Here is a 60,948-nt window from a genome sequence, read left to right on the forward strand (position 1 = left end):
AGGGACAGGCTGCCTTGGTTTAGCAGGCGGCTTGGTGGGAGCTTCAGGCGGGATTGGTGCGTCAGTTTCTTTTTTGGCAGGGGGGGCAACTGAGGCTGCTGGGAAAGTAAATATAAGGGTTACTATCATGATTAAATGTTAAATTTCAGTTTATCAATTCTTTGAAGCCAGAGCAAATTGCATATTGGCTTGATTTCTTACAAAAACATAGGAAGAAGGTGATGAGCCATGGCTGAAGAGATGACCCAAAATTTTGCAAGAAATTAATAAGTAAAATACAATTACCTGAAAATTAAAATTATACAAAATAAAATAAATTAAAATAAAAGAAAGGAAAACCTGGAAAAAATCCTTAAAAAAAGATAATCATAATTTTGTAACGTAATTTTCAACTTTTTTCTTCTTTCTTTGCCCCCAAGAAATGTCTCCTTTGCTTTCTGAGAATTATTTTCTAGATCTACTAATTTCTTGCAATTTATGAACCATTTCTTACCAAGTTGCTCATTGCCTTTTTTCCCATGTTTTTGATAGGAAACACACCAATTTGCTTAAAGTCAAAAGGGTTACATAGTTATGAAAGGCATCTGAGAGCAGCATATAAAAAAAGTGATGTCGCTCCAGGTTTCAAAGGGTATAAGTGCCATATGAAGGTGACACCTACCTGCCACACATTTCCTCATGTCAGGTCCCATGGCCATGTGGTCAGGACAGGCACAGGTGTATTTAGGAGAGCGCTCGTTAATGTGAGGGGCGGGGAGGCACAGATACTCACATCCTCCATTTATATTGTTGCTCTCTCTGCACCAGTTTGTACCTATAAGGGAGAAGGGTGGGTACAAGATGCATTAGAAACCCTTAAATGACCCTTAAAAGTTTGATACAACAGTTCTCAGATGGAGTGAGATTTCTGTACCGTTTGGCTGCTTGAGGTTGTGGTACAGTATGATGTCCTCTGGCTGGACCAGGTTCATTGCCAGCTGAGTGATGTCATTCCCTGTCAAGCGATTAGCACTGAAAACAGCACTGTTGGTCATGTCTGTCCAGAACACTTTGTCCTGTAAAAACAGAGGTCAATTCATAATTTGCTCAAGTTTCCTCAAACACTAATGGATTACCGATAAAGACTGATAAAGAATTAGCACCACTGATCCCAATCTTTAGGGAATAAGGTGCCCAATCACGTCTGGCTTTATACTTTATACTTAAACTATTTCCGCAAGACAACGCTCATCATGCATGAATTGGAAACACTAACTAGCTGGTTTGAAATACAGTAGTTAAATACATTTGTGTGTTAAGATTTGTGGGGATACATTTCTTCATAAATTGAGGATTAGATTTATATCTATGACAGACCTCACTTCGCTATGAATTATTTTGTCATGTTTTTGACCACAATTTGTCCGTCTGAGCAGCAATTTTACCAAACAGCATAAAAGACCCGTTAGATTACCCAAACACATTTTAATTTCCACCTGGGAATACAGTGACTTCATCACTAACCTCAAAAACAGTCAGAGCAAGGGGGTGAGCGAGCTTTTGCTCATTGAATATGAGACTGTGTCGTGTCCCTCCATTCACATCAATGCTGAACAGAGTATGCATCTTGGAGTCCACCCAGTACAGACGCTGGTTGACCATGTCTGTCAAGTGAGAGCAGGAAACACACCAAGACGTATTAAAGATAGCACTTTGTGCTTATCATAGGCTACAGTTCGAATGGGAGCTGTTGGTTTTCAGTAAGTACACCAATGACGTTCTGCTTACCCAGGGTGATACCGTTGGGCCACATGATGTGATCTGTTACCAAAGCAACACGATCGGCTCCATTCAACCCACTCTTCTCTATTTTGGCCTCTTCACCCCAGTCTGTCCAGTACATAAAGCTAAAGAGGACAAAGAAAAGCTAAAGCTCCTGTTGATCCCAAATTTTGAAAAATGCATTTCAGAAAAGTCTGAAGCTTCCACTTACTTATTCACAGGGTCGATTGTGATGGCTCTTGGCTTCTGCAGGTTCTCTGAGATAAGGGTCTTCCTCTTGCTGCCGTCAGTCGTTGCCACAGAGATTGTCTTCAAAATGCTGTCAGTCCAGTAGATGTTGCCATGGATCCAATCCACCGCAATGCCCTCTGGGGTTTCGATGTCACTGCCAATTATTTCAGTGTGGTAAGAGGAGTTACCCGCCATGTCTATCTTGGAGCTGTTAGGAGGCAGGCAAGAGAGGAGAGATTCACTTTAGAAACGGATATCGTTTTCAAATCAAATGTAATAAAGAGTTATAGATACAGACTTTATTGGTGCAGCACAAGAAACAGATCCATCAAAGAATGGATTGCGGCAGCTGGTAGCATTGAGACCTGTGCATCACTTGCAATCACTATCTGCAGCATCTCAAGGTCCAACTGACAAAAGATTTTGAGCTAATGATATTGCAGAGCTAACGGACACATGAAGTTTTGCAGCTGAGTACAGTTTGCGCTATTTTTGCATCTCACTGCATTATACATGTGTCAAAGTATAAATGCTGTCTTTGCGCCAAGAACACAGCAGCTAGAACAATGGCGGTAAGAAAAAGAAATGCAAAATTTTCAGGTGGGGAGCGACAGGTTCTGAGAGATGAGGTGCAGAGGCATTCCTCAAAACTTTGGGCAAGGAATTTAACCATGACCAAGAAAAAACATATTTAATATCTTAGTGTGTCAGTGTGTTTCAGTTACAACCAATTCTCTGAAGGCGCTACTGATTTCATTTAAACTGCACTGGCTTTTAGTTTAGTAAATTTGGCTGTTTTTGCAATGAGGCTGATTTGGACAGAAATTGGCCCATTTTGCACCAATTGTTTATATATATTTCCTTAATTAAATATGTACAAATAGCACAGGAGCACCTGGACACAATTTACTTGGCACTGCAGTTAGGGATGCATTTCACCCTTTGCAGGTGGTTTAGGAAATATGGTTTTATTTGTTTAACTTGTGCAGATTGAGTGGCTACAAAAGCCATACAATCCTTTTGTCTTCCTAACCTGTAGATTTTCTTCAGAGACAGGTCGGACCAGAAGAGTATCTTGTTTGGCATGTCCATGTCCAGAGCCACCGCATTCTTCAGCGCAGTTATCAGACTGACGTACTCACTGCGGCCCACCGTCATCTTCCTCACCTCATGTTTGTTGGTGAAGAGGAGGGTGGGTACGGTGCCTAGAGGAAATAGAAGAGACATGGAGGAAACTTTTTTTCAGATAGCGAAACAAATCTTTTGGTCATGCAAATCTGTCAACTGTCAATTGAGACATCTGCTTGATGGGAAGTACCGTCTAACTTTTAAAACATTACCTGACTCAGCCCTGCATGTCTTCGTCACAGGGTCGATCTGGTAGCCCTCCATGCAATCACACTTGTAGCTGCCGGGCAGGTTGATGCAGATCTGACCGCAAGTGTCCGCCTCAGCACATTCATTAATATCTGCAGACGGAGGAACAGACGGTCAAGGAGCAAATTGAGAGACAGCAGATGGCAAATAGTTTCTAACAGTATATATATATATGTAATATACTATATGTCCATGATCAAAAGCTAAAAGCTTGAATTGTCAAACTTTGTTCTCTCACCTTCACAGGTCTTCTGGTCCATCTTCAGGCTGTATCCAGCACGGCAGGAGCAGTTGTAGCCAATTTTCAGGTCGTTGCAGAAATGGGAGCATCCACCATTACTGGTCAAACACTCATTCTTGTCTGTGGAGACACACATACACAGAGCTTTCAAACAGGATTCATGACCACCATTTTCCTAATGGCAGCTCGATTCGATGGTAAACTCACTCATTCAAACCACAAACTATCTAGGCCACTCGGCTGCTTGGCCAGCTTGGTCCTATCATTTTTTCCAGGCTGTGATGTGGTTTCACATTTTATTTTTCTATTAGCAGCAATGAAGTCTGAGCATATATACCTCCAAGTGAGAAGATTTTTGTCTTTTGGATGGATGGTAAAATCAGCCCTCACTTACCACACTCTTCAGGTTCATCAGACTGGTCCCTGCAGTCTGCCTGTTTGTTGCATACTTTCTGCATGCTGACACACTCCCCGCTACTGCACTTGAACATGGTGGGGCCTTCACATACATTTTCTGTAGAGGAGAACAGTATGAATGTGACTGTGACACAATGGTATGAGAATGCTTTGTCGATATTACAACTTTTCCATGGGTTTTAAGAAAGAAAATATTAACATTTGTAAACAGCAGATATCAAACCAAGTCAGTTTGACTTGAGTCACAACTATGTCTCAAGTCTTTGCACTCAAGTCCCAAGTCAAGATGGGCAAGTCCGAAGACCTAAACCTTCCCACCTTGTCATCACATGTTAATATTTGGTTGAATTTAGGTTGTGACATCACGTGACCAAAATTCAATTTCAGGATGACATCTAATGCCAACATGAATTTAAGGTAGAATACTGGCAACAGATGATGTTGCTATGTTGCAGGTTGAAAGGTGTTTTTAAGCATTCAAAATCAAATGTCCTCCAAACGTCTCATGCCAATGTCATGTTGACGTAGAGTGACATTATTTAGTCGCATGATACGGAGGAGCAAAACCCAACGACTTCAAAATGTCATAATGTTAACATCTACACATCTAAATTTCTAAAGTCATTAGACATATAAAATATTGTCAACCCGATTTTCATTCCAACCAAAATTTGACATCTATTCTACATAAAGTCCAATGTCATTCTGACATCATGTTGACCTCTGGTGCCAGCTAGGTTGAGTTTATAGCCTCAAACATGCCATAATTATTTTTTTCATGAAATGCAATGCCATTTTAACAATAGAGTAATAAGGGCGTCTAAGCTAAGCATTAGCTCGCTCTGTTAATATTAGCTGCAACTTACTGCTTTTGTGCAAATTCAAATGTCGAATAAAGTTGGAAGTTGTTGCATCTTTTTGAGTTTTGCATACTGCTATTTGCTCTTTGTTAATCACCACATTTTTTGTGTGCAGATGGAATTATCTTAGGTGTAATTTTTTTGATTTTGTCTTTTGATTTTGTCATTTCAAGTCCAAAGTCATTAAGTTTGTGAGTCTCACTGGAGTCCAGGTCATGTGACTAGAGTCCACATCTCTGGCATACAGTTGAGTGCATGGATGAAATAGTCACCCTTGTGGCAGTCAGCCTCATCACTCCCATCCCTGCAGTCGGGCTTTTTGTCACATTGGCGGCTGCCATGGATACAGGCACCATCATCACACTGAAACTCGTCTGGGCGACAAGTAGGACGACCTAGAAAAAGACAAATGGATGACAACAGAAAAAACGATGAAATGAGACAAAAGGGAGCGAGAATTGAGAAAATTCTTTTTGACATGATTTGTTGTGGATCTTGTGTCAATATTGATGACATTGAGCAAGCTTCTAACAGGATATTGTATGCTCATGCATGAATAAGTTACATCTGTCAGGCTGTAACACTAAATATGAGTCAAAGAAGATTTATCGGAGGAAGATTTGCAGAAGAGAAGATGGATGGAACAATAAAAAAGCTTCAGAATAAATAACACTCCAAGAGAGCCAACTCACTGCAGTTGAACTCGTCCGATCCATCCCGACAGTCATTGCTTCCATCACACTTCCAGTAGCTGTGGATACACTGTCTGTCTGCACACTGGAATTCATGGGTTTTGCAGCTCACCGCTGGCTTCTTTGGCTCCCTTCCTACACAGGTCTGCGGCCACTCGTCGGACCCATCGGCACAGTCCTCATCTCCATCGCAGCGCCACTGGGCTAGCACGCACACTGAGTTGTTACACTGAAAGGAACCAGAGCTGCAGCTGGGCTTTGGGCAGGAAGCCTCATCTGAACCATCTGTACAGTCGTTGTCCGTGTCGCAAACGAAGGAGCTGGATATGCACTGGCCGTTGGCACACTGAAACTCACCAGGGCTGCATTGTTTGGCCGCTGTGGTGAAACAGGAGAGAGAAGAGTGTTGATGCATCAAATGTGAAATTCACATAAAAAACCCATTACAACAGTGGTGTGGTTTAGTGTTATAATAACCTCAGATTCATTTCTAAATACCAAATATCATCTGCACGCCAGATTATTTTGTTGTTTGTTTGTATGTTTCTTTGGCTGCAGTAAGTGAGATCATGTGAATTCTGTTGACACTCCTATCTGCAGACTCATTTTGTCCACAACCTGAGTGCAATTTCTTACTTAAATAATTATTTTAATTTCCTTGTTGCCTATCTGTATCTATAATCATTTTTCTAAATACACCTTTTAGTATTTCTATAAGGTGTATCAATGTCAATGTGCTATAGTATATGCTCATAGTCTATATAGTATTTTTTTAAGGTTAGATTTCTCCTCTATGCCTCTGTTATTGTACTTTATCCTGCGGACACTCATGTTTTCCTTTGTGGGATCAATAAAGTGTATCTTAGACAAAATGAATTCTAGTAGGTCAGCATACTCCTGTAGGTAAAATCAGGTCACCTCTTTTTCAAAATCCTGATTGGTTTTTTTTTTTTAGTTTTCACTGTTTGTGTTGTTTTTGTAAGCTGTGAAAAGTGAAAAATAACTATATATAAAACTTACTGCAGTTGCTCTCGTCAGCTCCGTTGTCACATTCAGCTCTGCCGTCACAGTGCCAGGCTCCTGGTATACACTTGTTCATGGGAGGACCGCAGTTGAATTCTGACGGCAGACACGTTTTGGATGCTAAGGACAGAAACATAAAGTTTAACTGAAATGATCTCATGCGTTAACACAAACTTGCATTAATATGACTGTAGTTCATAATTATGTTCAGCTAACTGTTACAGCTCTGTAACAGTTAGCTGATTAAATAAGTATATTGAGGACTTGGCATCGAAGCTGTGTTGAGAAATATTCCCAATTAGTTAAAGCTTCTGGGGGTGACAGGACTTTTTTCGAAAACATCTGTTTTCGGTCATTAACATGACAATTGGCCACTTGTACATTAACCATATAAGCTTGAAAAACGAATTCTTTGCAAGAGCGGTCAAACTGTCGGAGTCACATAACTAGGCCCATCACTAAGCTTATTGGTCTTTGTGTGAGAAAAATTAATAGTTAATGTTGAAGCATAACGATTTTTTGGTGTTGGTGGGTTATTTGGGATATTTGTGGTAATGGTATAGAAAAATTAAACATCTGACTATTGATGTGGACATTGATCATTATGGCAATGATCAAGCTTCAAAGTTTCGAAGCACTCAAGTCAGCCATAAATTGATAGGAAAAAAAAATCCCTGTGTGCAGGATACATCCTCTGGAAATCACTTATCAATTTCGATAATTGATTAACTGCTTTCTTTATTTTTTAGGCAAAAAATCCCAACATTTGCTGGTTAAGGCAGCTCAAATGTGGCGATTTGACGCATTTTTTTTTCTTTTAGATGATAGCAAATCAAACATGTTTGGATTTTGAATAGTTGGTCAGAAAAATCAAGCAATTTTATCACATCACTTTGGGCTTTGGAAAATTGTAAATGTTATTTTGCGAATTAAAAGAAAATACTTTCATCACTTTAATCACTTTTATAGACAAAATAACTAAGAATAAGATAATCAATGGCAGATCAGCCGGCTTTGAAAATAATCCATTTGTTGTAGTCTTATTCACGTGCATATAATTGTCTATAATTTGAAGGTTAATCAAAGTCACACATCTTCAGTGATGAAATTAACTTACCGCAGGTTTCCTCCAGTTCATCAGTTCCATCCCCACAGTCGTCACTGCTATCGCACACCCATTTACGGGTGATACACCGCCCATTCCCACACTTGAACTGAGTGGAGCTGCATGCAAGGGCTGCATCTGTGAATGATACAACACTCGTGAGCGCTTTGTAGTAACGTGAGCTTGGGTAAACTAGTGTCATTATAAGGTAAATGTTTAACTGAAAATTACACACCAGACAAAGAAAGACTACTGAAGGCCACACTGATGTTCAGATAATTGTGTGTGAAAACCACACCCTCTATTTTTTTCAGAGGAGATTGCCAAATTAAGATTACAACACTACGTGGTTCCCTGGCTTGTGTTAGACAAGATATGATGTAATAAGATTTGAATGTGAAGTATTTGGACAGAGGAGGCACTTTCTCTGAAGGAACACAAAATTAATGGTCCTATCTTTTCTCATTCTCCTATAACACATATGTAGTCATACCCGCAAATCAATTAAACCTCTCATTTCACTTTACTTTGGACATTTAAACCTGTAATTTACAAGACAAAGATAAAATAATAAATGCAAAGAAGAGGACACAGAAACCGTAAGTAAAGATCATAAATAAGAGGAAGAATCAGACAAAAAAAGGTTATTAGATTTACAAAAATATCTGGTGTTGAGTTTCATTTGATATTGCAGCTTTAGTAGGAATCTCCACCCATCACTCATCTGCATCTTAGTTTCTTCTTCAGGTGTACCCGCAGGTGTAGCAAACACTAAGTAACGAAAAGCAAGTTTAACCCAACCACACACTTGTTTGTCACTTTATTGACACATTTCAGGCATGGAAAGGGACTCACGCTTCTTTTTGTCACGTACGTGGCGAGAGCTTCACTTCTCAGCTAAAGCTTTGAAAGTCTGAACCGGTGCGACCTTAGACTGACCCCAGTTTATCTTGGGCTCAGAGATCTTGCCCTGGGGTGATCACACCTCAACAAACACACCAGTGAAAGCAAAGAAGGCCTCAACATCAAGGCATGTGTGAAACCACCAACAACCTTTCACACTCAAGTAAGGGTTTTTCCTCCATCACTTCTGCACTGCCGCTCCCTCCTGGGACCTGGAGGCTGAGGACACGGCAGACTATCCCTTTAAGACAATAGCATGGGAGGAGTTGAACAATCACACCACCACCAGCTGATTGGTCCCAGAGTGACATTCCTCATAACAGCATCCCCAGGGTGTCCACCAGACCGAGACGAGGACTCTAAACACAACAAAGTGTGTCAACTTGGGTGTCTTAATGGGTGATGACAGTTACAGAAGGGACAGTACGGGTCTGATGGATTGCGACAGAGAGGTAATTCAGGAAACTGTAAAATGTAGAGAGGATGCTTTCTCAATTCTTGGCTTGCCAACAAGAGTCACCTCCCTTCTGCATTGAAAATGTAAAAACCACAAGTGAAAACTCGATTCTCATTTTTTGTTCTTCTTGGAAACTTTAAAGGGGACCTATTTTAATTTTCCTCATTTTATGTTATGTGTCAATGTTGGATGTTATGAAACGTGGCCAAAGTTTCAAATAATGAAGTATGTAAAGTAATCCCTGTGAAAATAAAAACTAAGGCTTCAGATTGTTCTGAATAATCTGTTTCCAACATTTTTTTTTCTATTTCTAAGACAAGATAATGTCAGAGGGTGACAGGTTCCTTTATAAGGTCATCTGCTCCATGAACGCTAATTCAACAGTGAAAGTGAAAAGAATTTGGCACAGCGGCCAAACTAAGTCACTACAATCTCCAGGTCCATCACATGATGCCATTGAGAACAAAAATACGGTCTTCCATAGACTTACATTGACAAAGGAGACAACTGTAAGTACATGGATACATTTTTTGAGCATCACAACCCACATGAAAGGACATCACTATCAGGGCTTGATCCATTTAATGTGATACCATCCTGAAAGTCTAAAAGAGCCACACGATTAAATAATTTGATCCCCATTCAAGTTGGCAGAGGGCTAAAATGGGGCTAGAGCTAGTGAGTTTGCTCTATGGGACCAATGATGTGGAAGATCAGGGCAATTTTAAAGCAGGGAAGTCAAACATTTCTTCACCTCTTTGTATGGGGGGCACATTCAATTTCAAAGTGTTTTGCATCATTTTGCTCCATCTTTCTGATTGAACAGCATGTTTCTTTACCACGGTGTGCAACAGGCTTTGAGGCATGTTTTCTCCCATTTGGTGGGTGTGTCAGAGGTGTACCCAGCTGGCAGCGACATTCAACCAAATTCTGGTGAACGTTTACTTATTGTGCATAGATTTGACGTTTTTACTCCTCACTTTCCTCTGGCAATGTAGATATAAATTTTCCCATGCCAATAAAGCCCTGTTGAATTGAGTTGAATAAACCCTGCAGTATTTAAAGACAGTGCACCTGCATAACACAACATGGTGTTCAACACACCATGTTTCTGTTTAAATAAGTCATTTGTTACATTTTTCGCAGCCCAGTTCTCTTGATAAAAGAGCAAAGCGCAGATGCGTAAGAAATGCTGACATTGATTAAAGCATGTAAACATGTTCCAGTAGAAACCTAATATACAAGTTTGTACCTGAAAATGAGTATCATAGGTCCTCTTTAAGTCGATTCAGGGTTTCCGAGATTGAAGGAAAAACTTCGGCTGCTCCTGACGGGCACTTCCTGCGGACCCCATACGCTAACACTTTTCAGGGAAACCACGAAAACGCACATGGCAGGGATTCCAGGCATGAAGCCAGTATGAAATCCAGGAACAGAGTTTCCAAAGCACACTTCAGCTGTTCCTGAGAATATGCAGTGGCATGCAAGACGTATAACGGAGAAGAAAATAGTTTCTTAGGAACTCTTGCTCACTTTTCCTTTTTCAGAATGGTTTATTCATTCCAGTTACAGAAGAAAATGGAAAAGTGGGTCAAAGGCTGGCACCTCCTGACCTCCAAACTCCTGGCCTCCTCTCGGAGGGTGGAGGCTATTAACTGTACAGACCCTCTTTTTCCATTTTCCACTGGTCTGACTCTGTCACTTCCACATATGGGTCACAAACCTCCTGAGGATACTGTTCAGCAACAAGGAGCTTTCCTTTCATTCTTTACGGGAGGTCTTTCCTGTGGTGAAAACCTCGGTTTGATTTATGAGGAAGATACCTGTTATTTCCTGTTTTGTTATATGGATCTTTTGACAGAAATATTTTTAAATCACTGTTTTATTTATGATCTGCTTCAAATGTGACTTAAATATAATGTTGAGCATATTCTTGGTCCTGAAAGCCACTCTGAAAATCAAATTGGGTCACCTATGCCACAACTGTATTTCCTCTCACACCTGCAAAGAGTTCAAAACCAACTGCTAAGCTACTGCTTACATTAACACCTGCAGACAGAGAGCTCAACACAGCACCAGAAACGTCAAGCAAACAGACCTGTTTGAACAGTATCGGAAGCACAGAGTGTATCGATTGCTTTTGCAGAAACACCGCATCATCCATATGCTATTTATACCCACAGTGAGAACATGACAACCAGCAGAGCGCCCAGTCAGAGCACCACCATGTAAGGCCATTCAAGTACCACCTCAAACACACACCACACTGCTGCAACTCACTCCGAAATGCATAAAACTTGTGATTGACAGCAGAAACTGGCCAAATGAATGGCAAATACAAGTGGTTAGACAAGTCGTCATCACAATGCTGCTTGCAACAATCACCCCTTTGTGATCGCATGTGACTTTGTGCACAAACAACGCACTCCTGTCTTTTTATGGCACATGCATGCAGAGCACACACACCAAAAGCTTTCATAAAGAGGTGTGTTTATAGACTCAAACATAAAGCAAGCAGTTAATTAATAACCAGGATGCATGTGCATTATGAGGACAGATGGCAGGAACTTCTGCTTTGGATCTGTGCTGGTACAATAATTTACTGCAGCTATACTTCAGTGAAACAAGTTCACTGAGGTCCCTGTAAATGAATGCAGCTCAACAGGATGTGGCCAAGTTTGATTCCCGCAGAACATGATCATCTTAGACTTTGGGCGGAGACAGTAAATGCAAGACTTCAAATTTAAGACTTGATAATGAGGTTGCTATTTGCAGTCGTATCAAACCCCTGCACATTTCCTCTGCAGCTTTCAGAGCTTTGATGTCTGTATCTCACCTCTGCAGACTTCAGTGAATGGGCAACGCCGCCCGCCTAATTGTACAGTGTGCTACAAAAGGTATTTCTAAATAATTGATACATGAAAGTCTTTGTGAGTCATCGCAGTCTAAAAGTTTAGTCTGCCGTGAGGGGAAAAAAAACTGTGGCTTTTAAAAAGAGTCTCTTCTTTACTTAGCTACAGAGCATGGCCTCATTTCGGAGTACACTAAACACAAAGTGAATACATTAAACAAACCTGAGCCCAACCTTTAAACAAAGGGAAGGAGAATGAACGTGGATATTTCCCTCCAACACACACGCCGCTAGATCAAATGACTGCAAGTGAGCGCCATGAACTGGAAAAAAACTTTAGGTTTAATCTGAAAAGCTCTTGGAGTTGAGTTGGGATTATCAGGGGATTACTTGCTGGCAGAATAGGGCTGAAGCCAGGTCCATTCTCAGCACATTTTTTGGTCTTAAAGGGCATTAAGTTCACTCCTTCACCAATTTGGTTATTTGCATGAAAGTAAATGGGACATTGTAATATTCTATGTGTGGCCAAACTGCATGGTGATGATGTGGGACTAAAAATGCACAAGATTTGAGTATTTTATTATTTATTTCAGTGCCAGTCAATGAAGCGATATGTATAACTCACCACTTCTTAAAGGGGAGTTACATTTTTAAATTCATACATGTTCCCATGGTCTGAGACAGAACAAAAGTAGTGGTAAACATTAACAACTCTCTCCCAAATCCAAAAACTAGAGTGCTAAAACTTAAATTTATGATGTCATTGGGTATTGAGTCTGGAGCTGCACTACAGAGAATAAATGGTGAAAGATGTTGTAGGTAAGTGGTTCCCAATAAGTGGGTCGCAGTCCAAAAGTGGGTTGCAGGTCCATTCTGAATGGACTGCATGTGACTCATGAACTAGTCAAATTTGTAAATAACACATCTTATTTTGACTTACAGTGAATTTCTCGGAACAGAGCTTTTATTTTAAAGTGCACTTGCAATGACTTTGACTTGACCATTTGGGAACCAAAATTGTGGATGACACTGAGCACCCCGGGGAGTGTTCTAAGTATATGGGTACATTTTCCATTTCATAGATGACAACATTACAACAGAATAAAGATAATTTGGGTATAAATAAGAAAAACAAGCATTCTGTGGATCCACAAAAAACAGTCCTCCATTCACTGTCAATGGAGCAGCTCCAGACTTTATACTTTGTGACATTACAAGTTTGAGACTGATCCCTGGTTTCTGGTTTTGAGAGAGAGAGAGAGTAGCTCAAGTTCACAAATACTGACTGAACTTTACAAGGCCAGAGAGAGGATATATCGGAATTCTTAATTTGGGTGGTGTTTCCTTTTAATGTTGGTCATATGTTACAGCCATTATTGTAGGCCTGATATATTTATCTTACAAAAGACAAAACAGTGTACATCTCTAAAAAGCATTGTTTTATCTCAGCTTTACACTTTGTATTTTCTCTCTTCAACAGTATTGTACTTTTAACTCTGCATTTTTCCCTCTGTGTGGCATTGATCTCGCTCTATACCTTTGACTTCTCTCAGTAAATCACCTCCTAATTTCTGTTTCCAAATGCACAATAAAAATAGAATTTGCTAATAAATCTACTATTCCATTAGTTTCTGTTTCTTCAGAGTGGAATGCTTATAAAGTGTCAGTCCTGTATGAGACGCTTTAAATGAAATAAATAATTTACTACATATAAATAAAAACCACAAGCTATTTTCTGTAGTTGTAATAAAGTATGTGTGGTATTACTGCCCAGGGGATAAGCTTATGAGGGGAAACACAAACACACATATACATACATACACACACACCCACGCCTATTATTTATGGATAAGCTTGTACAGCTACACCAAGAAAGAATGCAGTTTTTTCAGCATCTTTTTTCCTCCACCGCGTGCAGCAGAGAGAGATGCATTAACCCTGCTGTTGCCACACCCTTTCTCGTTGACAACCGCCTGTTTCTGCAATTGCTCCGCCCACTTGAAACTTGACACGAGCCGGCTTCAGGACAACCATGATTGGCTGCTCGTTTGCATTATAGACAGGAATGACCCAATCAGATCGCCGTGCGTAAAATTCCATTCATTTATGCCCAATTTATAAACCGCAGTGAATCGTTATCATGGATATTATATTATTCATGTCCTTATTCTAGCTGTCACAATGACTGAATTCAAAGGAGAATTTTAAATAATTTGTGAGAGTTAAGCAAACGTTTCTCATCCCAAAGTAATCCCTCTCATTCACTGGAGCTCAACATTTACATTTAACTTTTCTTATATATAAATCACCCAAATTATGCCAAAATAGCATAAATATTCATTGGTGCTTAATATTTACATGTGCAGCCACAATAAATCAGCCTCACCAACTTTAAAACACCGCTTTATCCCTCTGTGTGGGTAAGAAAGGTACTTCCCAGGAAATCATTTCTTACCTGCTGGAGGCGCAAAATGAATCAGCATCAACAGACAGCAACACGCGGACAACCCGGCGAGTCTTCTCATCCCAAACATGTCCTGTCCTCCTTATTTGACAGCTAAAGGAGAGTCAGTCAGCTGTATGAGCGCAGGTTTGGAGAAGTAGTGGGTGAGATCACAGCGACAGCCCTGCGTAAAAAGGCTCAGACTGAGAGAGGGCAGCCAGCTGAGTCACGCCGCGGATGTGCGTAAAAGGCGAGTGCCAGACACATATTAAGAGGTCCGAGCCACATCTGACGAATTTCTATGAGGGTGACGGGAGGGCGGGGCTACAGCAGTGGTGTGATGTTTAAAAGTAGACGTGAGCATCGCCGGGGGAGGAGCCACAGTGTTGCTGTATCACTGTGTGTGTGCACGCGCGCGTGTCTGGCCCATCCACCGCCGGCGTGTTTTCCTGTGTGTGTGTGTGTGTGTGTGTGTGTTAGAAGAGAATGGTTGAAAGGAAAATGAAAATTAACAAAATTTGTTCACATCTCACCAGACACAGTGATGATGTGACAATATTAAAAAAAAAAAAAGTCTTTCCGGCAGCTTTTATGTTGATAACACAGCAGCAACACCACAGTCACACCATGAAGTCAGGATCACCAATGATTTAACATTAAAAAAGGGACAAGACAGAAACCATGTGTTTAGATGCAACCAACCTCATGTGATCATGTGCTCACCCACAGGGAGCCTCATGTAGCAGCATGGGTTTGCAGCTTCACTCAAGGGTGATACATATCCTGAAGCTTTGTGTCCCACAGCCAAGAGATGGAGAAAAAACTTTCCCAAAAGCTTCCAGACTCACTCACACACACACACACACACACACACACACACACACACACAGAAAATCTCCCCACATCACTTCAACGAAGTTTAGTTTCCCAATGTGCTAAAATTATCTTTGGAAATTCTGTGTGCAGGGTATAAATTCAATCGCTCTAACCACACATGCACCAGCAGCCCCCTCAGAGGAAGATAACTTTATTTTATGTACTAATATTCTTGCTGTTATTATTGAAATTAGATGTTATCGAGGTGTTACCCTCAAACACAACAATCTGGTCCAAAAGAAGATGGCAAAAAAAGACAAATGAAACAATGAATAAATTATAGATGGGATACCCAAAATGTTTGTTTGCGCTATATATACTGTATGTGTTTCCTATAACTTGCTTTGCATCTCTCTCTGCCTCTCTTTCTATTATTAATTGATGGCAAAGTTGTAGTGAAGCCAGTAAAGGTAATGTGATACGAGATGAAGGTTTCCAGTTTTCAGTTACCTGGAAATGAGGCTGTGTTTGGCTTTTGGTTGATGTGGCGTTTCCCAAATCTCTCCTCGAGTAACACTTGTCCTGCATGTTTATGATCTCTCTCTGCTCCAGCACAGCTGAATAAAATGATCAGCTTGTCGTCAAGTTGCTTCATAATGAGTTGATCATTTGAATCAGCTGTGTTGCAGCAGGAAGAGATCTCAAACCTGCAGGACTAGTGGTACTGGAGATGAAATTTTGGAAATGCTGGAGAGGCTCATGTTTTTTTTAAAGCCTGTCTTAAATGGACACTTTGCCCCAAAATCAAAAACACATATTTTCCCTTTTACCTGTAGTGTTATTAATTAGTGTTGATAGTTTTGGTGTGAGTTGAAGAGTGTTGGAGATAATAGCCATAGAAATGTTGCATTCTCTCCAATATAATGGAAATAGGCTTGTGGTGCTCAAAGTGCCAACAAAAATACATTTTAAAATCTCAACAGCAATGTCTCTTTCCAGGAATCGTGACCTGGTTACTAAGCTAATCCACAGACCTTGTTGTGAGCAGTTTTATGTAGGAACTATTTTCTTTCTTCTTAACTACACCCGCCAACCCTATCACTGCACAGTGGGAAGAGTTCATCTAATCATGGAGGAGAGGCTCAGTCTCATGACAATGGAAGATGTAAATATTCATGGTACCCTCTTTGACTGAGCTGTAACGTTACTTAGCTCAGTTTAGCTCGATGAGCTATCAGCAGATGCACACTTCCTTATGCACAGTGATACAGTTAGTGGGTGTAATCGAGTAGAAACCACCAAATAGGAACCACGACAGCAACTAGGCATGCACCCAAAAGGGAATTATGAAAATCAGTTTGGGTTTACACTTTCACATTCACTTTAAGTGTCTTTGAAATGAGAAATTGACAGTTCCTGCATAGTTCACTATTAAAAGTACAAATTTTTGATATTTTAGCATCCGGTATGAACAGTAGAAGTAATCATAACAAGCAAAATATATATTTTTAATGTACATATGAGCATTTAGGAATTGCTTTCAGACAGACTTTTAGAAATGTGAACTACTAGCACACAAATCTACATATTTAAACACTAAACAAAACAGGCCAAAAATGTCAGCAGCTCCTTTTCCTGGATTGTGAGACAGTAGGTCTGCATCTGAACTGCTTTTATGAAGTCTGGACATATAAAAGTAAGACATATGCTGCCGTAGCATCATACATTAGTATTGAGTATTCAAATATAAATCATCAGGTTAATGTGTATCCTGGGTCACTGCATTTGGTTCCTACACAAAAGCAAACAGAACATTTGCAAAACAAAATATCAGCTTAAGTAATGATGCAAAACTTGCCTCAGACCTGAGCTGTAATTTTAATTGCTCTGACATATTTTCCAAAGAAGTGATATTCACTGGGAGGAAGTGCTCTACATCACTTATTGTCCCTGTCTGTCTGTTGATTTATGTAGAATAAATGGAGAATCTAGTCCCAAAGTTTATCATCTCAAATAAGTTTTACCAACTTTCCCCCCACATTTTGTCCTTCATTATGGAAACAGTCAAACTGTTTTACATGCAGAGTTTAGTTTCTATCAAACAGAGAAGAGGTTTCCATATCCTCTGTGTGTGTGTGTGTGTGTGTGTGTGTCTGTGTGTGTGAGTGTGTGTGTGTGTGTGTGTGTGTGGGGGAGTTATTCTGGGTCTTGGTATCTTGGAATGTCGAAAAAGCGGCTGGATTACATACTCTCACCACCATCACTACACACAGTTAACACCCACACAGAGAGGTTGCGCTGAGGGGGCTTTGTGTGTGTGCATGTGTGTATGTGCTGAGACCATTTCTAACTTAACCTGTCACCTGTTCACGATTTAGTAAAACTTCAACTGACTTCCAAAGAGAACCGTAACAAGTGAGTCACACTGTTCGACTACATCAGTGTAAAAGAATCCTCTCACTCTGAAACTCATGAAGAGAAACAAAAGACTGTTTTCAGTGTGGACATTTTCATCTGTCATAGTTAAAGCTCAGGTGTTATTAATTTCATGAATGGTGGCTCTGTTATATTCATGTGTCCCCAAAAGAATCCTTTTAAAGTTATTTAGAAAATACTGCATAAATGCAAAATATGCATGTATGCAAATACAAATAAATTCTTTTAGCTTCATATGAAAGTCTTATTAATAATCTCATTCTTTTGTACATGCAAACTGCTGGATGTGAGACAACTCAACTCAACTCAACTCAATACTTCTCCAGCACCTTTTTTTCTGAATGAACCAGTAGCCTCCTGAATATGAAACAAACATATCTAACTGCTCCTGTTTATCAGTGTGTGCTGCATTGCACTGTTTGGTAGCCTGCTTATCATACTGAATTTATTTTAGTTTCAAAAAGAAGAGAGAGGTTAGACTTTTGCCTTACTGTGCGATCAGTATGTCATAACCAAAAATACCACGGCACACTGCTTTGGAAAAATTAAAAACAAATAAATACCTTTAATATACAAGGTTAGTGGCAACATGTTTCAACTCACTCTCACTGGCTTTTTCTTCTTTCAAAGCAGTGTGCCTTCATATTTTTTGTTTTTGGCTTTCTGATCACAAAGAATCACTTCATGCTTATTCATTATTACACTTTCTGTTGCAGTAAAAAAAAATAGGGCAGGATGGGGCAGAAACTGAAAGGTTTTGAACTAGGCTAATTGAGATCTTTCTCAAATATTCCTCCTTGGCAGCAGCTCAACAGTGGCAGCAGTGAAGGTGAGTTATATGCGGACTACATACATGTATAAATCCATGTCGTACCCTACAGATTCATCCAGCGGGCCTTCATAGAGACCTCTTATCACACGCCTGATATCAAGACTTGTCTCTTTACCATAAGTAAACAAAACTATCAGTCAGACACAGAGTACATACTGTTCATTACTTTATCTGAAACTGACTTTGTGTGCACAGACTGTGGATGTTTTCTGCCCTTCACTATATGTGGAAGTCATGTCCGCTGTCTCAGGGCCAGCTGATGTGACACACACACACACACACACACACAGGAAGCATGAGTATGTCTTTCTGTTGTGTGACGTTTTACAGCTCAAGGTCTTGCAGCCAGTTTTACATATACAGCTATACGTTTGTACCATATTTCAAAGTCTGTACATCAAGGGATAAAAAACGTAATCTAAAAAGCATTAAACAGCTAAAAATGTCATCTGAAGAATGATGCCCTTCCTTTATTTAATCAATAAGCTAGTCTGTCAATTAATAACTGAAACACAGAAGTGTATGGGTGAGTGTGCAACTTACAAAGGGAACTGTGTTAACAGACTTGTGTGAACGACAACATGTTGAACATATTTGAATAAGATGAATTCCTCTTTTATAATCACTTTGGGTAGAGTTTATTGTTATACACCTTATTATTGTTGGATTTAAATCTACTGTGTGTGGGGGAAGAGAAGAGAAAGGCAGACATCTCTACTGTTGATATCTCGAACATTCAGCAAATGACACCAAAACTATCAAGACTGAAAAACAGCTACAGGTAAAAGTAAAAAATTGTTTTTTAGTTTTTAGGCTGAAGTGTCCCTTTTAGGCACAGACTGCTATGCTGTGAATATGTCTAAACTGTATGCAGTCTTGTGTGGTAGATAAGAACCCCAATCTAACATCTCCTGAGCACTAAAAATGTGCTGCCTCTGTGTGTTAAAGGACTTTAGGAGCTGCTGCCCTCCCCCCTGACAGATGTTAACCGCTGGTTCTGAGGTGCTGAAGGGATGCAGGACTTCCTAGAAATCAGGAAACCAAACCGAGTCTGTCGCCCCTCCCCCTCCTCTCATGAGCAAACACCCCGACCCCCAACACAGACCTCACTGTCGAGGTTCTGTTTAAAACCACACACATTTCCACAACCAAACACGTGCCAAGCTCTCTCGGCCAAACCGACACTGAACATTCAACACATTTCTCTCAGTGCCAGCTACCTCGCTTCCAAAATAAACATAAATATAAGGAGCATAGCAAGGTTGTTTGCATCATCTGGATAAAGAGCGTCTGTGTTCATTTATTTGGATGACCTGACTGAGAGGCGAGTCCAGGTTTTCTGTTGATGTTGATTTTATATCTCATTTTGTGTTGGAGGCATATTGGCCGTGTTGGGAGTGAAGTTATGTTGAGCCAAGGCAACATCTAAATGCCGGGAAGTGACTTTACAAAATTTGTGTTTTAAGTTTTAAATTGAGTGACAGTTTTGAGGAAAGTTTCAGCAGTAAATTTATAAAGTTTAATTAAAAAGGTTTTCTTGTTTCATGAGGCAGCAGTTTGACAGTAGACTGACCCGTGTTAATAGGAGACCTCCCAGTGGTCAAACAGAGACATTACATCTGACAGATTTCATGAAAGAAGTTTGAGCTTATTTGGGCCAAACATGTAAAGCTCAATCTGCTACATGGATTTTGCTATTAGAAATGTAACAAATATATCCAACTACAATAAATCTTGAGTAGAAAATTACATCACATGAAGAATGTAGCCATGGGCGGATTATTAAGAGAATGGGCCCCTGGGCAAAGATACACTAAAGGCCCCACCACCTCTCCAACGTGTAAGCAGGATATACAGACTTGGTGGTGATTTTACCTCTTTCTGTATTCTTTTTTTTTTTTTTGGGTCATTTTGTTTCTCTTTGTGGTTGTATTGCATGTTTGTAGTTGTTTTGTGTTGGATAAAATTGTGTGTATTTTTGATCATTTTTTCTCTCTTTATGGTTGTTTTGTATCTTTTTGTAGTCGTATGTTTGGCATCTCGTTTGGTCTTTCATTAAACTTTATAGTTGTTTCCTGTCTTTTTGTTATTGTTTTCCCTATTTTTGTAGTTATTTTGTGTCACTTTGAGATAAGTTTGTCTTTTTTTGGTCATTTTGTTTCTCTGAGTGGTTGTTTTGCATCACTCTGTAGGCGTTTTGTGTCCCTAAGGTTGCAGTTGTTTCCCCTCTTTTTGTCTATTTGACATAATTTGTGTCTCTTTGTAGTTGTTGTAGAGTATTTTGGATGGTGGAACCAGAAAAATGTTGTCATTTTTGCTTGAATAAGGTGACTCAGACCATTTATCACTTATCCAAACTGATTAATTATATGATGAATTTTCTGCCAGCTGGCTAATCGGTTCATTACTTCAGCACTATATCACACAAACACCAACATTAACTTTTCCTGTGATTTTATTGTTACATTTTGAGTTCCAGCGACGATGACCACAACACAACACAGACAGATCCCAATAATTTAGAGGAGAAAAAGTTGATGCTTTGGTTCTATGTCGTTTACTTGAGTTACCTACCATAATGAAAAAAATTACTGAACTTGCGAGCTGTACACACGTGCATTGACATTAAACTCTAAAAAATACTCTATACATCATATCCAACACCGTACAGCCGCGAGGCGTTCACAAGCAGAGAGGAGCCACTGTCCCTCTGGTCCTTTGTCTTGAAATCAAAAACATAAAAAGTGCCAAAGTACATCAAATAGTTCTGAAATCCTAAAATCACCGCACAACAACTGAAGGAGAAGCAGTTAAAGTTACAGTACTCATTGATGAATGACGACCCCATGATTTGTTAAGTCTACAATCAACGGTTAGAATAAGTGCTTATATTGGAAGTGTAACAGGTACGCAGCAGCAGCAAGGTTGTTTTGATACTGTACTTTATATACAGTGACCTGGACCCAACCCCATTAAACCTCAGTCGTTAAACTGTGGCGAGTTGCTGAAGAGCTTCTGAGAAGTCTGGAAACACCCTGCGCCCCACAGCGGGCTGGATTTCCAACTCAAACAGTGAGCCCCGGTCACAAATATGTGATGTGCACACACCTCGGTAATCACAGTGGCTCCAGAGTGGCTGACTGTTGTTACAACACGTGGCCACAGCGAAGCAGAGGTGAAACATCAAGTTTGGATGTCCACAAGCAAGGTAAGGTAAGGTAAGGTATGGTAGCAGCTGGGTGAAAACACAGCTCTGTCTGAAAACATTTTCTGTTTACATTCAATGTTTACTTCACTTCACTGGTTCCCGCCAGTTCTAAATCCTCAGGTTAAATAAGGACTCAAGTTTGATCACAATTTATCCAAAATATGAGAAAATCTGGTAAGATATGGGCCTCAGAGGAAATGAGATGCTTACTGCCTGAACCTTTATTCCTCTAAAAGAATGGGTTAGTTGTCATGACAACACTTAATAGTTGCTGTATATGACATTCAGAACATTAACATCGCCGCACTTCACTCTTTTAAATGTACAGACATTGTGGAGTAATGGTGTCCCAAGCAGAGTCACGGTCTATGTGTGTGTGTGTGTGTGCGTGTGTGTGTGTCTGTTATGATATGAGCTTCTCTGTTTTTTGTTGTGGTAAATGGTCCAGCCTTACATGCATCTGAGTCTCTGTATGTGCATTGTATCCCACCAGGTAGCTAATATTTATCTCTCTGCACTGCCCTCATATGGTGGTTACTGCTGATAATGCCGTCCTGACACACAGTGGCTGAACAGCGTCGGCATAGAAACATAAATTCCCACCCTGTGGTTCCTGCCCACATCAACACTATTGCTGTTGGCAGTGCAGTTCGTGCTGTTAGCACCTTTAGCTGCTAGCTGCTGGCCCAGCTATATTGAGAGCTGTGCTCAGACAATCCCAGCTCAGACTCTCAATCATATTTATGCTCTGAATGTTGTATACAGCTCCTTTAAATCCCCCTATTTAGCATTTATAGCAGCTTTCCTGATTACAATGAGTTCTAATTTTTCTTTTAACTTTCTATAGATTCTTGTTTTAAACATCAAATTGTTTTTTCTTAACCTGTTTTCCATTAAAACCGTTTGGTTTTATGACTTGTTATGTTTTATTTTTCTGCTTTCTAATGCTGCTTTGGAAAAGCACTCTATAAATAAAGATCGTTACTATATTATTATATAAACATTTAATAAATTGTGTATAACACACTATAATATGCTTGTAAGCAGATATAAGCATTTATTAATGTGTTTGTAAACAGCTATAACTGCTCCTGTTTTAACACCCATAAGTAAGTCTGGTTTATAAACAGATAATGACTAACAATAAAACACAGTAGTTATAATACAAAATATGTCTTCGTAGGAGAATTATAATTACTGTACATCAATAAACACTTACATTTCCATATGACTGCATTATACTATGTTATGGGACAATTATTAAATGTTTTTTAGATTGCTTAAAAACAGCTAAACAGGGGGACTTTAAGGAAAGCGCTAATGTTGTACTTTACAATACGTTACAATTAAGAAATGTGAAATTACAAACAGCTTCAAGGCATTTGCAGTGTATTTTCTGACTCCCAGTAGAGTTTTAACACCTGTTCACTGACAACATTCTCGCTAAATCTGATCTGAAATTCTCCTGGCATTGCACACAAAGATAAAAAGCTAATTTGTCCCCTCTTTGTTCAGACATCTCCAGACAGAAAAAAAGTTAATGCAGCAATGTGCACAGTCTAATTAATTTGTGTATAATATGATGTTTTAATGTGTGCTTTTTCCATGTGATGTCAGTATGACTCATCAAATAATAACATGTATCTGTTCTTGTATTGCAAAGCTCCCCTTCTGTTTGATCCTATGAGTGAGAGTGGGTGGAGCTGAAAGAGGCATGTTTAATTTACTGTAAATGCAGTGCTTCAGTTGGTGGAATATCCCTTTATTGCCTCTTCTCTCCCACATGACAGCACAGTTCAGGACTCCTCGTCAGTGGCACTGGGGGTGCGCTCCTGGAGGAGAGAGAAAAGAGAAACATTTCTAAAATATTCTTTCATTTGCAGGCCCACAAGGAAAAACACACCTGATGAAACTTTGATAAACTGATGACAATCATGGGATGTGTGTGACTTTTTTTTTTTTTAAAATTCACGCAGATGTTGCAAGAGTTAATGAGGAAATCTGGAAAAACTTCAGAAAGAACATCTGTGTTAATTTGAGGAAATTGCTTTAAAATTACTGTGTACACACCAAAACACGTGTTTTGCCATTACCCAACTTCCCATGGGGTTTAATCCTTTGAAACCTGCAGCAACATAAATTTTCTTGTGCTGCTGTCAGACACCTTTCACAAGTACTTAAACCTTTGAACCCTTAGCACATTGGTGCGATTTATTTCAAAAACATGGGGGAAAAATTTTTCATTTAAGTTCAAGTTCAAGTTTCAGTTCAAGTAAAATTAGTAAAAAAAAAAAAGTACTTTTTTCCAGGTAATTTCCTTGTTTTTGTGGGGGGGTTTTACAATATTTTCACAATTTATTTTTATTTTTTTTTACTGTTTTTACATCCATACATTAAACTACACTACTATTTTTGTTTTTTTTACTAATTTTTACTCTTTTCAGGCACTTTTTACCATTTCTTCAAATTCTTTGACCATCATCTTTTGTTGCTCATTGTCTTTTTCCCATGTTTTGAATGACATCAAGCCAGTTTGCTCGGGTTCCAAAGGATTAACTGAAATTAGTCAACAGGTTTTTAAAAGGTATCCTGCAAGAAAATATAGGCTGTAATTTTAATACATTCTGCAGGTTTGAGTCTCCCCATGGCTACTGCTGCCTGATATATAATAATACATTATGGTGTAATGTTGCTTTACACCTATTTACTGTTTTACAAACCCATTCCTATTTACATTCAGTTTACTTATTGCAGTTATTGTACAGTTGACTACCACAAATGTAAATAATTGTATTTCATACTGTGTATATATATATATATAATATATATATATATATATATATATATATATATATATTATATATATATATATATATAGTTTTTGAATCTCTGTATTGTAACTTTAACTTACACTATTTCAGTCTTAGTTTCTCTGTCTTTTTTCTTGTATGTTTTTTTCCCCTTTATTCATACAAATTTAATGAGCATTACTGAAGCGACCCTGAGACCCAAGAGCTTGGTGTTTGCTTTCAGCTAAGATCATGCAGAGTGAGGCAAGAAAGAGAAGGGAGAAAGGCTTTGCCTGAGCACCATTCACCATTCATTATCTATCGTCTTTGAAGGATTATAACATTTTTTAACTTGATCACAGTCTTAAATTTGTTCTTTGAACAAAAACACATCCTATATCTCACTAAACACAAGCTAAACACGGAGCACATCAGTATGTGGGTCAGTCTTAATCATCACTGCTTAGAATTCAGCATAAATAACAGCCTATTACAGCTGTGCTCAGGCTGAACTTAAAAGCTTAAAAAGGAGTTTGTATGTGTTCCCTCCCCCCTCTAAACTCTGTTGTACATCTGTTTCAAACAATATTAAAAGGTAGTTAAGTGTTGTCAGAGTTACCACGCCTTCTTAAATATCAAATTCAAGGACTTCTAAAAGATTTTCCAGGCCCAATTCACTCAACACAGCACAGTTTGGGACACTTTTTAATTAAAAAGAGAGATGCTTGAATGTGTGAACACCTCTCAGTTATGCTGTGGAGGAGGTGGTACATGTAATAATGATGCATCAATGCATCTGTAGGAAACACACACAGACAGCAGAACATAACCTATTTACTAACTTTAAGTTAAAAAAAATATTCAAGTTCAGTTTCTATTTTTGTACAAAATGCATTAATTCAGGCACTTTCAATGACTCATGTGTTATGTGGCTGTTCAAAATGAGGACCCAAATGCAGAAGAGCACACAGGCCAGGGGTTTAAACAAAGAGCGAGCTTTAATGCTGGTAAAACTCTCCAAATACGGGCAGCCAACAAACTCAAGTACAAAAGAAATAAGAAACAAAATTAAACTGAAAAACAGAAAACAGACTGACCGTGATGAACAAACAGGAAACCCCAAAATAAAGTCTGCAAGATGACAGAATAGAAACAAAACCAGGATCATGACACCTTGTCTACTTTCAAAAACTTTCAAGGCCTTTCCAGGATTTCAAGGACCCTTGGGAATCGGACAAATCTATGACTCCAGTATAGGGATTGTAAAAAGGGAAGTTTTCTATAATGCACACACACCCACACATATGCTGAGTTACCTCTTCCTGTTCATCCTCAGAGTCGTCGTCACTGACAACAGGCTTGGCTCTGGTGCGTCCTGTTCGTCTGCTGCGTCCCTTCCCCCGATCTCCACCTTTATCTTTTCTTCCCAGACGGATCTTTACTTTGACTGAGCGAGCTGGAAACACACACACCACATGTTTAAAGTATGAATAAAACTAAGACTGATCCAAAGTGTGAAAAAGCATTTTAGTGTCATCAAAACAATATAACTGAAGGGCAACTGAAGAGTCTGTCTCAAGGACTGCATTTTCAGCATCATAAGTAAAAGTGACATAGATTGACATTAAATATAAAGTGAAGTCCCTCAAAGGGGCTCAGGCAGACGCTTTAAGCTGATTTTAAGTTGAAACGCAGAACCTAACCTGCTCCCGACCAGGTTAGGTTTGCTGCGCAAGTTACCATGGTGATCTAGCCGGGTTAAAAGAGCTCCGCCTTTGTAAGACGGAAAACTCTGCTTTAGACTCAACGTACCTCATTAACCCACTAATCTCACTTTGTGGTGAAGTCCTCTGCTCTGTTCACACAAACGCTTACATTCAGACTCCGATCCCTCCTCCAGCTCCTCCTCGTCTTCCTCACTCTCCTCTCCCTCACTCTCCTCCTCCTTCTCGATCTTCTGCCTCAGACTGGTAAATACTGACTGGAGGACGATGGAGTCTTCATATATCTGCTCACATGAGAGAAACACAGAGAACAACGGTTTATTATCAACATCATGTAAATAACAAAAACGCTCTGATTCGTGTATGATCACTAACATTTCACATCATGTATCGATGTAAATCAGGCATATATCATGTGAAAGGTGGACACACGACTCTAACCTCTAACTGCACAGTGCACAATAAAGACGAGGACAGAGTTATTCTGTGTCCATGAGTGAGTGCTGTGTGCAGTAAGTTTTACCAGTGATCCCTCCAGGTTGAAGGTCTGAGCGTTTTGGAAAAGCAGCATGACGTCTCTCTCCAGGTCACCGAGGCTGCGGTAACGATGACCTCGAATCCTCTCCTGCAGTGAAGATACAGTATGTGTGTAACAAAACACAAGAGAAAATATCATGCAATGTGATATCTTATATATAACGTATGCATTTTCTTATTGTGACTGTTGTTTGGGCTAACCTTGATCTTCCTGAAGTCCACAGGCTTGCGTATCAGCTCGTAGTACTCCGGCAGCTCTTTTCGAGACGGCAGCTGGATGAACACCTCGCTCAGCTGGCGGCCACTGGCACTGGAGAAATGACAACATCAGGATGAGACAAAACACTTGAAAACTCCCCATGAGTGATTAGATTCATTACGTCACATTTGTATTCTATTTAAAGGGTCGACTCCATCTGCCTTCTTTTCTGGATTTTGATGTCTGTATTTCACACACTAGTGTGTACATCTAAATGAAGCCATTTGTGTGGCATCTAATGCTTTAATTTACATGTATTATAATATAATTTCCAAAGTCTGATTTGGTGATAATTATATCAAACTCTGAGGTTTTGGTTAGAGCGGAACAAGAGTTTGATTTTTAGAAAATGACCTTTATTTAAAGAATTGTGTATAAAGCTTTGTGAAAACTGGATGGTGACTTTTTTCTAAGAAGTGCAACATCACTTTTCTTTTGACCTTAAGTTAGCCTGAAACTGAAAACAATTTTTTCTTCTTCCGATTTTGATCAAACTTAAGATGTGACTTGATGGCCTGGAGTCCTCGTGTTTATCACAGTCATTCTAAAAATCTTGCTACGCTACCTGTCTTTATACTTGATGACGGCGTCCACGATCTTCTTCATCTTCTTGGTGAGGGCGGGGGGGTTGGGGGAGAGTTTCTCAGCAGGTGGTCGTCCCCTCTTCCTCTGCCTCTTCCCATCTTCGTCTTTGTCCCCTCGTCCTCGTCCCCCCAGGAAGAGGAGGGGCCAGGGAGGTCCAGGTCGCGGTCCCGCTTCCTCTTGCGGGTCGTCTTTTTGTGACGCACCTCCTCCTCCATCTCCTCCAGCGTGCCCTCCTCTATGGCCTGCGCGGGAAACACAGACTGTGAGACTAAAGTGAAAGTAGTGAAATCACAAAAGAAGGATCAACTCTTTATTCCAGATAACAAATGAGTTTTATTTTGTGTATGAATGATTTTATTAAGATTCCCCATGAGGATAATCACCTTGAGCCACTGCTTCTCCGTCAGTGAGTCGCTGTAGTCCACCTCCTTCCGCTGACGAGAACCTCGACCGAACATTTTCTCCTCCTCCTCCTCGCAAGTCAGACGTTCAACCTCAGCGTCGTCCTTCATGATCCATGTGGGCAGCTCGTCCTCCTCCATCAGACGAGGTTTTTCGCCGCGGGTTACGGGCTTCCTCGCGACGCCGGTCTAGGTCCATACGCTAAGGGAAGGAGAGGAAGAAAAAACAAAAGGGTAACAAAAAAATCTGGAGAGAGAGGGAGTTTTTTAGGACTGTGCATGAGGAATTAAAACCAGGATTCCTGCAGCTTAAGACAAGGTAGATTTAAAACTTTTTTAATGCCACTCGGAATTAATTTTAAGACCAATTTTCTAATAACCAAAATTGAAGGACAATTTTATTTTGCCCAAATGTTTATTGCAACATAAGACATGGCTTTTTTTTGTCCAGTGAAAAAGTTAGAATATCTACATCAAATGTTGAATAAAACAACCCTTTTAAGAGTGGAACAACATGGAAGACAATGAAACATTTGTATCATTAAAGTATCTGTTTGGTTTACTGACAAAAGTAGGAAATATCTGGCATTTCTGCAAAGCCTTCTGGGCGAGTTTGTTTTTCTCAATCTGCGTGTGAGATTCTACTATTTGGATTACCTTCATGAAGTGTTTCAGAAAAGGAATTTACAATTTACAATTACTTAATTAAAAAAATAGATAATAATAAATTATGTTGATATTTTGCATTACAACTTCAGAAAAAACAATTTACATGCTATGTCCATGTCCGAACATTAGTAAGAAAGATTAATTTAAGTCAATTTAATGCCAATTACAGCCCTTTTTAGATGAATGATTTCAATGCTTTGTAAGACTTTTTAAGGATCTGCAGGAAACCTGTAAAACGTATCTTCAAGACACAACACTGACCATAAACTGGTCGAACTCCTCCTCACTCCTGGCGATCATCTGGTTGACCGTCTCGTCATCCGGCACCTCATCCTCCTCCTGAATACAATAGACACACATTGGCAAGCATAGTATAAGCAGGCTCACTCTTAAAATTGTGTGGTGCTGGTGCTCGCACACACATTCATGCGTAGACACACTTCCTGACCCCAGACCTCGTCTTGCTCCTCGTGCTCCAGAATGGCCTGCAGGAAGGCCCTGCGCTCGTGGCTGGATGACTTCTGGTCAAACATGCCAGCCTGAATGACTTTTTGATCCACATTCAGTTTGTACTTGGCGGCGGCCAGAATTTTCTCCTCTACGCTGTTGACGGTGCAGAGACGCAACACGCGCACCTCGTTCTGTTGACCGATGCGGTGGGCTCTGTCCTGAGCCTGCAGGTCCTGCAGAGGAGAATTAGCACACGTTCAAATGTTTCTCTAAGAAGTGTGACTATAGAACAAGAGTGGATTACAGAAATTAACAGACGATTGGGCAGAAGACAACAAGCAGCCAATCCTGAGGCGGGACCTTACATTGTAAACCCATGTACTGTATAACATGTAGGTACCCAAATATTCGGCGCTTGAGTGTTCGTTAACTGGTGGTCATTTTATCCTACAGATATTAATTTTAATATCTTCTATGATCAGGAAACGTATAATTTCAGACGCACAACAAAATTTAACAGACTCATTTAGAACACTGGACACAGGTTACTGTACTGATAAGAGTTTTTTTTTTTTTACTTTAAAAACTATTAAGTGTCACAACCGCTGACAAGCAGTCGCAGGCACACCGGGCTCTTTCTCACCTACCGCTGAAGCTCTGGGGTGCAAGGTGTCAGCACGGTATTTGTCACTCTGTCACACGAAGCACTGATAGACAATCTTTGTGAGCTGCACCGGGTCGAAGCACCGCAAGAGTTAGCGTCCCACACAGAGCTGTTAATCTAGGACTGACACCGAAACAGCTCGACTATTGAGTAACATTAGCCATGTCACTTGATGTATGACTCTTGCACTCTGGCAGCAGAACTATGATAATAAACAAAGAGAGAGGGGCTGAGTAAATCAATATGCTGCACACACAGCTTTACAATGAAATTAATTTTTACACGTATAAAATAGACATAACTACGGTAAAGTTGAAGTGAACAGTCAAAATTGAAATGTCACGCAGAATTCACAGGGACTAGTTGATTTTGTGTTAATTGCTGCGACTGCAAAATCCTGGGGGGGGGCAGTCAGAAAACTGATGACTGCTGATCAGTTCTTGTCTTACTCCATGCTCTGCTCTGCATTCTGAATCTGAGAATCTCACTGTTGCTCCAAAGTTATGTGAATGTTAAGTGTTCTGCAGACACCAGACGTTAACGGCTAAATTATAAATTAGCTTGATTTTTGATTTAATGGTGTCCTCTGTAAATTTAAACAAATGTGCATCATACCTGATGTGGGTTCCAGTCAGAGTCAAAAATAACCACGGTGTCGGCAGACTGTAAGTTGAGGCCGAGGCCTCCAGCCCTCGTGCTCAGGAGGAATATAAAGTATTCTGAGCCTGGATCATTGAAGGTCTTTAGCAACATCCCTCTGTCCTCGGCCTTCGTAGTGCCTGAGATGCAAGAGAGGTGAGAAAAGAGAAGAAAAGCACATGAAGGAAATCAAGGCAAAAACAAAGTTTTATGGAAAAAAAACAAGAATTCAGGAAAATGAACAAAATAGCAATGAGAATAAAGGGAAGACTTGTTCAGGTAAACTGTCTCACCATCCAGACGCAGATACTTGAAGCTGCGATAGGCAAAGTAGTCCTCCATGATGGTCATGAGTGAGGTCATCTGACAGAAGAGCAGCACTTTGTGGTTCGTGGCTCTCAGCTTTGGCAGGATTCGATCCAACACCTCAAACTTTCCTGACGCCCGATACAGGTCAGGACTAAAGGTAAGGGGAGGTTTTGGGGGTTACAAAGGTTACAGTCTGTAAATGTCTAATGATCTTGACCTTCAGTCAAATTAGCACTTACCCCTGGACTATCCCACCTGAGAATCCTAAATGTTCAGAGAAAGATTCCTGCAAAAGCAATCAAACATGTATCCTTTGATCCAGTCAGTGAAACACTTCAGTTTGTGGCTTTATTTTGAAGGTCATATTGACAAGTTTCCTCATGTATCACCATAAAGTCAATCCCTCTGCTTCCATGTCGGTGTGCTTTTTAGATTTTACACTTGTTCCTCATATCCTAACAAATATTCTATATACAGTAAATATGAAATACAATCAAAAACACTATTGTCTGCAGCAGAGCCAAAATGTTTTTGCGTCGCCCTCCTGAGTCGTACCTCTATTTGCTGGAACATGTACGGGTGGTTACAGATCTTTCTCAGCTGCATGATGGTGTTCATCAGCGTCTTTGTGCCTCCTTTACCCTGTGAAACGCAACAAGACGAAACGCTCAGCCTGCAGTCACTCTTTTATTCTTTCATTCAGTGACTGAATGGGTCGTCCAAGGACAGTGATCAGTTCTCTCTCCAGGCTTCAGCTAAAACATTGAGTGTATAAACGAAAGAGAGCCAAAGACCCAAACCTAACAATGAAAATAAAACCAAAGCATTAGCACAAAAAGGTCCCATTTTTCTTACTCTTAACTTAGCCTAAAAGTGTTAAATGGATGTCAAATAAGTAACTTTTTTCTGACCATGAAATCCAAACTTCCTGTATGATACAGATCACATGAGATTCACCCTTACGAAATCTAGGGCCCTATCTTACACCTGACGCAACTCGCTGCACAGTGCAGCACAGTGCAACTACCACCGACTAGTTGTCACTTTCATGGCCAGCGCCTACTTTGTATAGGTAGCAAAATATACTTGTGCCTTTTCAGGAAAGAAAAGGCCAACTTGGTGCGCCAGTTTTGCAACAAGAACTCAAAGTATTTCTTAGCAAATACTAGCATCTAGCAGGGTCATGCTGATCATTGCGTAATTCCATGCAGCATTTCTATTATTTGGTCAGTTGTTGTAGGTCGTGATAGCTGTCACACAGTGAGATGGTCATCCCAATTTTCTGACACTATCAGAATTTTATGCCAGGCTGTCTTTGATCACAAGACCGTGACGGCTGTCTTTGAACCTCTCTCACTGTGTGATGTGGGAACACCATTTTAGAGCCACAACCTAAGATATTGTCACGTTTCCGTCACATTGGTTATCTTTGGTCTGACACAGCCCAAAATCTCTCAGTGTATACCGGGCTTTGAGAGAATTTTATTCTGGTGTTTTTTTAGTGGTTACCTCTGATGTTGCTCGAACCAAATAATCAGTGTTAAATGTGTTTCTGTCCTTACCTTCTTGTCCTTCTCTGATCCATCTGTGAGCAGGACCCCTTTAGCCTGCATGTGCCTGTACAGCACCCTCTGAAGAGACGACATGTCACATTTGATCACGTATTCCACCTGAAGGAGAGGAGAGGCAGGTGGAGTTAATATAAGAGGTGGACAGAAAAAGAAGTGTATCCACCATCACATTTACCAGCACTGCTGATATTAAATTATATAAAAAATACAAGTCAACACAAAAGGATTGTTTCCCATTCATTAAAAGTTGGTTTGCTTGCTGAAAGAAATAAACATGCCTTCTCTGGAAGCTGTGCCTCCACTTCCTTCTTTAATCTGCGCAACAGGAAGGGACGGAGTACTTTGTGCAGACGGCGGATAATCAAGATGGTCTCCTCTTCATTGAGGTCCACCTGGAGAGTAAAAGAAAGAGAAATTTAGCAAGATAGATACTGCGCCTCCTGTCTGTTGTTATCTCTCTCACATTAAAAATGTGACATGGTGACAGCTGAGACCCTCTCCCCACCTTCTCTCCAGTCATGGCGAAAGGGGCATTAAACCACTGCTCGAAGGTGCTGCAGCTCTTGAAGATGGTGGGCAGGAGGAAATTTAGCAGCGCCCACAGCTCAGGCAGTTTGTTCTGCAGCGGCGTTCCCGTCAGCAGGACTCGCCGTGGGGCCAGGTAGTGGGTGTTGAGGACCTGGGTCAGCTTACAGTGGTGGTTCTTCATACGGTGGCCCTCGTCCACGATCATGTACTTCCACCGAATCTGATGGAGACGAGAACAAAAAGGGAAGAGAGGAGAACTTTTGGATAAAGCTGTTGCTGTTATGTCTAACTGCATCCAACCAGAAACCCAAAGTGCTCATACGGATCTCTTGTCCAGTGTGATATCATGAGCTACGCTGGCTTTGTCCCAAACTATTTATATATTTTTTTCAGAAAAAGATATACTTTAATCTGTCCAAAACTGTCTTTCAAATGTAACAATTAAATAAATTTAAATTAAAGTTCATACTTATCATCATATAATCAGTACAAAGTTGGATTTAATTTTACGCAAAAGTTGACATGGTTTTGTAAGTTGCATGAAAATGTTTGGAATGTGAAACATGATTTAAGGATGTATAACCTACACAAAGCTGGTAAAACTAACTACACTCTTTTTTTCTAGTCCTGAATTAAAAGTTGTTGAGTCATTTACACTTGTGAACATTGTTCTTTTCATATTTTTTTCTAAGGCTTAAGTGCACTGTTTACTCTTTCTTGTTTCCCCACTTGGCCATCTTATTACTGACAGTCTGCATGAATCTGTCTGACTTCATGTCAGCAACAATCTTATTCAGAGCCTCAAAACAGTCTAAAAGATCTTCAAGGTTCTTTAAGTCATCCAGGCACGTAGGATGAGACGTCCTGTGTTGATCCAACAGTTCGTACATGATGAAGTCCACAAAAGTGATCTTTTCATCAGCAAACGGCTAAAGTCTTGAGCCCCCACATGAAGACATTCTGTCCTGAACTACAGCACATGGGCGCGGGGAGGTGGGTGCTGAGGGTGCTGCAGCACCACTTAATGATCAGGAGTGGAACAAAAACTCTCTGTAAATTGTAGCTTTTTCAATCATAATCATAGCCTGTATGGAATAGGATGATAACTAATGAGTTACTAGAACATTTTAAATTTTGAACAGCAAAAAAGGTGCCTGTCAGAAAATATTTTAAACAACATTAAAAATATACAAATTTAATCAATTCCTCCTATCTGATGGACCTCTGGTCAACGTGCAAGGGTCGAGATCAGCTAAACTCTGGGTGCAATCAATATTGCAGACAGGCTGTTAAAGACCAGAAAATTGGAGGGGCTTTTTATATCAATAAAATTACGTCCACATAAGGGACTTCCAACACAGAGGCATACCAAATTGCAGTGCAATACCCATGCTACCATACCATACAGTATGCCAGAAAAAAATGTAGTTTGACTCCGTACAGAGTATGTCAGATGCAGTACACCGGTCAGACTTTGCAGTATGCAATCCAGCATGCTTTTCTGTCTCTTCTGACCCACAGTGCTCTGTGCAGTGGCAAATACGTGACATCCACTGATCCACAGACAGATGACAGCTCCGACAGCTGAATGACGGCTGATTGACAGCTGACAGAAGCCGCAGTGACAGATGACAACGCATTAAAGTGACTAATGACTGGTCATAAAGTGATAATAGGAATATAGATAGTTTACAAGATTACCTACAAAGAAAAAAAATAACAAAGTAGTGAGAAAAATGGTTTACATTATTAAGAGATGTTGTCATATTTAACCCTCACTGAATTTTGACTCCCTGTGGAGTTTTAGTGGACTCATATTAATCTGCTCCTGTGGAGCTTGAATGTGTGGAGGTGCAAGTCACCCTGTGTACAGATTAATGTACGTTTCTGTGTCGCACTATCGGTGCTTTTTGTGTTTTCATTATGTTTTTACACTTGCTGCAACACAAATTGCCCTTTGGGACAAATAATAAAAATTAAATTAAACTGAACTGAGAGAAGTTCATACCATGGCTAGTTTTAGTAATATAAAATGTTTAAATCCACAGTTATGACTTAGGGTTTAAACTGCATACATTGCAAGGTCACAACAGCTCTCCAGGTTGATCTACGCAAATGGTGTTTTCTTTGATCTCCATGGTAACATATATATGAGCACATATTAGTTCAGGACACACTCCATCTGTTATAAAGATGGAGTGTGTCCCGTTTGTGTGCATACTGCATGCAACACACTACGTAAGGGCAGCCATAGCACCTACTAAAAAGGAGTGAGTTTTATTTGTTGCCTTCACTGGTTAGGTTGCGTCAAGAGAAGTTAAATTGGTTGGGGTAAGAATGTCAGGGTGAGCCAATCAGAGGCAGAGTAAGGCAAAGGAGGGCAAGTCATCACCATCCGAGGAAAAATGACTGTGTGCGAGGGAGCACACATGTGAGTACCTCTCAGCAGTGTTTTATTGTTTCCCCTTTGTAAGCCTGTGCACACACATGCTCATATGTGCACATTTATACTGCGCAGCACCTCTCAGCCAAAATGTGCTCCCACCCACATGCTACAGCACCCACCTTTCAGCACCGTCAGGAAGCCTATAAGACTACATGAGTGCATAGCAGCATGTCGGCCGCACAGGACAGTGGGAGATGTGGTGTACAGGAGGTGTCAGTGTGTGGCAGCACCTAAAAGAGAGCACTGAGACGCAGCACAGGGAGGGGGGGGCGGTCAGATTGGCCAGGATCAAATATTTTCAGAGGAGTTTTGGGATTCAGGGAGCAGAGGACAACAAACAAAAACCTCTAGCAAAATGAAATGATGAAAAAAAAAATGAACAAAAAACAATTGCCTGGGTATGTTTGTGCGTGTCCTTCTGCTTGTGTTTGTTTGTTTGTCCCATCTCACCTTGGCCAGCACTTGTTTATCCTTGATGATGTACTCGTAAGTGGTGAGCAACACGTTAAACTTTCCACTGCGCAGTTGGGGGACGAAGGCTCTTCTGGCAGCAGGAGACCCCTGAAAGCAAAAAGAATGACAAATATTTTGTTAAATGTATGCAAAACAATGCAGCTAATAAGTGTATTAGCAGAAACACACGTCCTGACAGTTTTTGCTTACATGCATAATGTAAAAAGTTAATTTTAAGTGCTAAGGCTTCAAAATCTCACCTTGTAGGACACTTTGACGACTGTCGGTGCCCATTTGTCAAACTCATACACCCAGTTAGAAAGAGTTCTGTCAGTGAGAGACAGCTGAGTGTCATTCAACAGTTTATTCTTAATGGCACGAAATCCTTTTACTTTACTTTTGTGTAAATAACTTCCCTGATGAATAATGCTGCCTTCACGTGCCCCTTATAAGTATTGTATTTACGAGTTATATGCATGATGTTACTACGAGTGGGAAATTGTGAAATTTCAAGTTGTCGAGTTGTGAAATTTGCATGACGTTTCACAGTGGCAGAAATGACAGAAAGCTTGGAAACACTATAAACCTTTTTTTCCCCAAGATTATTTTTTTGGCTTTTTGCTTTTATTGGGAAAGGACATCTGAAGCATGAAAGGGGGAGAGAGAGGGTATGACATGCAGGATATATTACATTAATTTGTTTCTAGTAGCTACTGTTTACTTCTAGTGGTTGCACATTTTCGTACATGCATCTTTTAGCTGTAGTAAGCAAACTTTAAAGTATGAAGCATGTCAGGTGAGTATACTGACATTGATAACGGTAACTTAGCTAGCTGACATTAATGTTACAACGTTGATGAGTCCGTTGTTTTTCAAACCGAGCACATGAAAAAAACACAACCTTTTTACTTCTAGTGTCCATGTTTGTTGTTTTTTTCTGACCAGAGCACTTGAATGTTGGAATTGCAGCTGCACAAATGGGAAGAACGATTTTTAAGAGGAGCATGTGAAGGCAGCATCAGGACAAATCATAGATGATATTTTTGTAAATAAAGAGGTTCTGCTAACGAGAGGGGTACAATGATGAGGTAGGGACCATTGAGCCGTTTGTGCTCCATGAGGTACGTGATGAGGGCGATGGTCTGGATGGTTTTTCCAAGACCCATCTCATCTGCCAGGATCCCATTCAGGTTGTTGTTGTAGAGGGAAACCAGCCACTCCAGACCTTTAATCTGACACATACACAGTTTGCCTTTTTTCATGTCTTTGTGCACAAAAACATTCAAGAACATCATGTAATTAATGTGTTTGTTTACCTGATACTGTTTGAGTTGTCCGTTTATTAACAAAGTGGACTGTTTCTCCACCTTCTCTGTGACAGCGTGCGCCACAGAATAATAAGACTGGAGCCCTCGTTCGAACGCTGCGCCGCTGTATTCGTCATCCACATCCTGTTTAGCGTTTCTGCAGAGGAAAGTTTGATTCAATCGTGGCATTAACCCTTAAGGACTGTTTGGTGCACTTTACATGCTTTTGAATCTTCATTTTTTTTTAAATCAATCACTAATCATCAGTCTAAAATACACTGTATAAACAAAAGGTTTACAGTCATACTGTTAAGTAGAAAAAATGCTCCATTGAAACTGATTCAAACTGCAATTATCAAAGTATAAAAACATGCATAAAATTATTTTTGGGTGTCATTCTGGGCTTTTGCCTTGGAATTTGTCATTTTTACTATTTTCCAGTTGATTACGTCATTTTTACCATATTTGGTATATTGAGAAGATGCATGCTGTCTCCACTACCTGCACTGTCACAATCAATGCTGCTGCAAATATCTCAGGCTTTGATAATCAAAAAAAAAAAAAATCTACTTTGCATGTTGAAAATAATTCATTTTTTGTGTTTTTTTTCATCTGAAAACATAGTTGCATCGTGACAAAAAGCTGGCATGTAAAGGGTGAAAATTAATGAATATTTATTATCTGTCTTAGGACTGATGTTGGTTATAAAATTATATAAAATCATATTAAAGTAAGATATTTTTTAAAGCTTGATTTTGAAATGCCCATTTTGTGCTAAGCGCCATACAAGTGTGTGTAATATTAAAGTGGGCCCTAAGGGTTCAGTCATTTGGTTGTTTATAAATACCTTACGGTAATTTTAATATTTTGTTTGGGTGTCGCTGAGAACTTTAACGGTTATAAATTGTATTTAAGTGAAGTACTCTAAATATATACTCACTCGATGATGTGTCGGACATCCACCTCTGACACGTCTTCACTGTCGGGGTCTGTTATCTTCTTCTTTTCCTCCACCTGAGTAGCTGATGGATGGGGCTCCTCCTCTCCCTCCTGCCACACAGCTAGTCAGTGATTGGAGGAGTGAAAATGAAACTGGCATCAGACATATCTTTTAAAAACAACTCACCTCTTCCTCCTCCTCCTCCTCGCTGTCCTCACTGTCTGAGCGGGGAGCCACCTCATAGCTAGACAAAAATATATGAATACTAAAATTATATTTAGCAACGGCAACAAGCTATCTCTGAGTATTTCAACTGTACACAGCACCACATGCACATTCCTAATTTATATTTTATACACACACAAAAAGGCATTAAAGTAAATAAATAAGAAACACGACTTAACCCTTTGAAACCTGGAGCCGTAATGAGCTGCTTTCAGACACTTTTCACAAGTATATAAACCATTGAACCCTGAGAAAAATGGTGCAATTTCTTTCAAATATATGCGAAAAAATTTGCAACTTGGTGACAAATATTTCACAAATTGAAACAAGTTTTTAAAAGCTAGGGAAAAAAATATAGGGAAAAAGAAAAAAGATGGGAAAACGATATTACTACCATAATAACATCTTTTTAATCTGTTTTAATTTATTAGTACTTTTTTAAAGTCTTTCCTTGTTTTTGTTTTTTTTAACTTCCTTTTTTTCTTTTTACAAATCAAATTTTCCTTTTCAAATTTTTGGGTAATTTCTTTTCTGGCTGCTCAATGCCTTAACAAGCATACAGTGTAACCATATTATGGGGCATCAGTCTAAGTTACAACAGAGGTTCAAACTTCTGGTTTAACTGATCTTCTCTGCACCATAAATTTGATGACAATTCATCTGTTGCCAAGACTCGATATTTCAATCAACAGATCATCCGACTGATGGACACTGATGCAATTACACTCACACACACACATCCGCCCTCCTTCTCAACTGCAGTCTCACCCAGGGTTCATCTCCAGCCATGTCTCCAGCTGTCCAGCTTTAGGGGCATCCAGTCCTGTCAGGATGTTCCCGCTGTCCACATGGATGACCTTCACAGGCAGGTCACTCATCTGACTCGTCTCATCCAGAGGCTGCAGGGGAGGAGGACATCTATCTTTGGACTGGGTAGTTTTCACTGAATCTGGGTTTACATTGTGGCTCACTGAGAAGAGACAAAGCTTCAGAGAAGTTAGATTGTGATTGTGTCATTGATGATTTAGTACAGCGCATGCCGTATGAATATTATCTCTTCATTTTAACACACATTTCAGTCTCTTTGAGGTTTTTTTTGACTGTTTATAATATTGTTTTCCATTATGATTTGTCACCTGACAGATTATTATTACTTCCGCCAAAGACATAATCTTTTTATGGAATTACAAAAAAACTGCTGTCTCACTTTTCATGAAACTTGGTGGAAGTGAGAAGCAGGGGCTACGGAAGAACCCATCAAATTTTAGAGCGGATACAAATCACAGGGTGGATACACAAACTATTGTTCACCTTCATTTACATTGAGAGAAAGGGCATGCAGCCTCGGTGGAGGTCTGCACTCTCTGAGCTCCCCTCTAATTTACTTCATTGTTTTCTGAATATGTGCACATGGTTGCTATTGCGCTAGAGCTAATGGCTCTAAGTTTAGTTTTGAGAGTTTAAGTTTATATTGCTGCCTTCACGTGCTCCTCGGAAATATTATATTTATTGTATTTATGAAATACAAGCACATGAATGGCCCTCCAAAGACTTTGTACTGTCCATGTTGTTCCCATTTTACGACCTCAAAGCACATGAACACAACAAAGTTTGAAGAACGACTTCCCTAACTCTGAAACTATGACATTCTGACATCACATGAAAGCAGCTTATAATACAGTGGTGATAACTGTTAGTGTGACTGTGTGCTTGGTGAAAATGATCAAAATGTTGCACAGTGAACAAAAGAAATCGGTCTGGGAGCAAAGAACAGTGTACAGATTCCTCTTTTAGCCATGGCAACACTAAAAAGCAAAACACTACCCCCTGAAGCTTTGTGTGAAATTTGATCTATGCTGTGTTTGAGAGGAGGTCTCTATGGAGACCGCAGACAGCACCAGAACAAAGAATCCCAGCAATGTGAGCCCTGCAGATTTTAAGAGCAAGGGTATCACAAAATGAGCTGCATCTTCTGTACTGGAGGAGATATGCAGCGATCAATACAAGATGAACTACTTTTACTGTCATAGCTATGGCTACCTCTCCATCAGGACCCATGGCAGGAGGCTGACCCTCAGCGTTCTCCAACTGCGAGACAAGAAGAAGCTGATTAATCTCAACCAAGATCACAGACAACTCTCAGGTGTAAAAAAGTCATAAATTATTACAAACAGAAAGATCACTGATGTTGGAGCTCCTGTTCTCCATACCTTCTTCTTTTTCTTCTTCTTCTTCTTCTTTTTCTCCTTGAGGGCCTGCGCAGCTTTGTGAGCTCGGACCAGCTCGGTAAGGTTAGCGACATACTCGTCCGTTTGTTGCAGCAGGTAGGCCAGACGCTTGTCCTTCTTCTGGTCGATCAGTTTGCGGTAGCCTTCCTCATCCTCGGCCTGAAAGGACAGACACGTGTACAGTGTGTGTAGGAGGGTGTGTACACTGTAAGGTGTGTAATACGTGTGCTTGTGTAGCTCTGTCTGTGTGGTTTCTCCTCACCATGAGCCTCCTCATCCTCTCTTTCTCGATACGCTCGTTCTCCTTCTTCTGCTCCCGCTCAGTGTTGGCGTGGTACGTGGCCACTGCTTTGGTCAGTTTCTGCATTTTGCCCGTGATGGAGCGGTGGTACTCCTTAAAGTCTTTGGCGTGCTGCAGGATGCTGTTGAGGTACTCCTAAGATCAGAGAGCAAGTATGGGATGAAGGACAGAGAGGAGAATTCACAGACAATCAGAAATAGCACTTGTAATCCTATCAAAGGTCACGCAGTGTTGTCCTCTACCTGATGTTTCTGCCTGCGTTTGCGCTCTTGCTCGATCTTCTGCTGTTTCTCCAGTTTCTCTGTGATGCGCGCCTCTCGCAGAGACTGACGTTTGCTTCGCTTGTAGGCTTTGGCATCAAGAGCGGTCTCCAGAGCTGTGTCCCGACGCATACACACCACCACCACCTCTTGACGCAGCTGTGGACAGTAGTACACAAAATACAAATGTGGAAACACTATTAACACCATCAGCAGCACCATAAAACATTGTAATGTTGTGATGTTTAAAAGTAACAATGACAATGTTCACATGCACACTAATATTCCACTATTATCCCAAATATGACAATATTCTGAATCTGATGTCAACAACATATTGCGTGTAGATATTTCAAATTAGACCTTTCTCCAAATAAAGCATTTTACGATTAAGATTTTTTTCCCAACAGTTTATGAACCTTTTGTAAAGCTGCAGTAGAGGTGCATGCTCTAAAGAAAAATCTATATTTCTGCTCAGAAGAGAAAACACACCCACTTTTAAACATTATTAAGAATTGGAATTAACAGGTTTTGCAAACATTGCGATGCCTTTTCAAGGTGTTTTAATAAATTAAAAAGGGAAGCTGTGTTGGCATCGTCGATGAAGTCTGGTAGAGAACCCTGAAAAAAATGCAAGAAAACAAAACAGCACAAGCAGCTCCAGCTGTTCCACTTTACCATATTTTGATGATGATAACACCATGTTAGGACACTTTGATGGTGTATGCACCTCTGCATGTAAACTTGAATATTAGTGGAATATTTATGATATAAAATATTATATATATTATATAAGAAAAGAATATAAAAGAAAAATGGCTGTGCATGCGGTTTTATCAATTCTATGAGCTCAGTAGTAAAATTGTGTTTTTTGGAATAACAAAAAAAAAAAAAAAAAAATATATTTGTGCATGTAAACGTTGTCAACGTAAAGCTTGACAATGAAGTACATACCTGTCTCTGGAAGTTCAGCAGTCGCAGGGCTTTGAGCTCTATAGTAGCTTTGGTACGCAGATCACCAGCCAGCGAGCCCGGCAGGTTCTCCAGTTCAGCGATACGATGAGTGATACGAGCCTGTAACCTGAGGGAGTACTAAGTTGCATTTTATTTTGAATTATTCATGCTTTATGTTTTTTTTTCTGATGATTCTGAATACCTCTGGTAGACATTATGCAAAAAACGTTTGAGGTAATAATGTAGCACATTTTTCAAAGTTCTTAACAAATAAAAAATGTATATGTGAAAAGAAATCTCTCTGGCAATTTACTTCTTATAGTAAAATATACAGTCAATATTCAATTCAGATTCAGTCATTCTCCACTCTGACAAAAATAAGTCAGTTAGATAAGGAAAAGTGTGAATCCCGCGGCGTACCTGAACTCCCTCTCCTGCAGTATCTCCACGGGTCGAGGCCGCAGGGTTTCTGGATCGGGGTAATGCGGTTCTGCTTGGCGTGGTAAGGCATCATGGGAGTAGGCTGCACCGGCTGTCCGGGGGACTGAGTCTGTGGAGGCATTACTGGGGGGAGGCAGCAGGAGGAACTGAAGGTGGGGCGGGAGAGGGCCGACCAGTGGGCTGCGGGGGAATCAACTTTTGGGGTGCGTTGGAGGGAGCTGCTGCGTTTACCATCGGTCCTGGAGGAAAATGAAGAATGGGAATGAAGGAAGGAACACATTCAGTGTGCAGAAAATTATTATTTTCCTGGAAAAAAAACAACTATAAAGTGTTGAGTGTTTCCTCTATAATTCTGTTTTTGGTAGGTTCAGGCAACATGTAGACCGCAGGACACTGAAGCCTAAAAGTTACACACTTTATGTCAGAGGGTGACCTGTGGAGTTTATGTGCACTGTCAGCACAGTGGAGCAATGCTTCGAAGAGCGTGTATCCATATCTTTTGTGCACACCTGTGAGTTTCATGCTATGTTGGTGATCAACAATTGATGGTGGTAAAGCACCAAGAAAAGTAGCAATGTACTAACGAAGACAATGAAGAAGTAGACTGCTCGCAGGTACGCGTGGCTGTAAACAATGAAGGTAGTGTATACATACAATACATTTTGGTGAGAAACACTGTGCAATGTGCATAACTGTTTGATTGTTTGAACAGAAAAAAACTCCACAGGGAAACTTTAAAGTAAAAAAATGTTTGTTGGAATAAATGTTAGGATAAATACTGAAGGGACAATCTCAAAATCCATCGGCTATCAGTCTGATAACGATAAAGCCTCTGGGGCCAAGGACCAATATTTTGGGCTGATGTGGTGTAGCGGACAGATATCTGAGCCAAGACTCTCTATAGGCAGATATCTGCATATAAATACAGATGAACTTTTAAAAAGCTATCATAAAGCTGAGTCGTCATCTCAGTCGTCATATCAGAGGATAGCTGGGGGGCTCTAGGGTAGCATTTCCTCTCAAGAAAATCTTAAATTATGACTAATAAAAGGACGACATTGGGCTCACATACTGGCATATGAAAATATTGTTTCTATCCTACTGATAAATGTTCTTATCCAGATATTGGGTAATAACTGGAATTTATATGGACATGCATATTCATGTATGTACCAGCTCTCACTCAGCCCCTCCTCCTCTCACATCAGAGCTGTGCAGGTTTAGTTTTACAGCAGCACCACATACCTTCAGGCCAGGACTTGGGAGGTCCATTTGGGTTTTGTCCCTGCATCCCAGCTGGAGTACACGATGGGCCTGGAGGAGGCATGTTGGGACCCATCATCCCTAGAGAAACAAACACAGATTCTCTTTAGTCTTATCGCATAGTTATAAAAATAAAGGAGAGGATTTTGGTGAAAATTAACAGCTAATAACAGTAAAGAAGATTCTATGTTATATACAAATGTGCCTCCTGTCCATGACCCATCAGACTGTAGGATATAGGGAGGAATTCCAGACATTCCCCGTGTTTTCTCACCATGAGCTCGACTGTAGCCGGCACCCATCGGCCCAGGCCCTGGCACTGGTCCTGCTGGTCCACCTACAGGCCCCGCTCCTGCTCCAGGAGCCAGGCTGGGCATGGGCTGCTGCTGCTGCATCCCAGGCATCGGTCTCTTCCCCTGGACAGCCATCTGGAGGTGGTCTGGCAGGGGCTGTCCCCGGGCCAGCATCTTATAGGCCATGATCTGGGCTCTGAGTTGGTGAAGCTGGTTTTGGTTAAAGGGAGTAGGGCCGCCGGGGCCTGGGGGGCCTCCAGATTCAAGGCCGGATGTAAGGGTGGAGACAGTGGGTCCAAGGCTGGGTCCAGGACTGGGGCCTGGGCCGGAGCTACCTGGGGGGCCGGGCCGGTTGTTGGGACCCAAAGTGTGTTGCTCTCCAGTGGGGCCATCTAAAGGTGTGGAAGCAGAGCCGGGGCCACCAGAGGAGGAGGAGGAGGAGGAGGATGGCATGAGAGGTCCAGATGGGGGACCATTTGAAGGGACAGGGCTGGAGTGGTCAGAGCCCCCTAATGGAGAGTGGTAACCTGGAAGACACAGACAGAGAGACAGACTGGTAGATGAAGGCGGTGTCGGGTGGAAATGACTCACCTGTAATCTCTAAAGGAAAATATTTGTCTGACCAAGAAATATTTCCACACATAATCCCAGTTACACCACAAACTGATGTTTTTCACACTGCAGTGTTTGTGGCTGATATTAACCCTTTGAAACATGAGTCAACTGGCCTTGACTTCTTGAAAATTACCCCAAATTAACAAAGATTGAAAAATAATAATAATAGTAATGAATATTAATAATAAATATTTTAATAATAAATAATTATATATTACATAATAATATATTATATATTTCTCCAACCTAATTTTACATTTATAATAGGATAATAAGAGGATTCTTTTTCTCAGAGAATTGTCTAATTCATGGGCAGATTATCAGACAATGGGCCCCTGGGCACAGATACGCAAAAGGCCCCACACAGACTTTATAGTTGTTTCACTTAGTTTTGTGTCATTGTTTTGTGTCAATGCATCTTTTTTGTGGTTTTGTGTCTCTATACAGTTATATTGAGTCTTTTTTGGTCATTCTGTGTCACTTTGTAGTTGTTTTGTCAATTTTTGTGGTAATTTAGTGTCACTTTGTGGTTGCTTTTCCCCTTTTTGTAGTTATTTATTTCTATTTGCAGTTCCTTTGCATCCCTCTGAGGTCATTTCTAATCTCTCCCTGGTTGTACCTGCTAGTTAAAGTGACCTTTTGCAGGTGAGTGCCTGGCCTGCCCTTTCAGTAATCCTTATGTGAGCTAATTTCCTAAAATGTGAAAAACATTTCTTGAACAGAAGCCTGCAGGGTAGCCAGATAAATAATGACTTACTCCCAAGCACTATTCAAATCCTGCCAGACTGTCATTGCATAATGTTTTTAACTGTGATTCACAGTGATACGCCTGTCTGTCTCACTTTCTTGTTTCTATCCTTGTATCCCTTCTTTTCAGCAGGCTGCGTGGCCAAGCTACAGAGCTGCTACCCGAATATTAACACTGCCTTTATTGTACGGAGCCACTGTATGATTTTCAGGATTTCAACATAAAAAAAAAAAAAACACTTCAAAGTTTCAAATAAATTGCTCACAGGTTATTTCACAGCATGAGACGACAGAGACACTCCCTATGAGCCATCACAGATTAGCTGGATTTAAAAGAACACAACTTGTCTTACACAATACTGGAAAGGTTCGCAGAGTTCCTACCTTGCGAGTGTTGGTCCAGAGGACTAGGCGGGGGGCCCATGCCGCTGTGTGCCCGCCCTGTCTCATCGACAGGCCCTTCATCTGACTGAAGCGGCTCTCCTCGCTCATGCTCTTCTCATGCATGCTCTCCAAGGGCTGCGGGAGAAATCAAACAAGGTACAAATACTGTGGGAAAAATATTAAATAGGTTCTGCTTGTACATTGAAATAAAAAAAAAAAAGTGGCTGCAGGTGTTCACACGCATCACAAAACAAACTAATCATTTTTTTCTAAAATATGGGTCATTATGTGCCAGTGTCAGCATGTGCCCATTGTGATATCGTGAGGCCATAAAAGAAATCTAAAGTGAAGCCATATACAGTTACTAGCACATCTCTTTTAGAAGTCCATAGTCCATCCTATGTTTCCTATGTTTCGTTGTGGAGTTAATGTACATATAGATGCTTGGTACAGTCTACAGATCATATGATGTTTAAAAACTTTCATTCCATATTTATGATTATTATAATTTTCAAGCACTTTTTTAGGCCATGTCCTTGTTTGGGTTTTTTTTTTTTGTTTGTTTTTTTACTTTCTTTTTCTTTTCTTTTTTTAAAACAAATTTTCAGGTAATTTTTGGTACTTTTTACTAGTTTTGTGCTAACTTTGGGTAATTTCTTTCATTGCCTTCCTCCCGGGTATTTTAAAAAGAAATCAAGCTGATTTGCTTGGGTTTCGAAAGGTTAATTTGCACAAATATTACTTATTTTCTGGGATAAAGGTCTAAAAATAATTGCTGACCCTGCACCTGTTTTACAAGGACTGGGATTAACAGTGGTGTGTCTCAGCAGGACGTTGTGTGTCCTTACTTTGTGCAGAGGGTGCATGTTGTCCTGGCCATATCCAGAGGGCCCTGGCTGCGAGTGTCCAGAGGATGGAGGACCAGGGCTGGGGCCCATCATACTGTGTGAGGAGCCTGGGGAGGGCCCGGGGCTGGGGCCCAGCATAGCCCCAGGGGAGGGACCCGGACCAGGGGAAGGACCTGGGCGAGGGGTGCCTCCCATGGGGGGATCTGGCGTTGACATCACCCTGGATCTCCTGCTCCTGGGGGAGCAGCAGGGACCTGAGAGGAATGACAGAGAGAAGGTGAGAGGGGGTGACAGAGAGTATGGAAGTATGGCAATCTAAAATGCAAAAGTTAGTGATCTAAATAAGCATTAATTCAGTAGTTTGATCAGACAAAACTCTTGTAAATGTCTAAGCGGTGAGGCTGCATGTGTGCCCTCAGCTATGCCTTCCTGATAAAGTGATGCACAATCTTTGCAAGATATATGGGTGAATTTTGTCCAACGCCTATGATGTGAAGACTCTCCATTCTCCTGCTCCGCTGCACCAAATCACCCGCTGCGCGCATATGCAATACAGCTGCAGGCTCCGCCACTGCATTTCAACTGCACACGGGGAGAAATACAGTACATTGTGCACATGAGCCCATGCTACTGAGAATTTCCTCACTCACACCATGACAGGGTGTCTCGTTAAATATAAAAAAGGGGAATGGCGGACTGTGCTTGTGCGACTGACCTACCCGCATCAACAGGACAGGCGGTCCTGGCTGAATTTCTGCGCTCCCGAGTTGATATTTGTGGGGGATAAAAGAAGACGCAGCAGTTGACGCAATTAGTCTACTCACCCTCTTAGTAATCTGCCTTCAAGCGTTGATTTGTTTCACCGACGTGCTCGAGCGCCCCCTCCACAGCTTCTATGACCGAATGTCTAGTCACGGCTGTCCACCAGCGCGCATGCGTGCGCAGCTCCAGCAGGGCTCTGCTCACACCGTGCATCAGGTCAGTACTGTGGGCTCAGGCAGTGTGTCTACACGGAGAATTAACATCTGCAGCTGTACACACATGTTAGCTTTGACATACACTTTAAAGAACAGAAGAATATGAATTAAATGCGCTTAAATCAAGCCCTTAAAGATACATTTTAAGCGCTAAAGACATCAAATCTTTAATTTTCCTGTTTTATTTCTTTCCCCCCTCATTAACTAGTATGTCGGACTGTTGTATCATAAAATTTTACTTTTAACATACGCATTAAAGAATAGAAGAATGTGTGTTTTATCATGCTTAAACCAAGCCGTTAAAGATATCATTAAAGTGCTAAAGACATCAAATCTTAAATTTTTCTACTCTATTTCTTTCTTTTTTCAATAATAATGCGTATGTAAAGTTCTTTTGTATCCTCAATATTAGTTTTTTTTTTTCTGCTATATTTTTTAGATTAATTATTATGTGTTAGGCTGTTATATATCATGATAAATTGGAGGGGTCATTCAGACTAGAGTAATGGTGTAGTAAAAAAAAACAAATAAAAAACAATCAAAAACATGAATGTAGCAGAGGATTTTGGTTTTGACACAATCAGACATTTACGCCATAAATTGACACAGAAAAGTGGTGCAGCAGAATTCACCAGAATGCAGGAAATTAAGTGTTTGATTATCAAAATTCGCTGGTGGATGACCCCCACAATCCTATTTTATACTTCCACCTCCCAAAATGATTAAACAAAATCTTTGACATTGGTGGTAAATGAGTGTCAGGGCATAAAAAGACCTCACCTTCAAAATATCACTAAAGTTAACACGTACTCACCAGGAAGGGATTCAAAGGAACTGCAAAGAGAAACAAATTAACTTAAAAAAAAAGACACAAATTGGCTCAAAGAAACACAAAGCAACTACAACAAGATACAAAAGCAGAAAAAAGATGCACAACAAGTACAAAGACATGCGAAACAATGTCACAAAATAAGGCTAAACAACTGTAAGTGTTCCAGTTCTCCGTGTTTGTAGGAGAGGTGGGAGGCCTTTTCCATATCTGCTCAGAAAGCAAATAATCTGCCCCTGCCTATGCACAATATTATTTTCAAATTTCTAAAGTTAACTGCAGTCAAGTTCTTTTTTTTTTATGTTTGTTTTGTACTATTAAAGTGTTTTCAACACTTAAAACCTGACTGCAGCACGGATTCATGGGGTTTAAAGTTGCAAGCTTATAAAATATATAAGCCTTTCCATCCAGGACGATTATCACAGGAAAAAGATAACGTGAATTCATTCATAAAACCTTTCTGTATTCACATCCTTCATTCAGTTCAAAGTGAAACCAGGTCACAGGACAGGTTAGCTTCAAATGTTGAATGGGGGAAGAGTTTCCAGTCCAAGCCTTTTACTACAGGAATGATCTATAAAACAAAAAGATGGGAATTACATTTTGAAGACAGACTTTACATTTTGTCTGAAGTCAGTGCTTCTTCTGCGGTGATCAGGTGAGAAAAAAACAGAGTCCATCTCTTCAAAACTGTTAATGTATAGAGTGTGAAATACAACTGCAATGTGATTCCAGTGTTTGAAGTTTAATCAGGACGTCAAACCAAATGACAGTAGTAGTGCAACTTGCAGTAGTAGCCGTCATGTAAAAAAGGGACAAACACAAATGACATTGCAACAAAAGCTTGAAGGCAAGAACTCAATTTTGTAAGGTCTTTTTGACTGTAACTTTGCAAAGTAAAACCCAGGACCTTAACTTTACTTTAAAAAAAATGTTTAAAAAAGAGTTGTTCTGGGTTTAACTTTGCAAACACATCCAGATAACTTTAGATTCCTACTTCATGGAGCAAGCTAATTTACCAGGTAAAGATACACATCTATCTCCAACTAAAGGGATAATTTCTCTTCACCTCCACACCTGGGGGCTTCAGTAACTCTGCAGGAGCAGATTTCGGTGTTTTTAATATTCTTCATGATAAATAATGAAGCGCCAAAGCACGTGGGAGATCAAGGACTGGGTTATCTTTGATCTATTTGGGCCAGACTGCAACACTAGAATGAATTTACATCTGTTCAAGATACTCATGGAAGAATTTGAAACCCCTGTGAAACTCAATGCGACAGACTCCTAAATACATCAGTACACTTATTTAAGACAAACAAATAAACTACACTAATGCCACACTCGCGTGCGCACACACACGAACACACGAACACACGCTCAGAAACCTGATAAATAAATCTAAAGGATAATAATTAAAACTGAGATGTTCAGCAGATGGTATATAATACAAGTCAAGAACAATATCAGGCTTCTCTGCACCTGCCCAGTGAGCTAATCAAATATCATGTAGACCCCTCATCCCTGTCAGCATGTCCAGTTCACACCAGGACAAAAAAACGCAGTAGTTGAGTGTACTTAGAGTACTTTAAAGCGCTTGATTTCACTCATACATGCTGGATTTTGAGGCTTTTTTAGGTGTCTGAAAAAGTGAATCAAGAATACTTCAAGTACTTGAGATGTATTTTAACAATGATCTGATTCTTAAATCACGCCTTTGCCCAATAAAATAATGCTCTGTCCAGTGCTCAATAATGCCTGTTAGCTTATAATATCCATCCACACAAAAGGTGATGACAGAAACCACACAGTTTGGTTTTTTTTTTATCGTTGACCAGTTAAGACGATAAAGCACAAAAGCGCTGTGTCCACCTTGCAGCTGCACCATTGACATGTCTTTCCCTTTGAAAGGAAATGAGGTGTCCTGTTCTGCCCCCTGCAGGTGAGAGCTGAGAGAGCATCCTGCTCAGAGCTTTACAGGAAGACAAACTCATCACTGTTTCTTCTGTTGTTACTCCTGCCAAGTTTGCCCGGGGGCAGGATATGGGCTGCAGGTCCACTGTGATTACTGCTGTGACCCTCAAGTCCGTAATCCTGACCCCGGCCCTCTACGAAGGTAAAGATGGGGTACTTCTCCTTCGACGATGACAGAGCCTGGGAGGACAACGAAATCAAGTTAAGTCAACAAAGCATCAAAAAATGCTACAGAACATGTCATAGATTCAGTGACTCAACGAGAAAATGTCCAGAGAGTACAAGAATATCTAGCGAGTCCACACTGTTTGTAAAAACCACAGCTGTAACAAATTCTAACTTTTGTTGGTGATGAATCTCTCACTTTCATAATTAGTTGACTTCCTGAAATTGTTTGTCTTATGTTCAACCCGCAGTAAAGGAATAAACATTGACTTTACAAGATATAAAAGAAGGACAAGCGGCAAATATAACTTTCTCAAATCTGTCAAGTCAAAACAATGCTCATGTGCCCACTGTTATGATTTTGAGGTTGCACAGTGAAATTGTGTTTGTATATCTACACACTTGTGTATCGTGTGTTAAAAGTGTACGATGCAGGAATTCCCCCGTTACTTTTTGTGGACAGTATCTGCCAACAAAAGAAGCCAACCAAGCCAGATTCACTCTCGTTTCGCAGCAAGGTTTGTCCTCTTGGCATTCAGCCTCGCTAGATTTGCATTTAAGTACTGTGTCTGCAATTTTCATAGCTTCCTCTTAAATGCATTCTGCTTATGGTGTGGCACCTGGTCACTACCTTTTTATAAAGTCTCAACCTCACCTGTATGCTGTGCCCGGGAGTTTCCTGAACACAGCAAAATAAGAAGGGAATACAAAAAAAAGGCAGGGGGCAGAGTCTCTGCAGATAAATACACCAGCACACACTTCTAGAGGATAATAAGCGATCATTGAGACAGATTACTTCTATATGAATATGAGTAAAATTCTGCATAGTATGCCTTTAAATGTGTAGGCCCTGGTTGATCTTTCTGGTAAACTGACTGTGGCAGCTCAGAGTGTATTCATCATGTATTAAGGCGCCTCCTTTGCAGTGCTCCAGAGTCCAATCAGATTGAACTTTGACAAAAGTCACTGATTTGATATAGTCTCAGTGGGGTTGGCCTCCCATCCATGAACTATTGTTCTTTGTTTTTTTTATATTCCTGTTTTACTGAATGGTCAAATACTACAAGCAAAAGAGAAAAAAGGATACTGCCTGGCTGCAGTGAGCGTAAGAAAAGTGTACAACCTGTATAATTTAAAACTTTGTGTACTGCTGCTGTTTGCCCATCAGCCATGCAAACACCTGAAGGTTATGTTTACAGCCCAAAATACTCCATTCCCTTTCTACTTATTCCACAGGTGGTCCATCTTTGATTCCTTTTATTGCCTCCCCTGCTCATGTCTTAGTCCATCCCATCTGAGATATGAGCAAGGAGGAGAGAAGAATTGAGGCAACAGGTGTTTCACACAATAAAGAATCCGTGCTTAGGAGTAGTCATTTTAAAGTTACGTTGATTAAATATGGCACGTCAGCTACCATGGTTTATATATTCCATCTGTGTGTCACGCCACATTTGTACGTCACAGGTGTCAAAAAGACTTTTGCGAAGGATGCATTGTGCATCATCTCTCCTCAAGATGCATTTTATAATTTTGAGACATCCTTCAAGATGGCAATTTTGAGATCACAGGCAGGAGGAAAGGGAAGCAAGGAAACACAAATTTCACCAAGCAAATTTTGGTCGGAGTTTAATGGGCTGCACATGAGCCACTAGGATTAGCTCAGCGAACAATAGAGTGAATAACTGTACAGGTGATTCCAGGAAGCTGACTGACTCCAGCCTGACAGCTACATATTTAAAGGCTTAAGCTCCTGTGCACTCGCCTCCCTCCACTCCCTGCCAGCATGTTGTGTTTTGCACTTTTGTAAATGATTGTAAAAAGTATCATTCAAGTATCTTCAATAGACCTGAGATCTGTAGGAGGTGTAGGATTTTTGGTGAAACTTGTGAAACGTTGTGAAACAGCTTAGGAAGTTACATTTTTTTATTCTCTTCATTTATTCATGCTATGACATTTAAAATCAGTTCGTGGCAAGAGGGCGCACAAACTCACCACACTAACAGCAGAACACAGAGACTCAAAGTCCTTCTTGTTCTTGGCGTAAAAGCCGATGGTGCAGCTGGGATCCATGCGGTTGAAGGGCATCTTCTTAGGAGAGCTACAGTGGAACGACTAGACAGCGACCGACGGGGACAGAGGTCATACAGTGAAGGTCAATAAGAGTTCATGACAGGACATGTTATTTAACAGTCAGTGCAGTCAAAACACTATTGTGCATGAAAGTCACACGGTCAAAGTATTATATGATCTGATAAAGAAAAACAGATAAAAAAAAGCCAGGATGAGTGGAGTGAGAGAGAGATAGTGACAACAATGTGAAGAGAGAAGAAGGATATGCAACACACCTCCAGTGAGAAGTTGACTTGTGAGACATCCACCACAGGCTGGCAGTAGTGAGGGTCCAAATACAGCAGCTGCTCATCTAACAGACGGGAAGGAGAAGAGAGGAAGAGGAATTGAAACATTGTATGAAAGTATAAAATCACCACCTGTCAGGTGCTTATCAGTTGACCACAAATGGACAAATGGCTCAGTCACATATTTGCTGTTCCCTTTTCTTCCTTTCCCATTTTCCACTGACCCACAATGCAGCTGTCATGGTTGAGTGGTGATGCTGATACCAACTGCAATAAGCTGCAGTTTCCTTTAGCCATCATTAAATGCCGGCACCCAGAAAAATCTATAATTAAATTTAAAAGTATTAATGTGTTTCCCACAGCATGACAGTAGGCGGGTTTCCATTAACCCTAAAATGAATGAAATATGCCTAATGGAAACACGGCAATTTAAAAAAACAACAACAAAAACCTCCCACTTATTACAAAAACATTTTTACACTCGCAAGAGGTGGTTTTTCAGGCAATTTGAAAAAGCCATATTTCACAAAACTGCAGTGGAAATGCTTTTTTGACTGTTATAGGTCACATGATACTATGGCTAAGAGCTTGTCGGTAGGAACTGGCTACCTCAGGCATGATGCAGCAGGAGCCACAAGAGGTGTTATTGCATCGCAGAACTCTTCAAAAATTGAGCGGATAATCTGGGAGTTTTAAATCCACAATTCCTCTCAGCAGCAGTTTGTAACTTACAGGGTGGATAACTGATCTGTTGATCCCTTCACAGCTGCTTAGATAGTTTCATTGGGTGAGAGGAGCAGCTTATGTAAGTAAATGCAAACTTTCAGAATGAATGGTTAAGTTTCACTTTCACCACACCTGATTTTCTGCTGCTTTGTTTGCGCCTTAAGTACGCTCTGCGCTCTGGGAGTGTGGTGCAATGAATGACCGAACAGTATAAATTTTCCAACAGCACTCCTAATGGATGATCTAACTTCAAAAACAGAAAACCTATTTGTGGTGGCAGATGTTTTAATTGTGGCAGGCCACTACAAATAATGGATGCGCTTTTTGCTGAGAAACCCTGTGTTTCTCAGCAAAAAGGTTTGGTTTCCAAAACAATTTTCACTTCTTCTTATTGATAATTTTGGGTGTCTTGTTAATAATTCTCAGAATCTTTGTTCCAGTAAGAAAAAATAAAAATTGCTGATTAGTAATGAATGTATTTTTGGAAAGTGTTGGTTGACGGGATATATAAGTCTATCACAGCCAGCGCTCTAGCTTTATTTTGGTTCTGACTGTAACTGCACAGCTTTGAAGAACAAAGTATGGCACCACTCCTTTAATTACATAATAATTGAAATTGACATTTTCAATAGGCCTTTGTATATTCCACAAGGAGCAAATGTTTGAAGGAGACTGGCCTGCCTTATGTGAACTATTATTACTGTACTGAAAACAGCAAACTGTTGAAGCAGAATGTATAATTGACCAAAAACCTAGGAGTCGTTATGAGCAAAAATAGCTAATGAGCCCAAAGCTTCTTGTTGTTATTGAATATCATGAATATTTTTAGTGTTACTGAGCTAATACCATGTTGTATTGTATTTAGTTAGTCAGTTTACCCTGTGGTTAGGAAAGGCTAACCAGCTGTCATAGTTTCACATCCACAATTCAAAGGCTATCACCATGGGAAAGATGAATCTCAAGAAAAACTGGTAGAGTGCACTCATGAATATCAAAAAACATTTGACTATTACAAAAATAGACTCTATATAAATACAGCTACAGTTATTTGTGGTTTACTCAGCCCCCCAGCAACTCACTGTGCACACAGCAGTTTTCAGTTTGCCAACCATTTACAGATGAGTCAGCCATGAAACAAACGGGAGTGTCAAGATTAAAGGGAGGCAGGAGTGGGAGTTCAACATGTTCAGTGCAAGCATATCACGTCTGGTTGATATTACAAGCGAAATTCCATTCTAAGGCAGATATTGCCAAAAATGTTGGCTTCTCTTTGGTCCTGACTCTTTATGCTGTTTCCAAAGAACACCAGGTCCATCCTCTAAATGAGGATTTTGTTCCTCATGCATGAAATGATCTTAAACTGTTGTGGCATTAATCAATGCTTGCATATTTCCCACTCTTCTTAAGCGAGATTAAATTTTAAGAGTGCCCAAGACCACACGTGACCCAGTACACGCAAAAGCCAACTTGTGGTTTGTGCTGTGAAGAACATATCAAAGATAAAAGGAGTTATGTCTCAGCAGGATTTGGAAAAACATTAATAGCATTAATTGCATTAATTTTCAGTAGACTTGACTTCTGTAACAGTGCCTTTACAGGTGTTTCTAAAAGATCGATCAGACAACTGCAGCTGATGTTGCTGTTGCTGTTCAAAATACTACTGTTGGTTTATAAAGCACTGCATGGTTTTAGTCCCAAATACATTTTTGACCTTCTGCTACAGTATGAAGCATCGAGACTCCTCAGGTCTTCTGGGACAGGTTTGCTTTGTGTCCCCAAAGTCAAGGCTGAACATGAGGAAGCAGCGTTTCACTTATAGGCACCACCACATCTCTGGAACAAACTTCCAGAAAACTGCAGGTCTGCTCCGACTCTGTTTTTGTTTTAGTCAAGACTGAGGACTATTCTATTTACTGCTGCCTTTTAATGAATCAAATATTTATTCATTTCTTTAAGTCCACAGTAACATTTGTTCTTGTATTTTATGCCTGTCTTAGTCTTCTCCAACTTTTTGACGGTGTTTTTAAATTGTATTTTAATGCCATTTTATAATGCATTTCTTTTGCACTCTTTCTCAATGCTTTTGATGTTTTATGTAAAGCACTTTAAATTGCCTTGTTGCCAAAATGTGCTATACCAATAAACTTGCCTTGTCTTAAACTATCAGTAATGGTGATAAAAATTTACTTTATAAAAAACATGGGAGGAAAATTAATCGGGGCTACCTGCTACTACCATAGAAGATGACACCACTTACTTCCTATAACTGAAAAATGATGGGCACTTCTTTTATTTTTTTTGTCCAAGTTTAATGTTACCTGTCAAATTTCAGTGGCTTTTAAGTTTGTCTGCTGCGCTTTGATGGGTTTACTTTGGAGTTTCCCTAGTGTAATTGCAAATTGCCTGGTATGATCCCAATTAAAGGTCAAACACATTCCATCAACATACTCAAGTGGTTGAGAACAGTTGTAAGTGCATGTTTTATGAATACCACGTAGGATTTTCTTCTTTGCTTCTTACTGCTTTGTGCAAGAACAAATATAAGAAAATAAGAAAACATTGATGCCCATTGTTCTTAAATCCCTTGCTTCCTTTCATTCTTTACAAAAATAAAAAGTTCTCACCTTGGAAGCCAACGAAGTACAGTGAATGCTTCGGTTTGCCTCCAATGATTCCGATACAACAATCCAGCTTTAGGATGTTCTGGAAATGGAAAAAAGACGTCAATGTGAGCTAAGAGATCTGAGACAGAACTTAAGTTTGAAAAAACAATTCTTGAGTAAATATTCCTCTGAGGAGCACAGAGGGGTTGAGTATGGATGGCTGTTGTGAGAGCTGAATATTCAGACCTTGACACATTCGATGTAGGACGGGTTGAGGGCCTCCCCTCCCAGACGTACAGGCACCAGTATGATGACAGACTTCCAGGCCTGGCTGGACGGATCAGGGGGAGTCTGGCTCAATGACATGTCACACAGATGCACCACATCCTCTTTGTACACTGCAGGGCACACAAACATGAGGAGAAAAGACTATTTTAGACATTCCCAAGAAGAATACATGTTGAAGCAAAGCAACATAATGTTATCTCTGAACTGGACAGGTGAGATTAGCTTCTATTCTGTTAATCTCACCTGTACAATCCTGAGCCACATATACAGCCAGGTTGTGGAGCACAGAGGTTCTGGCCACTGCTTTCCTGGGGAAAAAAAAGAAGAGAATTCACCATTCCAGTCAATGCTTAAGTTTGTAAATCATTTAAGAAAACGGTAAATCATTGCTTGTAAAAGAGCAACATCTCTTCAAATGCCCTTACCGCAGTATGTGTGCCACTATAGAAGGGCCATACCAGTCACCGGCCTTCTTCCCTGAACTTTTGCCAATCTCCACCAGCTGGTGAAGCCCAAAAGGTGCCGGGGGCTGATCCCCGAACCAGGTGAGCAGCTTGTGGTGGATGGGCTCTGCCTGCCTGTCCCTTACAGACTCAGGTCTCTTCCTCTGGCTGCATCTGGGAGCCTGATCACTCGTCAGGGACTTTTCAGGGGTGTTGGATCCTCGTGGAGAACCAAAAGACGGGATAGGGACCCCTCCAGCTCGGGCTGGGGACCGCGGTCTAAACACCTCAAAGTCCACATCGGTAAACTGCTGTGCATCTGGCCAAGCCCAATCTACAGGATACAGAAAGGTTTACACTTAGCAACCAAGTATGGCTAAAGATATGACGAATGCTTTTTTTAAAAAATTTCTTTAGTCTTTGGTTTTAAACAATCAAAGAGTAGGCTTCTTTTGAATGCCATTGTAATCAGCACTGACACAATGAAAAAATGTTCAATGAGACAGAACAGAAGACAGAAACACAAGAAGCCACCAGACAGACGAAAAATGTCTGCAGTAAAAATAATAAATAAATAACTCAGGATAAGTAAAGGACAAATGAAGAGACATCAACAGCAGGAAACACCATGAGTCAAACTGTGTAAACAAAAAATTGCCGGGTAGATATATAACGTGAAGAACACCAGAATAAGACAAAAATTACAGAGGGAAAGAGGTCAAATCCAGTGATAATGCACTGGATAAAAATATTTTAATAAACCTTAAAAAGAGAAGAGATCTGTAATATAAGCTGTCTTGAAGGAAAGTATTTACTTCAAGAGGGAGTATCTAAAATGTCGTTCCGTCTAGCAGGACGGATGGGTTTCACAGAAAAAAAAAAGATCAGTCAGCTTTTTGAAAATGTCCCATTTGGCTTACACGTGGTGCCCTTTATGTAAAAGTAATCTATACGTTCTGTGTGAAAGTAAAACTGTGTAACTGTGAGAGAGAGACAAACCTCTGGGCATCAAATGGACCAGGAGCCCCTGTGCCAGCAGCATCTGCCCACTGCGCAGCATGCACCCCCAGCCACAGTCTGTGGTCCAGGTGGAGCCCTCCAGCTGAGGGAACTCCCTCCTGTAGGTCAGCCAAATCCTGGACACAAAAGCCAGACGAAACCGCTCCACCTCGTCTGAGAGGAGACAAAGGGGAGGAGGGGAAGAGAGAAAACAAGAGAACACTTAACGCTGTGTTGACTCAAACTGTTTATAACCTGTATCTCATGTTTATCTGACATGAGACAGTTCAGTTTACATTTTTACGGTCTACTGCTTTGTGCTCTCTGATGTAAACCCAGCAACATTTCAGAGGAAAAGGGTTTACACTGCTGAGGTTAACCAAAACACACATCACTACAACACCTGCAGTCTATTTGTAGAGAAGAGACAAAGCATCTGAAAGGCACTTCTGATAAGAAATGGATCAAACTTTTGATTTTAAAGATATGTTTTTGTATTTACAGCTTACCTTCACTGTTGAGCAGATAAGAGTGTCCCAGGACAGTGACTGGTGAGATCTTGTTGAAGGAAGTTTTAGACTTGACAGTCCAACCTACAGAAAGAGAGGCAGGTAAAATGAAAGTTGGCAAAGTAGCAAATGAAGAAGGTTGATTAAGAATTTGTCAGATATTTGTCATGGTTTTTCTGCAGCCTGTTGACCTTGAAATACAATTCAAGACAGAAGCATCCACACACTCTTCCTTCAGGTACAAACCATATTTGACGTTGTTCCATGCTGACATCAGTTTGGCCTTCAGTTTGTCCATCTCGTCCGGCTCTCCCGTTGCCTCTTTGCTAGAATCTGAAGTCTGTGACGGCCGGAGACCGAAGCTGCCCTGCCGCTCCAGCGGCTGCTGCCTCCGGCTCTCCACCAGCTCATCCTGCATCACTCCCCCTACGTACTGCACCGCGCTGGGGGAAACGGAGTTCATGTCTCTGAGCCCTCAGAGCTGAACTCTGGCGATATTCATTGCAACACAGATCTGATAGGAGAAAGAAAATGAGGTAAATTATTGACTGTTGACAGGTGATCACATTCTTCACTCCGAACACTTTTCACACATGTCGAGAAACTCTTTAACTTACACTTAATATTTAATCAATAATGACAGGGTTCCTACTGCTTACAGCAAGTTAGATTCAATACTTTGTGATGCCACTATTAATGAAATTTAACACCAATATTACAATGACACAACATTTAAAAATAGATTAAAATTTTGATAAATTATTTTAAAAAATGGTGTTGGCAATTTGACATTTTTCAATACAATGTCATAAAAAATGACAAAAAATCATACTTCTCATGTCTTGGCACTTGAAAGATTTTGAAAGACCGATTTACGACATTTTAATATAGGCCCTTAATTAATTCTATGCCTTTTAAAACTTTTTAAGGATCCATGGGACAACATTAGCTTCAGTTTCTCCTCATTATGTAACCATTCCTATATCAGTCTATTGTATGGAACATACTGTATATTGCATGTCTGTCCTGGAACAGGGATCCTCCCCTGTTGATTTCCCTGAGGTTTCTTTCTTTTCCTCCCTGTTAGAGGATTTTTCTTGTGGATTTATACAGATCGTAAAGCTCCACAAGGCACATAAATCCTCTGCAAATGAATGAATAATGAAAATAATATTGAAAGCTGAAAGAAAGCTAGTAAGTAGACGAGTGTTTAGTTTATCTGCATTTCTCAGGCTATATGTTTCACACTCTAAAATCCACATGACTTTATTATACTGTAAGGGGAACGGGCACGACAACCAGCCTGCAGTCTGAAGGCAAGTCAACACTTCCTGAAAAATACAAATAAGTGCAAGGCTGTCATCATAAACTGAAGTCATCTGTCTTCAACTACTGTTTTCGCAACGAACAACACACAAAGGAAATTACCAGTGACTTTTCCACCCTGCCCTGAAACTGATGAGTAGTAGTTTCAACAAGGAACAGTAGGACGGTGTGTGATGAAGTGGAAATTTATGTGGAGAAAAAAAACGTCATGTGATTTGCATTTGACAACCGGCATGTCGAGCTTTTTCAGCGTCTGTGAAAGTCATCTGATTATGGTGTCTGTTACCATTCCTCACTGCAGATCAAGCAGCTACACCTCAAGCGACTGCTCGCCGCAGGACAGACATGCGTCTGTCACGACACGAGTAATGTGTGTGAGTGCGTGTGTGTGAGAGTCAGTGTAACGTTACTTTATGGCCAACACCTTCACAGTAATTTTAATGTGTCCGTTTGGTCCCAGTAACCAATATTTTTCTGTTAACGCAACATACAAGCCTAACAATCAAGTGACCGCCGTAATGTTACACCACCTTTAAGTATGGCTAATTCACCTGAAATTAAAGACTCGCCAGCTAACAGCTACTTACCTGCTGTAAAAGCCGGTTAAGCTGGTCGATACATTGCAGTTTTTTGACCCATTTCAGCGTTATTCTCTCTCTTCATCCACTACGGCAGTCTTCGCGGATCAATTTCAATGTAGCAGCTTGCTAAGGCTGGCTAACTTTAGCATTTCTAGATGTTAGCTTTTCGAGCCGCACTGTCCGTAAACATGAAGTGTTCAGTAAAGCACAGCTATTGTCAGCATGGTGCGGGTTCCTCCATTTAACAAACAAGCCAATTTGTTCACAGTGTAGCGAAAATAGTCCAGTACATAGCGGGTTTTTAGTGCCCTGACCAGCCGCCGCTTTAGCGTCTCCCTCTGACAGCAGAGGACATTCACTTCCTGTTGTCCTTTCCTGACGCAACGCCATTGGTTGAAGTAATGACGGTGAGAAGGATGATTGGATAATATTCGAGTAATCGCCATCAGCAGTGGCTTTTATTAACTTTATGTTATGTAATATGTAACCGAGTGTACAAATCATACGACAGTAAATAGATTAATTATATGTATTTAAATAGATATATGTATGATTTGTTAGCTGAGTAAAAATATTTTACACACAATGGTTTAAATAACCTCATCAAGTTTTTTTTCCACACTTATTATAGCTGGAAAAAACACTCGTGAAAAATGCTTAATTGTTCCTTCCCCTGCTAGCCGGAGAC

General features: G+C 40.4%; 3 protein-coding genes across 4 annotated transcripts in view; all 3 read right to left on the minus strand.

The window, feature by feature from the left end:
- Positions 1 to 14,616, minus strand: part of ldlrb (low density lipoprotein receptor b) — a 17,225-nt gene extending 2,609 nt beyond the window's left edge. The window contains exons 1-15 of one of the 2 annotated variants that reach the window (XM_042484821.1): positions 14,374 to 14,616; positions 7,720 to 7,845; positions 6,600 to 6,722; positions 5,580 to 5,957; positions 5,160 to 5,282; positions 4,005 to 4,124; positions 3,608 to 3,730; positions 3,333 to 3,461; positions 3,026 to 3,197; positions 1,973 to 2,200; positions 1,768 to 1,886; positions 1,504 to 1,643; positions 914 to 1,055; positions 662 to 814; positions 1 to 95 (exon numbers count right to left, since the gene is read on the minus strand). The exon at positions 1 to 95 is cut by the window's left edge and continues 91 nt beyond it. In XM_042484821.1, coding sequence (XP_042340755.1) covers positions 1 to 95; positions 662 to 814; positions 914 to 1,055; positions 1,504 to 1,643; positions 1,768 to 1,886; positions 1,973 to 2,200; positions 3,026 to 3,197; positions 3,333 to 3,461; positions 3,608 to 3,730; positions 4,005 to 4,124; positions 5,160 to 5,282; positions 5,580 to 5,957; positions 6,600 to 6,722; positions 7,720 to 7,845; positions 14,374 to 14,452 — 2,250 coding nt within the window. In that variant the 5' untranslated portion in view covers positions 14,453 to 14,616. Of the gene's footprint in view, positions 99 to 661; positions 815 to 913; positions 1,056 to 1,503; positions 1,644 to 1,767; positions 1,887 to 1,972; positions 2,201 to 3,025; positions 3,198 to 3,332; positions 3,462 to 3,607; positions 3,731 to 4,004; positions 4,125 to 5,159; positions 5,283 to 5,579; positions 5,958 to 6,599; positions 6,723 to 7,719; positions 7,846 to 14,373 lie in introns of both variants that reach the window. The other variant, XM_042484820.1, reaches the window with a different exon arrangement.
- Positions 14,617 to 22,908: 8,292 nt separating this feature from the next.
- On the minus strand, positions 22,909 to 46,907 carry LOC121942085 (transcription activator BRG1). Its single transcript, XM_042485179.1, is given in 38 exon segments — positions 22,909 to 23,485; positions 25,759 to 25,898; positions 26,318 to 26,450; positions 26,690 to 26,791; positions 26,905 to 27,013; positions 27,528 to 27,673; positions 27,676 to 27,789; positions 27,931 to 28,101; positions 28,103 to 28,150; positions 28,879 to 28,956; positions 29,073 to 29,300; positions 30,347 to 30,510; positions 30,664 to 30,830; positions 30,919 to 30,965; positions 31,235 to 31,321; positions 32,242 to 32,349; positions 32,529 to 32,642; positions 32,756 to 32,998; positions 35,675 to 35,785; positions 35,938 to 36,004; positions 36,746 to 36,909; positions 36,994 to 37,141; positions 37,925 to 38,034; positions 38,111 to 38,168; positions 38,918 to 39,048; positions 40,190 to 40,237; positions 40,360 to 40,536; positions 40,640 to 40,813; positions 40,921 to 41,097; positions 41,893 to 42,019; positions 42,313 to 42,340; positions 42,343 to 42,459; positions 42,462 to 42,572; positions 43,579 to 43,677; positions 43,871 to 44,416; positions 45,636 to 45,684; positions 45,687 to 45,770; positions 46,484 to 46,907. Coding segments are annotated over 38 exon segments (4,977 nt in total). The 5' UTR covers positions 46,700 to 46,907; the 3' UTR covers positions 22,909 to 23,449.
- Positions 46,908 to 49,018: 2,111 nt separating this feature from the next.
- On the minus strand, positions 49,019 to 60,607 carry atg4da (autophagy related 4D, cysteine peptidase a). Its single transcript, XM_042485811.1, has 11 exons — positions 60,267 to 60,607; positions 58,600 to 58,867; positions 58,354 to 58,437; positions 57,845 to 58,018; positions 56,828 to 57,179; positions 56,646 to 56,710; positions 56,361 to 56,512; positions 56,136 to 56,214; positions 52,774 to 52,850; positions 52,421 to 52,540; positions 49,019 to 50,443 (listed from the first exon to the last, which is right to left on the minus strand). The coding sequence occupies exons 2-11, from the start codon at positions 58,814 to 58,816 to the stop codon at positions 50,264 to 50,266; spliced, it is 1,500 nt and encodes a 499-aa protein (XP_042341745.1). The 5' UTR covers positions 58,817 to 58,867; positions 60,267 to 60,607; the 3' UTR covers positions 49,019 to 50,263.
- Between the last annotated feature and the right edge of the window lie 341 nt (positions 60,608 to 60,948).

The sequence above is a fragment of the Plectropomus leopardus genome, chromosome 4 (assembly GCF_008729295.1).
Source record: "Plectropomus leopardus isolate mb chromosome 4, YSFRI_Pleo_2.0, whole genome shotgun sequence".
Classification (NCBI taxonomy): domain Eukaryota; kingdom Metazoa; phylum Chordata; class Actinopteri; order Perciformes; family Serranidae; genus Plectropomus; species Plectropomus leopardus.

Excerpts from the sequence above, each read along its gene's own strand:
- atg4da (XM_042485811.1), bottom strand. The coding sequence starts at position 58,816 with ATGAACTCCGTTTCCCCCAGCGCGGTGCAGTACGTAGGGGGAGTGATG. Across the intron at positions 58,019-58,353 it reads TTATCTGCTCAACAGTGAAG|ACGAGGTGGAGCGGTTTCGT; the intron begins GTAAGCTGTAAA and ends GTCTCCTCTCAG. Across the intron at positions 56,215-56,360 it reads CCTACATCGAATGTGTCAAG|AACATCCTAAAGCTGGATTG; the intron begins GTCTGAATATTC and ends TTCCATTTCCAG.